Consider the following 70,460-nt stretch of genomic DNA (forward strand, 5'->3'; position numbering starts at 1 on the left):
GGTTTGTCAAAAAGAAAAAGAATGAAAAAAGAAAAAAGAAACACCCAAAACGAGCCATTAGTCACGCTGTACCTATGCCAACCTGCTAATCAGAAATACAAAATATAGAGTGCTAAAATGTTAAGGCGCTATAGAAATGCCGCCGAATACAGAACATGAAAGCAAATACGCCAGATTCCCTAACGTCCTGGTACCTAATCTGATGGAGCCACCAGTGCTTTGCCTGAGGTAAGTGGAGACGCTGGCAGGGCAGTCTGTCGCAGGCTTCTAAATGGACTTCTGTGAAAAACCTCAGTTGGCTATCTCCTGGGATCAGCGTGGCATTTAGTTGCCGGCTGGCCCCAATAAGTTCCAGCCACCCCTGCCGCAAACCCCCCACTGTTATGGAAAGCACCACGTGACCTCCAAGGTCCACCCTGGGTCTCTGTTTTCAAGGTCTTTCCTGAAAGTTGGCCATGTAGATAACCTGGTTTCCATGCTATTTACTGCCTAGGAAGGAGGAAGGGCTGAGCCCAGCCCCTCTGGGATGTGAACTTGTGGTTCCAGGGAGTCTAGGAAGTCACATTTGATGCTTTCAGCACTCAGCTGCCTCATACAATGAGTCAAACTCGAGTTTTCTCTGAGAATCCAAAAGTAAAACTGAATTACAATAGCTCTTTCTTATTTGTATTCACACACAGACACATACACCTTTCCTAAAATGAATTGAAAATACATTTCATCCTGTAACTTTTACATGTCCTATTTTTATGTGTTAAGAATAAATGTTTTAATATTCTTTTTATTAACCAAAACATTATTTCATCCCAGTGAACTCCCATTTGTTTGTGGCAAATCAGGTTAATTTTGCCCAGTATCACTTCTTCCATCAACATTGCTGTCTGTAGGGGAGGGAAGATTCTAAGGTCTGGCCACGCCTCCTGTCTTCCTCCCAAGCATTTTAACAATGATAAAATTCAAATGATATTTTTGGTAGAAATGACTGCCTTATTTAAATAAAAAAAGAAATTTAAAGATTCAGGGGAATAGTACTTCAGCAGCAGAAAGTTTGTTTGCTTTACTAACTGGACGATGAGACCTAAATGTGCTTCGAAATTTACATTTTGGTTGGCTTCTGAGGCGAGCATACCTATGAAACTTTGAGGTCCCTCCATGACAAGTTGTAACTGAAAAACAGATAATGCAAAACCCAAAACATTAACCAGCTTTTGAGTGTACATTTTGCTAGGCTGGTGGTGGCACATACCTTTGATCCCAGGACTCGGAGGCAGAAGCAGACAAATCTCTGAGTTTGAGACCAGCCTGATCTACAGAGCAAGTTCCAGGATGGCCAGGGATACACAGAGAAACTTTGTCCTGAAAAACTAAAATAACTAGCTAAGAAAGTAAATAAATAAGCAAATAGAGAAATGTAGTCTCAACGTTCCCCATCCCCCCCCATCCCCACCCACACCCCCGCCTCTCTCTCTTCTCCATTTTTCTTTTCTGAGACAGGACCTTACTATAAAACCCAGGGTAGCCTCAAATGTAAAATGCAAGATCCCTCTGCCTTCTGAGTGCATGCACTAATATAAAAACAAACATTTAGGGCTGGTGTGATGATTATGCTTAATGGTCAGTTTGGCTCAACCTAGAATCAAGAGAATATCAGTGAAGCATTGTGCACATTGGGTTGAGATGTGGTCATGTGTGGGGGGAGGGGTGGGGAGTGGGGGTGGGGCACGCTGTCTTAAAGGTTAGTTTATGTAGGAAATCCTAGCCCACTGTAAGCAGCACCATTCCTTAGGCAAGGGGTAGAGAAATCAAGCTGAGCACAAACAAGCTAAGGAGATTCACATATTTATCCCTCTCTACCCCTGACTGTGGATGTGATGTCACCACCTGCCAGGCAGCTTTCTTTCTTCCCTAAGTTCCTGCTTTTTTTTTTTCTTCAGTGTATTTTATCACAGAAACTCAAATGAAAGAAGGATGTGTAGGAAGATGCGGAAGTGCTTGCGATGCAAGAGTGAGGACCTGAGTTTCACCTTCAGAACCCTGGTGTGTGTGTGCGCGCGCGCGTGTGTGTGTGTGTGTGTGTGTGTGTGTGTGTGTGTGTGCTTGTAGTCTCAGCACTGGGGAGACAGAGACAAGTGTATACCTAGGACTCCTTGGCCAGCTCATTTGGCCAAATCAGTGACCCCCAGGCCAGTGAGATACCCTTGTCTAAAAAACAAGATGGGGTGCTAATGAGATGACTCAGGAGGTAAGGTGCTTTCCACCTAGCCTGATGGCCTGAGTTTGACAGATCCATGGGATAGAAGAATATTGACTTCCACAAGCTGTCCCCTGACTGCCAGATGTTCACCGTGGTACTCACACTATAGCATGCACGTGCCTAGAAGTACTAGACAACACACACACACACACACACATGAATGCATGCCAGCACATACCCACAAACACATTTAGCAGTGGATTTTGACTAGGACTTTGTAGCAGACAATATGTTGTTAAGACAAACATCTCTGGCCGCTGAGTTACCTGGCAAGTGTTAATAAATAGTGGGGTCTGAGGATGAGGTCCAGGACCTCAGTAGCATTTGTAAAACTGTAGGTCCAATCCCCGGCACTGAAAAACAAAACAAAATAACCCAAACAAGCAAAGAAAAATCATCACGTAGCTTGAGTGGGTTTTCCTCAGAGTCCTTTGCTAGCAAAACAATTGTGCTAGCCCCTGCTGCCTCTGACAGTCCTTTGAAGGCTCCTCTGTGAGATCTAGTGCCTGAGACCTACTCTGGCCTCAGCTAATGGGAGTATAGTACATCCTGAAAAAGTGCAGAGCGCCAGGTTGACTCAGAATTTCCACTGATGGTTTAAAATTACTTAGATGTTGGTGTACCATGACACACACAGTCACACTAAGAAAAATTCTTCCTCCTCATTCAAAAGAGTGAAAAAAATATAGAACCATTTCTAGTCTTTTAAATAAAGTTCCTCTTCTTGGGATTATTTATCATGGTTAGTGGTGGCCATCAGTCATGAAAAGTTAACAAAGACCTATTGGGTTTATCTACAGGCAGGGAAACAAACATATCTTGCTCTTCCGTTATCTTCATGTTAACAAAGCCCTATCAGGATGTTCTAAGCATCAGCGTTTACTGCCCAGTGGCCCTTTATCAGGATTATATATAGAGAGCCCATCAATTAGTGAGAAGGTTTGTAGATACCTGCCATATATTCATGAGAGAGGATTCCCTCTGCCCTTTCTCCTCACAGGCGTTTTCTACTTCTCCACGCACTGTCTCGCTTTACCTTCTGGGCTTTGGTTCATCTCTGTAGCATTAGTTAAACATCAGACAGTGTTAGGTCTCAGCCAAGCGGTGGCTTCGCAACAAAGCTGATGAACACGGCTGTTCTTCCTAACACATCCATGACCGTATAGGACCAAGGGTCTGGGCAGAAATCTTGGAAACACACCAAGAGCCTGGTGTGGTACTGAGTACCTGTATTCCTAGCACCTTAGAGACTGAGTAACAAGGACCACAACAAGTTCAAGGCCAGCTTGGGCTAGTTCCAGACTAGACTAAGCTAAGTACTATAGACCCTAGCTCCATAATTTAAAAAAAAAAAAAAAAAATCAAGACAAACTTTTAAAAATGCACTGCCAGCTTTGGTGTTTATGTTGCTTTTACATAAGTCTTTTGCAAAAATATTGTCACATGCTTACTTGATGAAATGTAAAATATTGGCATAAATACTTTCATTCTAAGTGTATATATGTGTGTGTTATATATATATTACACACACACACACACACACACACACTCACACTCACAGATAGGGGAGCTTAGCCACCAGGGTAGCATCTAGAATCTCTGTGCTTTTCGCTCATTCTTGTCATAATGTGCCTGAACAGAAAGCCACCGCTGAGGCCTGGAGAGACGGCTCAGAGGTTAAGAGCACAGACTGCTCTTCCAGAGTTCACTTCCCAGCAACCACATGATGGCTCACAACCATCTATAAAAGTGATCTGATGACCTCTTCTGGTCTGCGGGTGTATATGCTGGCAGAACACTGCATATATAATAAATAAATAAGTAAATCTGAAAGAAGGAAAGAAAGAAAAAGAAAGAAAGAAAGCCACCACCGGTCCCCTGGTCCCCAAAGGTTCACAAACTAAAGCCACCTCCCTTGACTAAAGAAGCACTTCACTGTGACAAGGACCCACCCCCTTTTACTTGTCCTCCTACCCCGGGGGTCACCGTTCACACAGTTGGTTGAATTATCCATGCCCTTCCCAACCTCACTCCCTGGCCTCCCGCCCCAACCCCCACCTCCACTTTAGACACCAGCCAGAGCTCTGGGTCACCCTCTGAGAGTTGCAGCAGGCTGGCCCCATTGGGAGAAGTGGGGAAGTGCCTCTGACCTGGCCTCTGGATTCCCACACCATCAGACCAACATTTCATATAGCTCTCTTCCTCCTTCTCTTCCTCCTCCTTCTCCTCTCCTCTTTTGAGACAGCCTATGTAGTCCAGGACATGTAGTCCAGGCTGGCCTTGAGCTTTGAGCTTCTGATAGCCCTGCCTCTACCTCCCCAGTGCTGGGAGTATGGTGATGCACCACCACGCCTGGTTTTAAGCTGCGCTGGGGGTTGAAGCTAGGACTTTGGCATGCCAGGCAAAAACACTCAGCCAACTAAACTACACCCCTCATATAGAGTCTTACTGTATCTAGCATGGTTTACTTTGTGAGCATCTTAAGGAAACAGAAAATTCCCTGCCAGCCTTGGAGCTTATCCGGGGTTTCTATTCAGAAAGCAGGGATGATGAATGGATGGATGTTAATATACTTACCTCCATTGATACACGTTAGCATATGCTGGTATTTGCAAGAAAGAAACCCAAGGAGCATTGGCAGGAGCAAGAATAGGTGACGTGGCCAGTAGGACCCATCACTTATAAAAACACAGTCACCCTTAGGGGATGTTCTGTGCATTTAGCTCGGTTTGTGGTGAGTGTAACCGCTACCATTCAAGAACGACACCACCAGACCCTTTAGGTGGCCTTGGTCTTTGGAGAGAATAAACATCAGTTCCTTTTCCCCCCAAGGTCACTCAGTGGAGGAGCATATAGCCTGTGGTACCTAAACCACAAGGATAAGCCGAGGCCTAAGGAGGGTGTTAAAAAACAAACAAACAAAACCTCTGGCTGGAGAGATGGCTCAGTGAGTAAGAGCACTGGCTGCTCGTGTGTAGAAGACCTGAGCTCAGTTCCCAGACCCCATAAGTTGGCTCCAAACATTCTGTAGCTCCAGTTCAGTGGTTCTCAACTTTCCTAACGCTGCTGAGACCCTTTTAAAACAGTTCCTGATGTTGTGGTGACCCAAGTATTTTCATCGATACTTCATAACTGTAATTTTGCCACTGTTATGAATAGGAATGCAAGTACCAGTGTTTTCTGGTGGTCTTAGGTGAACCCTGTGAACAGGAGGTTCAGTGCACCCCCAGAGGGCTACAAGCCACAAATTGAGAACCACTGCTCCGGTTCCACAGGCTCTTAAGTACCACTGCTATTCTATTACTTTCTAGGTTTTGTTTTGCCCTGCTTTGCCTTGCTTCTGTGTGAAGACAGGTCTCACTGTGGGAGCCCTGGGCAGCCTCAAACTCACTGTGTAAACTGTTCTGCCCTGGAGTTGGCAGCAGTCACCCTGCGTCTGCCTCTTGAGGCGCCTATGAGTGCATTCACCTTTGCTGACAAGCCTGCCTCCAAGGATATGCAGCAATGGGGTCTCCACAGGCTCAGGGACCAGGTGGCCTTTCTCCCAGACCCGGGTCTCTCTCCCATCTCAAGTTTCATCAGTACCAGGACTTGGGACATGGCTTGGAGCCTCTAACCCTTTCCATTGGGAGAGAAATTCATTTGGACCCTCCCTCACCTCGCTTTCTGTGGAGACTCAACTTCTTCTCTCTGGAGCTTGGAATTACAGAAAAGTAGATTTGCCAGACATTGACACTCAGTTTGCTGCCCCTGCTGGGTAGCACAGCTGTCCCCTCAGTTCTACCTCAACTCCCTATTTGCTCACTGACCTACACCTGCCTTGGGAAGCTCTGGACTGGCACCTCAAAGTGAGTTCCCATGAGTTTGCCTTTCACATTATTTTACTGGGAAGAAATATAGATAAAACCACTGACCTAGGGGAAATGCTACCTCAGATCTAGGCTGTGAGTTTCTGACATGCAGGGTTTGTTGTTTTTATTGTTGTTGTTTCCTCCAGAGCAAGGATGCTGCAGTATGAAGCCCCTCAGCCTGCAGAGGAACAAATGGCCTCTGGCTAATAGCACCCCAGGGTCAGGGATATTGACCACAGGTGCTGGAGGGGAAACAGACTCCACGATCAGCGACCTTCACAGCAGCAGGTCAGATTTTGGTGGCCTTGAAGGCTGAGGATAGAAACGCTTGCAACATTTCTTCCAATGTAGACAGACTCTTATCTATGGATGCCCCCACTCTTTATATCCCGTCAACCTACCACAGCCACTCAGAGAAGCCTGAACCAAACTCAAGCGTTCCCGAAGGAGGATAGCTCAAGAAACCTGCCCACTGACCAAGCCTGGGCAGGCGGCTTTCTCTGGAGCTCCTCTTGAGGTCAGGGGGTACCACTAAACCAGCGAAGAGAGCCTCTCATTCAAGAGAGGAGGGGCTTGCTTGTGTGGCCGGGTGGGCGTGGAGGGGGTGGAGCCAAGAAAGCGGGATGGCTAGTAGCTTCCCCATATGTGGGTCTTCAAAGCAGAAGTGCAGGTGGCCTGAGAGGCCAGTCTCCATCCATGGTGGATGAAGCTGTGGCAAGCCCACTGGAGACTGATGCTCAGTGCAAGGGGACAGTGGCCCAGACCTGTGTCTGTGTCGTTGTGCAAATAAGCATCTGTGTTCGTTTCTTCACTTCAGGGCAGTTGTTACTAACACAGGACAAGATATGACCCCCCTCCCCGTAAGTGCAAACTAGTTTCTGTGTTGGGGTAAAGAAGAGAGAATAAAAGTTTAATAAACGTGTGCCCGTGTCGTGGATGACTTTGTGGCGACCTCTGTTGCAAATGGCCTATGCATGCGGAATAATGGCCTCCTTGCAGAGAGGGAAATAGCTTAGTGCTATCATCGTTGCCTCGGTAACCATCAGAGTCCCCATCTAGCAAGAGAGAAATGAGTTATGAAAAGGCTTGAGTGAAGAAGGGATTAACACATGATCCCAGGGACAGTGTGTCAATCAAAATCAACTGAGAAATTACACTCTCTATTTGAGAATTTCTCTGGAACCCAAATGGTAGTGAGGTTAGCATATGCTTCTCTCTCTCTCTCTCTCTCTCTCTCTCTCTCTCTCTCTCTCTCCCTCTCTCTCTCTTTCTCTCCCCTCTCTCTCTCCCTCCTTCTCCTTCCCTCCCCCCATACCTTTTTTTTTCAATTTGAGGAGAGGATCATGATTATTCTTTATGATTATCATTGAGCATTATACTGAGGGGAGGAAAAAGCTTATAAAAAGAAGAACACAGATACCTACCCCTTCATGCCTGTCCATCCTGGGTCTCTGTTACTCCCTCCTGCCTCCTGCAAGGACAGGACCCCCAACCCCCCACTCTACAGTTCATCTCCTCTGGACTGAGAAGTGAGCCCAGGCCTGAGCTTTTGCATGCACCCTAACAAACAGCCTCAGAGAGCCTGATGAGAGTCTGGTGAAGGCCCAGTGCACTTCCTACCGGTCTAGGCAATGCTAGTCTCTCTAGCTGGTGCTTAGCTAGACTTGGTTTCCTGCTCTGTGTTGTGTGTCCTGAGGGAAACAAGTCAATTGTGTCGCACACTCTGCCCCTCATCTTGTGAGATACATACACCCACGCAGCTTCTCACACACATGACACGGGCGTAGGGGGTGGTCTCAACACAGACAAGAGACCCTATGCAGAGCTAAGGAATAAGCTGGAGAAAGGGCGCTCCACTGGGGGCCCTGTCCCAATGTGGCATCTGTTCACACTTCCGTTCTGCCACTTGAATTAGAAATTAGAACCCTCAATCTGTTGCACTCCCATCCCTCCACAATGAGGATGTTCTGTTCTTGCAAACACTTGAGAGGCCAAAGCCAAGTGTGAGGGGATGCATGATGCTGCAGTGAGTAATCCCTAGCTCAGGGCTACAGACCTGGCCTGGGGGGGGGGGGCGGGTTGGAGGGAGGCATTGGGTGAAGCCTTGTATCCTGGGGCTCTGGGGTGCTGATGGGCTCTTGCTTCTGAGAGTCTGTCTTGACAGAGAGTGTAGGCCAGGTTGGTGGTGGGACCAGGTTGTTCAAGTGACACATGCAGAGAGGAACTGTAGAGTGAGACACACACACAGACACCCGCCACCCCCTCCCCCCATTTCTCTTCTAGCCACATAGGCAGCCTGAGTGAGCTTGGCCATCATTTTGAACAGTTCTTTCGATTAGCATAAGGGGAAACTGAGTTCTGGAGCTGGTACAGGGTTTTTGTTGTTGTTTTTTGGTTTTTCTTCAAGACAAGGTTTCTCTGTGTAGCTTTGGCTGTCCTGGACTCCCTTTGTAGGCCAGGCTGGCCTTGAACTCACAGAGATCTGCCTGCCTCTGCCTCTTTAAAACCTGTGCTGGTACAGGTTTTAAAGGCAGGGTTATGGCGAGAGCCCAGTTTTCTGAACGTTGGGTCAGGAAATTGGTCCCATTTAAAAGAAAAACAACAACAACAGCAACAACACACACACACAAAGCAAAATACAACTTGTAAGGGAACTTTTGTCTGAGAGCTTTAACCCTAGTCTGTGAAGAGCAAGGAAACAGGAGAGGCTAGGACCAGGAGAAGGCTAGCTCCTCCCTCAGCCCTTTTCTTCCCGCCATCCAGCTCTGCAAGCGTTGGTGTGCCCATGCACCCACCCATCCGTGAGCTCGCCCCTCCCCCCACGGAGTCCCACACAAATTTCGAGACCTGAGCGTCCCTTGGTTAACTAAATCGCCTTGACCTCGGCGCCATTTGATATTTGCCTCTTTGACACTCATTTCGGAGCTCGCAGCGGTAACGCAGACACTGGACAAGTCCAGCCTGAAACCGAAGCCTTATGAAAAGAGGAGATGCGGAGAACCTGATAGCTGGAAACTCGTTTTCTCCAAAGGCTTTCGGGACATTTTAGCCCGGCTCCAGGTCCGCGCAGCGCCAGGGCGCCGCCAGTGCGGGTGTAAATGTTAAATGTTAGCTATTTGTTCCGAGGATTGCCATGAAAATCGACTCTTTCTTGTCTTCTTTTTCGCCCCCTCCTTTCCTTTCTCTCTCTCTCTCTCTCTCTCCCCTCCGGATTCCCACAGATACCACTACAGCGCCAGGGTGGCTCCCCGAGGTCCCGTCTTCCCACCTACAGCGCTGTCACTCCCAAACTTCCTATTTGGAGACAAATAACAAGAAAGGTGGGGCTAGTGTGTAATTTTTCTGGTTTTGTTCTACTTTGGAGGCAACACTATTCATGTATTCTCCCTAGTCCCCTGCCCCCCCCCACCCCACCGCCCCCTCGCAGCCGCCGCCCCTGCTCCCCTTAGCGCTCCCATTTCCTTGAAGTGAGGCTGGGGAGACTGAAGCGGCACAGCAGTAAGCCAAGAGTCCTAGCTTTCTACAAAAAGGATGGATGAGAAGATGAGGGAGTCACTTGTCGTGGGGCATCCCATTTCTGTTTAAGAGGAACAAGGACTTCCTACTCAGAGGAGCTTCTGTCTTCCCTCTTAAGACAACCCGGGCCTCGAGTTGAGGTTAGCCACACTCCCCACGAGGTGCCCAGGTCTCCGCCACCCATGCAATCGCCTCGACCCCAACTCTGCATTAAATAATAACAGTTTATCATAGACTTTCCCCTTTCCTAAAGTAGTGCCTCCTTCCCACCCCTGTTGCACCCCAACTCTCCTTTCACCGTATTGGCTCTGTCAGTACCTACAGCTTCTTGCAATGCAACCTTAGCACCTCTCTGCTAACTGTAAGCTTCATTCTCCGCACTCGCCACTCTCCCGCCCCCCCCAGCCCCTCCTCCCCTTTCTTTCTCCCTCCTTAGAAGATTTTGGAACCGGGAAGATAAGATATTCAACCCTCTATCGGGAATCCTGTGATATTAAAGATCAAACGTGGCATCAATAGAAGGACCCAATGCAGGGAGAAACAAAAGGGGGAGCTGGGAGATGCTCATCAGCTAATTACAGCTGCAAATATTATGCAAATTTATCTTGGCACAGAAAGGGAGAAAGCGAGTTTAAGTGTGGAGATAATGCTGGAAAATTGAATGTTCATCTGGGCATGGGAAACGGCCCAGTAGGCTCCAGCAGGCTACCCATCTAGGGAATCTGCGTTTCCAGGCTCCAATCAGATCATCTGCACTTCTCCGGTGGAGACTGGGAAATTCATATTACTTATAATTGATACTCGAAATTCTTGGAGGGATGTGTCCTAAGGAAAGGAGAGAAAAGTAGGAAAATGGGGAGGGGGTGGGATATGGAGAGGGAACCTTTCAGATAGTAAGCTTAGAACCTGGAGTCTGAAGTACACGCTAGCAAGGGACAGAGTGAACTATTAGATTAAGGGAAAATGACCCAGAAAATCAGGTGTCTTCTTTTGTGTAAACCTAAAACCTGACAGTTGTTTAGAACCAAAATCCAAGTTTTTTTTTTTAAAAAAAAGACTGTAATTATTCGACTGCCTCTTTTTCTTAAGGGTGTGTGGGGCAGGCTCAGGACTTGAGACTTGAACTTGAGAAAGACGGAAATCCAGGGTAACCCTGTTGGGGAGGGGGAGGCAGGACCACCCCGGGAATGGATGTAAGGATGCTTCCCCACCCCTCTCATAGGATCTCATACCTGCTCTCCCCACCTCACCTCCGTCTTTCCCATCATTGTTGGCTGTGCCCACAGGATAGATTCAGTCTCCTCAAGAATTATGTGGGGGAATTATAGCCCAGAAACAAATGACAAATTCTCACACTGTAGGAAGTAACTCTTAAGTGTAGGGTAACACACACACACACACACACACACACACACACACACACACACACACAATGTGTGTGTGTGTGTGTGTGTGTGTGTTGAGGGAGGGGGTTTAGGAATTTAGACAAGTGGTGGTATTTGGGTGCAAGGCATCCAATTACCAATAAATTACCATCTGACGTCAGGGGAAACAATTGGAGAGCGAATATGTATGAATCGCCTCTCATTCGTTTACATATTCCCAATGATTATTTGATCCAAGCAACCAGAAAGTAATCAGCAGGCAGAGAAAAGCTTAAAGGGAGAATTACCAACGACTCTTGCCCCTTCTGGGTCCTTAAGCCTGGATGTCCATATGTTTTGTGAGGCACTGGGAGGGGACTGCTGCTTTCGTCTCGTATTCTGACATCTGTCCTGTTTAGAGTCCAGTGATGCCTGTTGCATTTCGATGGCTTTTGTTCTTATGGCGTTAGGATGAGAGACAAAAGAAAACAAAAATGCCAATTATTGGAACTAATTAGCCATTAAATGAGATGTGTGCACCCCCCCCCCTCTAGAATGGAAAGAAGTTGATGAGAGTAGGTGTGAGGTGAAGGGAGTCTGAGAGGGCCCCCTCAAACCTGGGCCTATTCTGCATGTGTTAAGAGACAAAGCCAGACAAGCTGAAAGCTTGCGTGTGTGTGTGTGTGTGTGTGTGTGTGTGTGTGTGTGTGTGTGTGTTCCCTGAGAGCAAAAGCAATGGCTATTTGGAGGAAGAATTGGTCTTTATTTTCTGGTTTGCTTGAATTGGGGGCTGGAGTAGGTAGTGCAGGTGAGAACGGTGTGGGGGCAGAAGAGATGAGGCGGCGAGAGGAAACCTTGGGAAAGCGAACATTTTTTCTGTCTTTCTATATAAAGATGCAAGGAATATTTTATCTTAACCTAGCCCTGTGCTTTAGTCACTGTTTATGATTAATTATCTCCTTTTTCATAAAAATAAATCATGTTAAAAATTAGGATCTCGGCACTGGGAGAAGCGAACCACTGGTTTCAGGTCGATCTTGTTAATTTCAGCCTGAAATTGACACACTAATTAAAGAGCAGCGTGGTAAAGCACAAGCCGGCAAGATTATACTCAGGCTCCCCCCTCCCCGTTTTTTTTTTTATCAGATCTACCTTATATTTTCCCAATTAAAAACTGCAAAAAGCAGTTTCATTGCCCAGGGATAAAAAATAAGGGCCCCCTTTTCACAACGTTGGCCATCACTTTCCACCATCAGATTCATTGTGATGTATTAGATGCAATAAATTATCCCATGTAACAAAACATTGGGAGCTGAAAAGCAGATAATCTGGAAAGCAGAGATAAGGATTCATTATCCAAATCATTATGAATCCAGCGTTGCCTCTGACTTCTTTCTTAATCAGCTCCTCTGATCCTGGATATGTGAGCAGTACAGATAAGGAAAGAGCCGTTTATAATTCTCCACCTCGCCTAATATTTTAAAATAAAGTCAGAGGCAAGAAAACGCCATAAAACACTGGTGAGCAGGCAAGCGCCGAATGAAAAATCACTTCCATGCCATTATATCCACAGTAAGATTTAATTAAAATTCTCCCCATCCACGTGCTTTATTTTCAGATAGGATTTTTTCCCATCACGTAATAATTGATAGGAATTTGCAAACGGGGCTGGGGCTATTTATTTAGGATGCCTGGGTGGAGTGCGTCTGGGGTTTTTTGGTTTTTTGGTTTTTTTTTTTTGCTTTGCTTTGTTTTTTTTTTTTTTTTTTGGTTTTTGTTGTTGTTGTTTGTTTTGCCTTGTTTTGTTTTTTAAATTTCTAGTGGCTCCTCTTGGAAACTTTCATTTGAGGCATTCATAACTACTTATTAGCCAGGTGCCTACCGCATGGCACCCCCAATCAGATTGAATCAGGAAAACATACTCAGATCACAACCGTGGTAGTTGATTTTGATACAAATGTTTTGCTGGGGATGTGAAGAAACAGAGCGCTAGGGCTCCATGCAGTGTGGCCTTCCGGTTCTTTCCAGCCAAAGCTTCTTCTTCTTCTTCTACTCTTCCATAACAAGTTCCAATAAATGGGATTGGAGAAGTAGATTTTGTTCTTGATTTTATATTTTGTTTTATTTCAGACAGAATCTCATTTTGTAGCCCAAGTTTGCCTCCAAACCATGGTTCTCCTGCTCGGCTTCTCTAACACTGGGTGACAGGTGCCTACAGCCATACCTGTCTTGAAGGATTAGAACTTTTTAAACCCAGGGTGATAGTTAGGTACAGTGTCTTTTGGCAGAGTGCCCTTTAAATTCCTAACGTAATTCCAGAGTGTACACATGATGTTGAAGACTGAGGGACACACTGATAACTACTTCCTGGTTTTAGGGGAAAGGACTGGGAAGATGGGGGACCCACTGGAACAGGATTGCTATGAATTCTTCATCCTTACACACAACGCTGATCCACTAGCTGACCACACTGTCTTAGAAAGATTGGAGATTCTGCCAAAGATTATTGCCTTTATTTGGGGACTCCCTGTCTTTATCCTATCTCTATGGCCGTCCCCGAGAGACCTGCACTCAGGGTTTCATTTATCCCTTGGTCACATAACAGATCTATCTTCTTCTTCCACATGCCTGGTGACCTCCCTTTATATTTCACACCCTAATGCCTTAGATTCTGATCTCAGAAAAGCTATAGAACTAACCTCTGGGTTTGAAGCATCTGATGGTGGTGGCCGTTAAGAGGGCACGATGGCCTTCAGGACATGTCCCCAGGGCCCAGGGCCTCCCACCACCTCCCTAGCTAACTCAGTTCACAACCTTTACCAGGGAAGGACTTGTTTGTTTCTCACCACCACCACCCCTCCCAGAAGACAGGTTAGATAGTTCAGCAATAGTTATTCCATGCAGGGGAGACGGGTGAGAAAAACCCAAGGTAGTAAAGTAGGGAGCGTGCAAAGTTCAGGCAACAATAATCTTCAGGTCTTAGTGGCTGTGAGCTGGCCTGTGTCTTTGTGACACAGAGAAGACACAACAATCTTCAGTGAAATCCCTCCCTGAAATTAGCGAGTGGGACCATCCTGCACTCTCTGGAGGATTAACTCCTGACTGCCTTGGAACCACCTGGCTTCTTTGGTACATAGTGAAACACGGTCACCCCTGAGTGAGGCAAAGCGATTTCTTGTCTCAAGTGGGGGGAGGGGCAGGGAGAGAGAGAGAGAGAGAGAGAGAGAGAGAGAGAGAGAGAGAGAGAGAGAGAGAGAGAAACCAATGAGCAATGAACAAGAGCAATTGCGTTTTAAATTCAGAAAGCCACTTGTGCTTTCATTATTGCACTAGCCTTGTTGTTCTCCCAGGAATAAATCTTCAGTTCTTCTGTCCAGGAAATAACTCTGAGCCTTTCCCTCACTTTATTTACTACTTAGAAAAGGAAATCCCCCTCAGCCCCAACTTCTTGTTTTGTTTTTCAAGTTAGAGTTTCTCTGCATAGCCTTGGCTGTCCAGGAACTTGCTTTGTAGAGCAGGCTAACCACTCAGAGACCCACCTGCCTCTGCCTCTGGAGTGCTGGGAATGAGGCAATGCTATCACTACTTAGCACTGTCTCTTTTCTTTTCTTTACCTCTTTCTTTACCTCACTTCCTTCCCACCTTCAATATTCACCCAGCTCCCCGGTATAATTTGCACCCTTCTATCTATTGAGAGTTAGGTCATGCGCTTAGCCCCTGTGGGACCACTGCAGTCCTTAGGATTTTCTTTGGAAGCCTAACTTCCTTAGGTTAAAGCTTTAGGGAGCGATGGTGGGGTCAGGTGACTACATTTTCACAGCCCTTTACCATCAGAACTGTGTAGTCTATCCGTGTCAGCAGAAGAGAAGTGCGGGGAAGACCTAGGGGAGAGAAGGTCGCTTAGTGGTGGAGTAGGAGAGGGAACAAAGTCGACCTTGAGTTTCGAAGGCGTCGGGGACAGGACAAACATTCTACAGAAAAAAAGGACTTTCAAGTTGGAGGCGAACTTGTTGAAGGTAAGTAGAAGGAGGGGTGGGACAACAGGAAGTTTAAAGGAAGACAAGAAGCGTGGGGGAAAGCCGTAAAGGGTCCCACCTGCCTACTGGACCAGGAAGTGGGGGTCTAGATACCGCTGGCTGCAGGGGGTTGGGGTTGCAGTAGTCGCCTGGGTACGTGCGTGCCTCCCGGGTCTCTGCTCCAGCTCCCACCCCCTTGTGTGCGAGGAGGAAGGGTACACGTGTCTCCTATGGGTCCCGGGAGCTAGTAAGAACTTCCCAGGGCCCGGGGCTTTCCTAGAGAGTTCACCGGGTGCGTTAAGGCAACAGGTTGGGCACAAGCTGTTGAGAACATTGCCCAGGCTGAGTCCTCAAAGCTTACCGGAGAGCTTGACTCTGCCACTTGGTGGCGAAGAACTGGAGCGACAAGACTCGGGACCGAGGCAAAAATACTTTGGCGAAGATGGATCTTCGGGGTTCCCTAACAGACCAGAAGATCCCCTTCTCTCCTTTTGCCAGATTGGCAAATGGGGTGCTCAGATCGCCCCACTCTGAGCTTCACGCATCCTAGAAGACGCCTGGCCTGGCTGGGACGCAGACACAGGGCTGGCAGGCGGGTTGGTGTCTAAACAGAAAGAACTTTAGGTTCATGGAGGTAGACAGGTCACCAACCCTATCTCGGGAGAAAGAGCGCTTGTCGCATCACCCACTCTGCAAGGTGACATCCATCACCTGGTACCTCTCTCCACTCCATTGCCCCCCCCTCCCGCGCCCCACTCATCTCTACGCTAACACTTTTGGGCCTCTCTGGCTTCTTTTTTCTCCTCTGTCCTCCGCCCCACCTAAGTCCACCAGCAATTCCTTTGGCTCTGACCGTTCCCCTACTCCCCTGCTCCCAGGGACGGACCACCCCGGTGGGGACACTGAGCCACCCCTCTCTGCCCAACCGATTGGGGCAGCCCAATTTATTGACTTGGTGGTTCAGCCCTGGACAAAATTTTGTTTTATTTCTCTCCAAAGACGTATTTATTTTTAAAGTCAGTCTCCATATTCTTTTTGTATAAATAGTGTGAGGGGAAAGCTCGACCTGTCAAAACAAATGGACCTTGACCGTCTCCTACCTCAGTGTTGGGAGCTTCATTTTCCTCTAGCTGAAATTTACTCGCGGCAGATTCCCTTGGTACACGGTTCTGATGTCCTCACTATTTGGGTGTGATGAGAAGAGAGGGGGAGGGGGGAACTCCAAGAGGAGGGCTGCACTTTATTGGGTCATGGGGTAGACAAATAACATCATTTCCTTTAGAGATTTTCTTTGTGGATGTTTGTGGTTCCCAGTTTTTTGTTGTTGTTGTTGTTTTGTTTTGTTTTTTTTAAATTTTACTTCCCAAAGGTTAATTTTCCCTCAAAGCCTTTAAGAGTACTGGGACCTATAGGACCCTTTGGTCTATGTGCCGTTGATGACTATTCTTCTACACGTGGGCCAGACAGCGACAGTCAAGCCAAGTCAAAAAATATCCCAATTCTAACTTACTAAACATCCGTGACTAAAGGGTGGGGGCGGGGGAGAGTGGTAGTGGGGTAAAATAAGGGCAAAGACCCCTCTTTTGGGAATGGAGGTGCCAGTATAAATCCAAACCTCAGGAGAAGGAAAGCGCTTTGAAGACTTGCTAGTTTGTTACGTCTGCGTATGATGCTCGCTGCTGGCCGTGTCCGTAGAAATTCCCATTGAACCATTTACTCAAAAGTGAGAAGAAAATGCTTCGAACGTGCTTATACCTATGGTAATGACCCAGTCCGGAGGACAGTGACATTTATAGTGTTAATTCCAATCCTGCCAGAAGACAGTGGGCTCGCTTTGTAGGCGCCAGGAGCAGGTCATATTTCAGGCGATCTTTCTTGCCTGCTCCCCTCAGTTTCACACACCTCTGCTGCGTGGTTTGTGTGTTTGCAAAGGGGGGGGTGCTATTCATTCCCTCCCTCTTTCTTCTTCCCTCCCCTCTTCCCCACCCCTTTGCAACCCGGAAGAGCTCTGCTGCCTACAGCGAGCCAAGGAAGGCAGAGGGGAGGGGGCTTTTAGCAGGGATTCCAGGCAGCTAGGTTTTACGTCTGGCTGGCAGCCTAGAGCGGCTGCAGCACTCCGACTGCGGTGCGAGCTTCGGCAACAGTGGTGAAGTCCTTGCCTGTCATTTCTGCCTTCAGATCTCTAGCGAGCCGGGTTGGAAAAATAAAAAATAAAAAACAGCTGGCCCTCAGGAGAGAACTGCCCAGGTCAGTGCGTACATAGCTGTCCCCTTTTCCTCTGTCCTCTTTCTCCCTGCTCCACGTGGAGAGAATTAAGAGGAGGTCTGTTCTCACCCCCCCCCCCCATGGAGACAGCTGCCTCTGGAAGAAAGTGAACTAGACCCCAGTCCTTTCTTGTGCTTTCTGGCCACTGGAAATCTTTGGCTTTCTGCAGTGACCTTGGGTGATGGTGGTGTTGGAGTGTGTGGATGTCCTTGTCTGGAGGAGGGAGCTAGTAGATCTTGGGGTGCAAAGATAAGCTGAACGGAAAAATAAGAGCTTGTGGGGGTGCCTGGGAAGGGCTCTTGATAGACGCTGGTAGCTGTGCAGAGAACAGAAAATTGAAGAAAACAGTCCGTCTGCTTAGGAGCCTTCTCTTAAGGTGGCTTCGGTGTCTAAGTGTCAACTCCATGTTTATTTTTCTCTCTCGGCTTACAAGTGCTGTGTTTAGGCTCATTGTCTCTGCATATCATTAAAAAAAAACATGTGCACTGTGAGATAAAGTTAGAGCCAAGATGTGTACGCTTCTGGCATCTCCTCAGAGTAGCTGGTGGTCGTTAGGCATCCTTGCTTACAGAAGCACCCTGAGGTGGGCAAGAAAACCAGTTTCCCAGAGAGGACCAGGATAGTTTGGAGTAAGAAGGCAGAGGGGATAAAATTTAGACTTTTTCTCCTGGGACATCAGACCAACAGACCCCTAATATGCCACTTGGAAATAGGTGTGCCTGCACATGAATGGGTAATGTTAAAAATGCAAAGAAAGTCTGGTGAATCCGAGCAGAGCCATTGCTCTGAAAATGTTATTTCTTTCATAGAGCGGGATGACAAGGTGGCCAGTGGGATTCTGTCCAGAGTAGGGAAGAAGAAGTAACCTTGCCCGCTGCATCCCCCTTGGTTTATTTCCCGTATTTCTTGGCCCTCTTCTCCTCTTATAGAAAGGCACCAGGACCCTGGAATTGTGGTTTGAGAGACTCAGAACTCTGAAGGGACAAATAATGCAGGCAGCCTTTCTGCAGCCCAGCCACTCTTCCTTCACGGGTGTTGGTGGCAGTGGACTGTTCTTTCAGGGACAGGCTGATGGCCAAGGAATCCCAGTGAACCAGGTTAAGTGAGTCAAGGCATTTCTAAATAAGATGCTTGGCTGCCCAAATTGCTTTTTGTGGGGAAGAGGGCATCCCATAAATGGTTGCATCACCCCCCAACAAGAAAACTGTTCCCTATCAGTCTGAACTAGGTCTAGATGTAATTTCTGTTCTATAGAACAAGACTTGTGAAGGTACCAATGGGCTCTGGCTGCTGACTGATTCTCACATTAGGATTTAGCAGAAGGCCCAGCTTCAAGGTTCAAGCTAGTGGCTCAGTGAGGCCTAATCTTTCTGACTCAAGTAGGGAATTAAACCATGGCATACGTGGTGGTGGTGGTGGTGGCGGTCTACTTCCACCGGCTACATAAACTGTCACTGCCAGCCGCCCCAGATTCTCCAGTCCTTTTCTGTTACAATCCAAACACGGAGTAATCTGCATTTTCCTCTATTTATTTTGACTCTGCCTTCTTACAGGAAACACATCTGGTGGGGTTTGGGCAGAGGTGTAGTCAAGGAGTGGGCGCAAGCATTGGGGCAAAGAGAGCCCTTCTGTCCCGCTGCCAATCGCCCAAAGCCACACAGAAAGGCTCGGGGAAGTGGCAGGTGTGTGGGAGTCCCAAGGAGTCCACCTCCTTCGGGCAATCTGTGTCCCTGCAGTGGCGACTAAGATAGAGGAATAAGGATTCTGACACAGTGAGTGGGAGAGAAGGGGGAAACTTTCTGTTCCCTAGCCCTGGGCTATTTTTAACACTTTCTAGGCTGCCCTGGAGGGTTGTTTTCTTCTTGTTGTCTAAGCCATTTCACACTTGAGTGTGTGTTCCTTTCAGGTATGTCTTTGTGTGCCAGTTCAGTATTTTGGATCACCCCCTCCCCACTAATGGTTGGGATAACGGCCGGGTGGAGTGGGGTGTTATTAACTGTGTAGAGGGAGCACCCTTTGCTTCTTGCTGGGTCGACTGGAGCTAGGGTGCTGTTGGGAGAGTGAGTGTTCAGGCAACTTGGGTGAGGAAGGGTTGCCCATTGCTCTCTCTGAGGTCCGGGTTTGTTGGGAGGGGGGGGGGTCTGCAAACAGCTAATGGTGAGTAAGCACGTGGATATGGTGGTTTGTTTTATTTTAAATAACAGATTGCTGACGTTTACGAGGTGGCAGGCTGTGGAGGGTGTCCAGCAACTGGGGACCTGGACAGGTCACAGGCAAAGAGTGCATGATGCTGGGGGAAGCCTTGGTTTTGCACCTCTGAGCCAGGCATAGTCTTGGCTTTTTCTTTGGGGGTCACCAGCACGTTCAATGACATCAACTAATGATTAGTGTTTTTAAAAAGCCACCCTCTGCTCTTCCCAGGACCTGAATCGAATCTCCTTCCCTGTTTAAGTTTTTTCTACCTTTGCTGTTAACCCCTTACAGCCCCCCTTGCACCTCAGTCCTAGTCCTTGCCCCACTAACCGTCGACAGCCCAATTCCTAGAGTCTCAAAAGCCCCATATCTTCTCCAAGATAAAGCTCACTTTCTCTCTTGATACCACCAAAGCGCCCGGGGAGAATGGGCAGAAGCAGGCGCGGGGGGCGGTTGGAGAGCTCCTCAACCAGCGAGGAGAACCAGGAAACTAGGGTTGAAAGGAGCAGGTGACTAAGGCTGGCCCTCCCTAGCCGCACAGCTTTACATATTTACCAAGGCGAAGAAGCCTGTGTGTTCAAGTGGTGGAACCCCAACCACCCGCCTCTGGATTTTCTTGGATGCCCGCTAGAAACCTAGGTGCTTCTAAGGTTGGGCCTGGGGCTTTCCTGGGAGCAGGCCAGGTCTAGAAGCAGCGATTCTCCCACTAAAATCTAATGATGCTGAAGGGTAGGGGAGCGGCTTCCTGTCACCCGCATCTCTTCCTCTTTCCCACGGTCCCCATGCCCCAGGACCAGGACCAGGAGCACTGGAAGGTGCATCTTTCTCTTTCCTGGATGAGTACTTTCTCTTCCTACCCTAGGCTTCGGTTCCCGGGTCACCATCCTCACGTGCGCTTTGTTCTATTCGGAAAGCAGAAATCCCCGGTCTTCTCCTTGTCCGCCTGCCCCTTTCCGCTTCATTTCTCTCTCTCTCTCTCTCTCTCTCTCTCTCTCTCTCTCTCTCTCTCTCTCTCTCTGTATATATATATGTATATATATGTATATATACACATCTTGCTATAATCAGGGGTTTTCTCAACCGGGGGAGGGTAGTAGCTGAGGGAGGGCAATTCCTCGAAGATGAAGGCGCGAGCTGGGGCTGGGCTGGGGGCGGAGTACTAGGGGGGTAATCCCCAGCGCGTGCCTTCTCTCATAGACTCTCCATGTAGTTCGCCGTTCCTCCTGGTCAGGGTGGCTTTCCTCAGGTACTTTAAACTGTGGTAGATGATTAAGGAAAAAAAAAAAAAAAAGGAAAAGATTATTCAAACCACATAACCAAAACGGTGGCTCATTTCCCTTGGAAGGTAGACCCTAGAAGCAGGGTGGGAGACGAGAGATCTGCGTGTTCGGGTTAGTAGCCTTTTCATTCAAGTTCCCATGGGTTTTCCCTTAGGAGGCTTCCACTGTGAGCATCCTTTCGTGGCCAGTGACTTTGAGGGTCCTTCTTTCTGTACATCACGAAAGTTCCCTGTCCACCGTTTTAATTGGAAAAGTGTCTCTGTTGAGTAGTAAACCTCAGCCAGTCTGGTCCACTGCCTGCCTCCATTTTCCATCATAGTTTGATTAGTTTGATTTCTCTCTCTCTCTCTCTCTCTCTCTCTCTCTCTCTCTCTCTCTCTCTCTCTCTCTCTCTGCATTTCAGCTCATGTGGGGAATAGAGAAAATGGTGATAGCGTAATATGTGTTTAACCTGTGAGGTCCGGGTCGCCGAGGCAAAGCGGCCTCGGGAGCCGGAGCCGTTTTTTTTTGTCCGTCCAACCCAGGCTGGCCGGAGGCGCCTTGAGGCTGTGTCCCCGGCGTAACCTTCTTGCCTTGCAGCCGGCGAACTGTTTATTCAGCTTTACCTGTACTATTCTAGTATCCAGTAAAAATCTTCGCCCGGCCTGGGTAACCTAATCCGGAGGCTAAAACGGAGGAGGGGGTAGTGGGGTTGGCTCCAGAAGAGAAGGAGGTGTGTTGTGCGACACAAGCCTGGGTCTCGCCTTTGCTCCTCCCTCGATTGGGAAGGCAATTCGGATTTGGTTCCAGGAACCAAGCAAGGTAGGGAAGGAAAATTTAGAAAGGAGACTTAAGTCCTTGTTCCAGACTTCACGACCCCCCCCCCCCGCTCCCCCGCCCCGCAAACAGGCACTGTGGATTGACGCGGCGACCGCAGCTTCAACCCATGCTCCAAGAAGAAACGGAGGTCGGGAGGCAAGTGACCATTGAGGACTAGCAAGACCAAGGACAAGTCTCCTACCGAGGCCTGCTTGGGGCACATCTAGTCCTCCACCCTCACGTATCTTTTACAACTTCCATGCCTAAGTCAAAATGATCTAGGAACTGAACCAATACTTTCTCGATCAGAACCTCCCGGCTATTCCCGGCCGGTCTATTGCAGAGCCGGGGTAGGGACTGCAGCCAGCGCGGAATCGAATTAAACGCATTTTGGTGGTTATTGTCTCCCGCTAATTGCTTCAACAATGGCCACTGTTAAAACGGATACACCCAATTAAAGGCCCCGCGCGGTAACCCAGGTTTCTCGCCACCGCCCGGTTTCCTTAGTCCCGGGCAGTGCAGACTTCTGGGTTGCGAACCGGATTGGTAAGGGGGCGCCCGCGCCGGCCTGGATACCTCTGGCCTCCACTTCCTTCCCAGACGCCCAGCGACCACGGTCTTTTCACTTCGGTTTTATTGATTTGTCACATCCAAGAAAGATTGATCGAACTGGAATGGGAAGAGACTTTAACCTAGTCCTCTGGTCGTCGGCGTCCCGAGTTGTGCATTCAGTTTCTGGCCTTCGGTACTGCTCTGCGCGCTCCTCTACCTCCCAGCCCTTCAGGTTCCGGGCTTCACTTCAGTCGGTACCCGCCATCAGGTCCGCCCAGGCAGACGCCGTGGCTCCAGGAGGGGGGGTTAGGGGGAGGGACAAGGCAGTATGGCCCCGCTCCGCTTCCTTCTTCAGCCTGCAAATATTTGCTACCTTTAGGAGAATCCCACTATTCCGCTTGCGCTGGGAAAGTCCTTAAGTAAACACGCTCAAATGACAGCCTTGGGCATTCCAAGGCACGCTTTCTACCTCTGCCCAGGATTAGTAACTATAGGACCTCAACCCCCGAGGTTCGACTTTGCTAGTCACACTCTGGAGGGCGACGCTTACCGACCCCCCCCCCCCACCTCAAGGTAGCGTCTTTCCGGATCTCGGCCCCGCGGAGCTCGCCTGGCCTCACTCGGAGTCAAGCTCGGGTGGGTGACGCTAACTGAGTGGATTTCTACCTTCTGGGTCCGTGGCCTATGACGAGGCCTTTTTGCAACCTGGGCTTCCAAATTCTGAAGGGGACAGGCTGTGACTACTTCCAGAGGGATGGGGTCGCAACGTCCCAGTGAAGGCGAGTGGGAGGGACCTGAAGATGGGCAAGTGTGTTTGGATGTGTTTGTGTGTGTGTGTGTATTCCCACGCGCGCGCGTGTGTTGAGAGGTGTCACAGCTTATTCCAAGCAGAGAAAGTCAGATCCATTTCTTACCCTTTCCCCAAGAGGGCACACATACCCTGCTCAACCTGATGCTTACAGAAGCAGCCTCAAGGCCTATGGTTTTCAGGTAGGCCAAATTGGCTCCGGCTACCCAACACACAGTCCGAGGTCCTTGGAGGGCTCTAGCTGAGCCCTCGCTTGTTCCGCTCCAGGATGCTGGGTCCCCATGCATCCAGATCATTCGATCGTCAGCCCCTTACCCTGTCGAGGGAAGCCTCAAGAACTACCGTTCCGGAGCCAAAGGCTCCAGGCAGCAGCGCAGCATCCTTCTCCTCCATGGTGGTTTTCTCTTGCCTTTCCCTTCGCTCTGCCAGACGCTCCCGGGGAAGAGGGGAAATGCGCATCACCGAGAGAGGGCCGGTGTGCCTGAGGGTGGCACCCCAGGCTTTCTGGGGTGCATTGAGGCGTCCCCTAAAGAGGCTGGATCAGCTTTGTAGGCTCTGGCAACTGGAAGATTTGGACCACCTTTCTTTACTCCCCTCGGGCCTCAAGCCCCCTCCCCTCCCCCGCCACCCGCTAGGGGAGGAGGAAGCCGGGCCTGCATTTGCAAGCAAGGCGGGTCAGACCGGCGCCTGGCCTGGCCCAGACCCCTGGAGTCCAGCTCTCTGCCTCAGGCCACGCGCCGCAGCCTCTTCGGACTGGATCCCTTCCCCCTTCTTCCCGGTGGGTCCGGGAGCCGACCTCGGCCCTCCCTCCCCGGTATCCCCCTCCTTTTTTCCCTCCCCCTCCCCTGCTCTGTGTTTCTGACTCTGGGGCCGGGTCCGTGACGTCAAACCCAGTGTGGCGTCGGCGAGACTGGCCGGCGCGGGCCATCAAAAGAGCAACGTCCTCTTTCCCAATTACCCACTGTCAGTCCGGGAACAGGGGCGGACCGGCTGGGAATTACATGTTAAATACCCCCTACAGGCTGGTTCCATTACCCAGGGCATCCAGCCTTAGGCCCCCTATCCCTCTCTGCTAGCCCTAAACTACCTTAGATCAGGAGGGGCCTACTAGATGTTCTATTTTTCCAAGGGTGGGGAGTGTCCTTTGCATCCAGCATAGCTACTCTGGTGATTAAATTAAAACGAATAATCCCCTCCATTCCCACTACCAAATTTATTAGAGAGACGCCCCTACCAGGAAAGCCTTCTTTTTCAGAAACATTTTCTTTTTCAGTCTTTAAAACCAGATTCTAAGCCGCATAAATTAACACGTCTTGGCGTCAGCAGCTTTCTTTCTTGTCTTGAGAAGGATTTCTTGTGTTCTTTTTCTGGACTTCTAGATCTTGGTGCCCAAGACCAAAGAGTTATGTTTACTTGGGGTTATCCTCGAAGCTGTGAACTGGGGTCAGGCGGACTTGTATCCTACGCAACTCAGGAGTGACACAAGGACCTTCTGCCCCCCTCCCCTTTTGATTTACCTTTCTAAACTCTCGTCCTTAATCTTAATCCCGGGACTTTTAGCAAAAATGTGTGTGCGGTCTTCTCTGCTTGTTTATGGAGTGGTTTCCGGCGAATGTAAGACAGCAACTAAATAATTAAAAGGTTTTGAGAGCGCCGTGAGCTGGATGAGATGCTGGCAGCTTGATTGGCCCAGGAGAGATGAGTTGGTCAAAGAGCGAAAGTAAAAAAAAATCGATATTCTAAGACTGGGCTGCCTGCATAAAAGCGAGACCAGGGGAAGGGATGCAGGGTGAACTCAGGAGGGAGATTTATATATATATGAAAAAAAGATATCTTCATATTTTGTATTTAGAAATTCAGCCTTGAGCAGATGTAAAAAGATGAGGAGTCAAGAGACGCTCCAAATTCAAGCCCGTTCATTTCCAAATAAATTGTTTTCTTCAAGGGTTGTGCTTTAAAAAGAACGCACTCCCACCCCACACCGGCTTCAAGGTAGACAAGGATGCTTTTTCTCCACAGTAGGGCAGGAGTTATTTAGAACATTTTAGAAAGGGCTTGGGAATCCAAGTCTTGCATTGATGTGAAACATTACGGGGTAAAGGAGTGAAGAGGAATGACGCCTTCGATTCCAGTAACCCTCCAAGCGAAGCTCTCTGCCCTGGAGTGCAGAATGGAATCACCTTCTGGCACACTGCCCTGGGGGTACACCCGAAGTCTTTTCCCGCCCGACCTTGCTCCTCTGGGCTGTCTTCCGGACCCAGGCTGCAGAAACCTCAACGCCACTAGGGGATGCAGTGACTCAAAGGACCGAACAGGGCCGCAGAGGTTGGAGCTCGTGGGGCGGGACGACTGCGGCCCGGTCATAGTCTCGCCCGACGATTGGTCCTTACAAAGGTCCCGCCTTCTTCAAGCCCCGCCCCCTCCACAGGGCCTCTTGCAGCAGTTTACCCGGAGTTAGCCGGTTGCCCACCTAGCAGACACGGGCCTTGAGACCCACAGAGTCCCGGGAAATTGCCGGTGGGTCCCACCCCGGAGGTTAGGGTTAGGGATTGTGTAGGGGAGCGTTTCCTCGGCGGAAGGCAAGGATAAAGTAGGGCTCCGAAGGGAAAAGTTAGGCCACCCGAGCAAAGATCAAGTTAGTTCCACACTGTATTTCGGGGACCAGTGAGCCTGGGTCTGGCTCACCCGGCTTTCTATGCATCTCCTTGTCACTCAGGTCAAAAGCACACATTGATTATACCATTAGATCTGAAAAAGACAGCTGCAACAGCTGACGCTGTTCGTCCTGGGGAGGTTTGTGTAAGCGAGTGGAGAGAGACCATAACAATAATAACGCAGAGGTCCGAATCAAAATCCAGGTCCTTTGCGCGATTCAGCAGCCTCCTAGGAAACTCGTTTGGGAGGCAAATCTTCAGGAACTTTGCTATGAAACCTTTCTGATCAGTTTTACATGTACATAGCTCCCAAACTGATATAAACTGAAAAATATCCCTGAATCACGATTTCCAAGTTTGCTCATTTTAAAAAAAGCGTGGAAAAGAAGTCTGCTTATGGAAATTAGCTTTATGAATGGAGTGGCCGAGTTTCACTGGTACGGAATAATCTACTGAGCCCGAATGAATCGGCTCTGCCACATTTAAAGGGCCAGAGCGCGAATTCCCTCCTGCCTGTCCCCTCCACCCAAAGCCCCGGCCGGCCTCGCCCACCCTGCCCGCGGCCCCTCTGCCCTAGGCGGCCCTCGGCGGCGCCCCTTTCCGGTCAGTGGAGGAGCGGGAGGAGGGGCGGCAGTGTTCTGGCGTGGGGTGGGGGTGGGGGGGTAGGGTGGGGTGGGGGTGGGGGTGAAGTCCTGGAGCGGGTTTGGGTTGCAGTTTCCTTGTGCCGGGGATCGTGTCCCCTCCTGCCAGCGCCAGGCTCCTCCCCCTCGGCGCGGATGACACTAGAACCTCCTTAAGTTGCGTCGCGCCACAGCTGTCTGCGAACACTGAGCTGCCTGGCGCCGTCTTGATAGTTTCAGAAAGAATGCATTCCCTGTAAAAAAAAAAAAAATACCGAGAGAGGGAGAGGGAAAGAGAAAGAGAGAGGGAGAGAAAGACTGAATGAGCGAGACACAGAGTGCTACGCAAGCTGACCGGGCAGGTCACACGCCTCCTCCTCCTCCTCTACGCTCCTAGCTACTCAGGTTGGTATTGTGACTTTTTTTTTTTAAGTTTGATATCTCTCCCTCCACTTGGAGGGACTTTTTCCTCCCCCAAACTTAAAGCTCAGCTTTCTTCTTTTTGAGAATTTGTAGTGGCTGAAAATATCCTAGGGCCGGTGTCCTCCAGGGAGGACTTGTCCCCAAGTTTTAATTGCTTAGTCAGTGCCGGGCTCCTGCGAGCCTGGCTGCTGGAGGTGTGCGGGGGAGCTTGGCTTCCTCTCCCGCTGGGTCTTCGCGTGCATGTGCACGTCCCGGGTGAGTCGGCCCTGCGGGGAGCTGGAGGAGACCTAGCGCCCTACAGAATTTCAGGTGTTAAAGTACTTGCTGCTCATCCGGGTCTCCCTTTAATTCCCTTGCAGGTGATCGAAAGAGCCACCGTCTCTGAGCTTTAAGGAATCGGTGTGCAGTGTGGCCACACTTGGATTCCAACGTCCCCTCTCTGTTTCTCTCTCTCTCTCTCTCTTTTCCTTTTGCATTTGGCCCCTTTATTACGCCGTGTCTATCACTTTTGGGGGGAGGGGGTTCCCATCTTTTTTTCTTCTTTTTACTTTTTTCTTTCTTTTGCTAAACTATCCCGCAAAGATTTTTCTTTACTCCCTAAGCCCTCTTTTTTGCTCATCCCTTCAATCCCCTTCACTACAAACAAACCACTAAACGACCCCTCTCCCGGGCCTCCGACGGCAGAAGTCCGCGGACCTCCCAGGCCGACAGCCCTCCCTCTACACGCGAGGGTTCCGGGCCCGGCGAGAGGGCGCGAGCACAGCCGAGGACATGGAGGTGACTGCGGACCAACCGCGCTGGGTGAGCCATCACCACGCCACGGTCCTCAACGGGCAGCACCCGGACACGCACCACCCGGGCCTTGGCCACTCATACATGGACCCGGCTCAGTATCCCCTGACGGAAGAGGTGGACGTACTTTTTAACATCGATGGTCAAGGCAACCACGTCCCGTCCTACTACGGAAACTCGGTCAGGGCTACCGTGCAGAGGTACCCTCCGACTCATCACGGTGAGTCCACCTTGGTGCCAGAATCCTCTGGGTCCGCGCCTGTTATCCTGGGTCCGGGAGACCGCCAGAGCAAACGAAAGCCCCTAAGCATGTCACTAGTTCATTTAAAAAAAAAATTGGGGCCCGGAAATGGGCGAGGAAGCCGTGTCGCTCGTTGGGAGAGTGTTTTGTTTTGTTTTTTAAAGAGTACAGCAGGCACCTCTATTTGCGGGTGTCGTCTTGGCCTGACTCTTACCTGACAAGCGCCAAGATACAGCCTTCCTTGATCCACACGCGGTTGTAGATTTTGCAGCCCGGGTAGTCTCAAGCCGCGCCTGCAAGCTCCAAGCCTTTTTCAGGCCGGGCAGCAGTGCCGGCCAGGCGGGCCTGGAATTGGGTTCCTCCGAAGGGCTTCCAGCTTCTAGTTTTCTAGTGGAAGTGATCTTCTGCCAGAACCTTGCAATTTATTTCTCCTTTTACATTTTCAGAAAGGCCCAAACACATGCATTTATTTCTACATAAAAAAAAACTTTCCCTCCTAAAGCTAGTGAATTTGAGTTTTAGGTAAGTTTCCTACTTACTGGTGCCTTCAAGAAGAGAATCTGGTGCTGGGCACGGTATAGAGGGAGGAAGCCTTAAGCTGTAGACTCCCGGCTATACAGAATTTTTCCTTCGTCTTTGCTTTTAGCTTAATTGCCAGGCCCTATTTTCTCCTCTGGCCTACTGTAGTTTCTATAGGCTCCTCAAAGATTTAGGATATATCAAAGTTTCTTTTTAAGTAGGAGCGTTTCCAGTTGCACTACCCTCCCCCCAACCATTCACCTTGAGAAGTTTAGGGGAGTTCTGAGGTGCTTAAAAAAGAAAAAAGAAAGAAACCGAGCCTCGTGTGGTTGGGACAGGGAACTCTTAACACTTCCCAGCTGTAAGTGTGTGCTTAAAGGAGCAAAAAATTGAAGGGAAGAAGGTGTGAGGTTTTCTCAGCAGCCGGAGGTCTGCTCCGGTCCCCTTGCCTTGGCGCCTGTGACACAGCCCCTCAGGCAGCAGCAGCATCCTCCGCCTTACAGCCGCCCGGTTTTCAACAGTCGTTTCTGCGGATGGGGTGCTCTTTGCTTGGGTTGTGTGCAGATTAGCAGTTAAGTGCAAAGGAGGTAGATCAGGCCTAATGTTATTTACTATACTACTTCCTGCATTAAAAAAATAAAAAGAGCCTTAACCCTTGGCGTTCAAGAGAATTCTCCATCTCTCTCTTGACTCCCCTCCCCTTCCTCTCTCGCTTAAGATTTTAGTTTCAGTATTGTTCTTAATGGTTGACTACAATGCCAAATGGTGAGGCAGATACTGGACTGACAAGATCGATAAGAGTGTGGATTTGCGCTTGAAGTTTAGAGGCTCCCCTCTTAGAAAGTATGGACTTAGATAACTTATGAATGCTTTAAAATTGTGTATTTTAAATGAAAGCTAAACATACTCTGCATATGAGTCACCCTTGCTTTGAAATAAACACGTAAACTGGGATTTTGTGTCTCAGGTGAAAATCCACATACCGCCCCGGTGAACAGGAAAGTCTAAGGGGCCTAAGGGCTTGTTTTATTTTATTTTCCTACAAGAAATGGAAGGGTGAGGAAAGAACAGGGGCGGGGGGGGGGTGGCGGGGGAGGGAGGGAAGAATCTCAGAATTGAGGTATGGATAACTTCAAGGGTTTGGGCAATGAAATTTTCCATTTCAGGCCTTTTGGAAGCAGGTTTGCCAGTTCTAAGCAAGCACTGAGCACTGCTGAAATTAACTCTCAAATGCATCCTGCCTTCCTTGGGTTAGGTGTTGGGAGCTGGGCCTCTTCCTAGGCTTGAGGAGTGGTGTGGTCCCACTTCATCCTTCAGGCCTTCGCATTCACACTGGCTCTTATCAGCCTGGTGGGCATTAAGTCTGCAGTAGGAGAATCAGGGCCATTGAAAGAAACCGATAAATCAAGGCAGGAGGGGAGGGGGATTTGGTTTTGACTGTGTATTTGGACAGGACAAATGAGCCAAGGGACCTTTTTCCAGGTCCTTGCCACTCCTCTGGAGTATTAGGAGCAGGCTGTTCTTTTTCTTTCTTTTCTTTCTTTTTTTTTTAGTTGATGGGTGTGGACAGGGTCTGTTTCCACCTTGAGCTGTGTGGGCCTGGTACTCCTGGGACCATGAGATTAGAGTAGGTTGAAGATCTCTTGCCCTTGGGCCTGAAGGTTTGCAACACGGGAGGTTAGGGGCGCCAGGAGGGGACTCTCCAGGTGTGTCTGAGGGCAGCTCTCACTGAGGCCCTCTCTCCTTTCTCCTCTTTCCTCCTCCATTGCTGGCGTCGCAGGGAGCCAGGTATGCCGCCCGCCCCTGCTGCATGGATCCCTGCCTTGGCTGGATGGCGGCAAAGCCCTGAGCAGCCACCACACCGCCTCGCCCTGGAACCTCAGCCCCTTCTCCAAGACGTCAATCCACCACGGCTCTCCAGGGCCCCTGTCGGTCTACCCTCCGGCTTCATCTTCTTCACTGGCCGCGGGCCACTCCAGTCCGCATCTCTTCACCTTCCCGCCAACCCCTCCTAAGGACGTCTCCCCAGACCCGTCGCTGTCCACCCCGGGATCGGCAGGCTCAGCTAGGCAAGATGAGAAAGAGTGCCTCAAATACCAGGTGCTACCGGATAGCATGAAGCTGGAGGCATCTCACTCCAGAGGCAGCATGACCACCCTGGGAGGGGCCTCGTCCTCAACCCACCACCCTATCACCACCTATCCGCCCTACGTGCCCGAGTACAGCGCCGGACTCTTCCCCCCCAGCAGCCTGCTGGGAGGATCCCCTACCGGGTTCGGATGTAAGTCGAGGCCCAAGGCAAGATCCAGCACAGGTAAGTGCCACCTCCACCCTGGCAATCTTTCTTACGCTCCCTTCTGTTTCCACTACATCCAGGTCAGGGCAAAGAAGTGGGCTTTCTTCCCTCTAAACTAAGGGTCTGTGGGAGGGCTCCGGGTACTGCCCAACCCTTCAGAGGTCTTTCTTCCTTTCTTCCAGCCTGGAAAGAATGCGGTGTGTGTGTTTTAACTCCTACTGACTTAGGCTGCAGAGGGGAAGTGTGATCTAATTGCACAACCCCCACCCCACCCCATCCCAGTGAACTGGGAAAAGGGGAAAGACTAACAAAAACAAATGAATACCCTCTCCTCCTGCCTGCTGAGGGACTTCTGGATTCTGCCAATAACCTTTAGTTTCCAAGACCAAATGGAAGGCCCCGGGAATAAATCTGTAGTGTTTAAAGCTAAAACGAAACCTCCTCCAACCTAAACAAACACAGGTCCCTCCTATGACCCCTTTGGCCTCTGTCAGTCGGACTGCTCCTCTTCCCGCCCCTCACAGAGGGTCACTGGGGCTATAGCCAAGGACTGTCCTTTATAGAGACATGTATAAATAAAGTGTGCAGTCTGTGTCATTTGGGATGGAGGCAGGCACTTTGTAAAAGCAGCAGGCTTTGCATGGAAAGGGGCCTCTTAGCTGGACTTCTTGAGAGCATGAGGTGGATTTCTGGGAGGGTGTGGAGCTGAAGGAATGCCGGTGTCCCTTGCCTAGTCAGCTGCCTAATGTCTTTGGGGGGCCAGAGGCCCCACTTAGGACAATTCCTGGAGATGCTGGGAAGCCAGGTGCGCTGGCCAGGAAGGCTGAAAATGATTCTTCTGCAGGTGTACACTTCTGCTTTTTTTTGCCCCTTTCCCTCAAAAGCACCCGATGTCTCCTAGCACATTGAGAGATTTAGTCTATCGGGGTCATTGCTGGAGAAGCATACACAGGCACAATTTTTCTTTGCTTTAGAAATAAGACAAATTCATCCTCAATCTGTGGCTATTGGAAACATTTTAACCAAAAGAGATTGTATCAGACTGAAGTGTATTTTTAGAAGGGATTTTGTGAAGATGGTTCTGTCTTCTAAGGTGTGTTCATTTCAGAGTAGGCCACCCCAGCTACACAGATCACATTAAAAAAAAAAAGTAATGGTTACAAAATAATCTGTTGTCTATGAAGGGCTAGGTCAGCAGTGTTCAGGGCAGGCTTAGGTTTGGAAGATTTCAGAGGGGGGTGATGGGAGCCCAGTGACCAGATCGGTTTTCAGGGGTTTCTTTCTTTCTTTTTTTCTTTCTTCCTTCCTTTCTTTTCCTTTCTTTCTTCCCAGGGTGACATTCAGTCTGACTGCCTGAGCAGGACTGTCTCTATTTAGTTGATATGTTTTAGCTAATCCAATTATTTTCAGCCGGCTGCACGCGACAGTTGCATTGTTTATCCTGAGCCAGGAACTTTAATAGAGTCCGGATGCGGTTAGGCTGACAGAAAAACTCAGACCTGCATGTTCAGTACATGAAAGCAGGCAGGAGGGAGAAGGAGGTAGCCTTGTTGGTAAAGTCAAAAAGAAAGCTAGAGGAAAGGAGAGCCGAGGGAGGAATGTGGTCTGCTAAAGGTGCCAACGCAAGAATTGGGCTTGTGAGGAGTGAAGATGCTGGGCTAGAGAAAGCTTCAAGGTGCCGGTTGCCTGCTGACATTCTGCCAGAGAGTTAAGATCAAGGAACCAAGTCTGTGTATTTTGAGGTTGCAATGGGGTTTAAAAACAAAACAAAACATCTCTATACTGGTGGGGCTCTGAGGTCAAGGAAGAGCCTGATGTGGTCGCTGTGAGGGGGAGCGGGACTTGACTTTCCAGAAGAGTCTTCTTGTTTTGCCCTTGGTCCACACTTCTTTTCCACTTCCTTGAGTTTGCATACTTTTTGTCCTTGGTTTGCTCTGTTTCTTTCTCTCATCTCTTTCCTTAAGTTTGTAAAGTGGGATGGGGGGTGGCCTCTTCTAAACCAGAACCAGGAATACCTATGCATATACTTCATTTATTTGTTTGCTTATTATTATTTTGGTGAAGAAGGAGGAGAATCATTATAATTTGGATTTTTGCTTCCTCTTTTTTACTCCTTTCTCACAGTCATAAAAACCAAAAGCGGCATACCTGGTCCGCAAAGGGCCTGGGGCTTTTGGAGTAGAGAGGGACGTCTCTAGAAACCCTTGGTGTGTAGAGGGTGGACTCGTCAGAATTCTGCTAGGAAGGGTTCTCTTAGGTTTAGCTCCCTTCCCTCCCTTTCTCTCTTCACCTGAATTCCTCCTTTCTTTCTGTTTCCTCTTTGCAGATGCATTTACAGGAGGAAATAGGACAGAGGTGGAAGGCAGGACTGTTGTTTCAGAGAAAGCTGTGGTCAGGGCCTACCTTACTTTCTTGATGTCATTGCTTTTTGTCTGGGATCTATCTTTGTGAACAAAAGACAAAGCTGATACCGTTGCTCTTATACCGCCCCCCCCCCACCCCAGGGCAATTCTTTTCTTTCTTTCCAGTTTCCCTGATCACTTTTGGATGTGGGTATCTCTTTTTATCCTCCTGAGAAAAAATTCTCTCCTTTGCTCCTACACACCCCAGTTTCAGGGTTTCAGTCCGAAGCCCAAGGGGCATTTGAAAATGGCTGTTGAATGTCAAGAGGCCTCACAGCTCTGTGGTTCTTGTCACCTAAGAGAGGTGTCTGCCTGGCAGCTCACAGCAGACAGGGGAGAGGGAAGAGGAAGACAGAAAGCAGGAGAGTAGCGCCCTCCATTAGGAAAATTGCCTGTGTGCTGAAGTCACAGTAGAGGCAAGGAGAAACGAAAAGAAGAAAGCCCACGCAGGGCAGTCGAAAACTTGTGGAGTGAATCAAGACAGAAAATTGCTCTCGGGGCTCTCTGCCTGAGAGCAACCACCGTTGTTCTCCGCTTTCAAGGGCCCTCTGAAAAGGAAGCTGCCTTCCTCCCTCCTGCCTGACAAAGGAAGGGAAATCGGCCTGGCCACAGGCTGGGAGATCCCCTCAGCAGCGCCCGCCCCACCCTCCCGCCAGCCAGCCGCCTAGTGCCTAGGCATTCGCGCTGCTCAGGGCCTGGTGCAGGGAGCATGTAGCCAGGAAGCTTTACTGTGCCTTTCTGCCCTGTGCTTACGCAGGGAAGGGGACCTAAGTGGCTCCTGTGCACACAGGATGAAGAGCAGGCTTTGGGTGGGCCATGGCCCATGCTGCTATTTCCCAGCATGCTTGCTGTGGATGCAGCAGACATTTGGGAAGCCAAAGCTGCAAACCCTGGTACCTCCTCAGCAACTCATCCCTTCAGCTTCCCTACATCCACAGCCTATACCCATCAGAGTTTGACCCAACATGCAAGTTTGTCTGAGCATGAGGCACCCCAGAACCTTTGAGGGGAACTAGCAAAAGTTAACCTAGTCCCTAGGAAAGTGCCCTTGGCTGTATGTGTAAGGTTTTATATCCCAGGGGCTCTAGGACACCAAGGGAGAGTTCTCTGCACACCCAGGCTGAGGAGCCTTTTTGTAATCTGGAAGGGGGGGGGGGGGGAGAAGACATACATTCTCTGCTTAAATCATTTTTGAAAAAGCAAGTTTACACGTGGTCCCTGAGTATGGGAAAGGTGAAGGTGGTAATATTTTTCATGGTTGTCTGGCCACTTGCTAGAAAGGGTCAGAGCCGAACTGTGGCAATAACTTTTTAGAATGGTCCCTGGAGAAAGTGACAGGCCCACAGTTAGGTCCCCCTTCAGGTTTGATGTGGGGCTTTCAAAAAATCCTCAGGTCTTCTGTCTACCAGGGTAGATTTTGTTCCTCTTCTGGAAAGCCAGCCTTCCCAGTGGATCTTCTGGAGTCTCTTTCTTGTCTTTGTTTGTCATTGATTAACCTCTCCAGACAAAGGGCTCCATCATCTTTTAAGTGTTGGGGATGAAGGCCAGCCCCTTGTACATGCTGGGAGCAAATGCTCTGTATAGCTTTAGCCTCCTCAGAGAAACCTTTAGGGCTGTTTCCCATCACCTCCTCTACTCCTGTCTGTTTCCCTCTCAGTACCTTGCCCCACCCCTGTGTGGACCACCTGGAGTTGAGCTGCTTGTTCCAGTAGTCCACTGGGCTCTCAGCTGCTTCCTCCTTGGCTTGAGGAACCATGCATTCTAGAAGTACTTCTCCACACTCCCCAAAGTGGAAGAGATTCTTCTAGAAAGGATCTTTCCTCCATTCAGAAGTTGCAAGGAAGTCTCTTCAGGCACTTTCCTTCCTAGGACCCATTTGTACTGAGGAACTTTCTGGAGTGGATCCCTGGTTCTGGGAATGGACACACCTGGCGGGGCTGGTTTTCTGTTTGCTTATTTGTGGTCTTGGGAAAAGAGAAGTTGTAGTTGATTTCAGCTGATGAGGGGGCCAATGTCTTCCCCTCCTTGGCTGACTTGCTTTCTCCCCATCTGTGTGAGCTGCATTCATCCTGTGCCTCCTGTCCTTTTCTCTCCTGGCTTTCCCCTCTTGCAGATCTCCTGCTTGAAGGCTTGTGCCCTGGTTTGCTCCTATCAGCCCTTGGCTGGCTAGGCTGGGGCCAGAGTGTAACCTCAAACCCTCCAATAACCTGGGAAATGCTGGCCTCTTTTGAAGGGGAGGCCGTGACTGTGAGGGGATGAATCAGTCCTGCTGGGCCTTAATTGATGACTTTGCACCTAGGGGCATTTACAGTTTTATTGGAAGTAAAAAAAAAAAAAAAGTTCTAGCTACTCAAGTCATTCAGGCAATTTACCAATCTATATATCCATCTATTATCTGTTTATCTACCTAGCCATTGATTAATCTTTCCTCTCTCCCTTTCCCAATCTTCATTATTGAGTCAATATATATAGAAGGGCCTGACGACTAACTGGGTTACCCTTGCTGGCCACTGACTGTGCTGGACTCAGCATGTCCTTAGGGAAATGTTCTCAGGTTCATTCATCCTCTTTATTCCTTCGGGCTCTATCTTTCTCACCAAGTGGAACATATCAAAATCAAGGTTCAGCTACACTTTACACACCCACACTCTGTTTGTAACAGGGAATAGTTATGTACGTCACACACAAAGGGTCGTAACTTTGGAGCACTTTGGAGGTGAGGTGGAACTGTTTCCCCTACCCAAAGTGCTTGGAAATGTTTTTGGTTTTATTTTCCCTTTTAATTTCATTGTGTGTGTGTGTGTGTGTGTGTGTGTGTGTGTGTGTGTATGTGTGTGTGCGCGCGCGCGCGCATGTGCGCGCGCGCACACACACACACGCACACATGAGCATATGTGGAAGATGGAACACAACTTCTGGAGGTTGGTTCTTTCCTACCACCATGCGGGTTTCAAGGACGGAATCCAGGTTTGGCGACAAGTGCCTTTCTCTCCTCACAGAGGGATTTCACAGAGACCCACTGTCATAACGCTAAATGTTACTTCCTTTTTGTATGCTTTCCTTCCATAAGTGACTTATCTGTGATCTTGTTTCCAGAAGGCAGGGAGTGTGTGAACTGCGGGGCAACCTCTACCCCACTGTGGCGGCGAGATGGTACCGGGCACTATCTTTGCAATGCCTGCGGACTCTACCATAAAATGAACGGACAGAACCGGCCCCTTATCAAGCCCAAGAGGAGGCTGGTAAGTTTTTGAAAGGACTGAACCCATGTAACCGTTTTGTGTTTTTCGTGCTGTCTCTGGGAATGATGGATTTCTGCAGGAAATTGGCAGGACAGTTTTCTCTCCTTTGTTTTTCTTCCTTTTCCTTGTTTTCACTTTTTCTCTCTCTCAACCCCTTCATTCCTTTCTTCTCCCCTTTTATTTTTTCAAATTGGGTCCTGAAAAAACTTATTATTATTATTGTTGTTGTTGTTGTTGTTGTTGTCTTTTAAGTACAACTGTGTCAATAGTTGCTGTGTTACAGAGAAATAGTGTGGGAATAAAATATCCTAGTAACCATTTAGAACATACTTTGGAAGTAGTAGAAGGCTCGGAGGAAGAAGTTACAGATCTAGGACTGTAGTTGAACCTCTGGTATTAACACTCTAAGATTGATTGGGCTTAACGGTGTGGTAGTGCACGTTTGTAAGCCCAGAATTTAGGAGGTTGAGCCACAAGATCAGGTGGAGTTCAAGGCCCCCTCAGTCTGAAGTATTGAGTTTGAAGCCAGCCTGGGCCATGGCATTGATAATGAATTAACTGAATTTCAGAATCAGCTCTTCGTGTTTCTCTGCTTCTTGGTCGGATGCATTGAGGATTTTACGTGGGTGATCCCTGTCTTGACTGTTGGTCTCAGCTAGCCTTGAGCTTTATTTTCTTTGAAGCACTGTCCAAAGGGTGATAGTTTCTGGCTCCCACCACGCATGCTTATTTATTTTTTTTCTTGAGCTTTTTGATTATTAGGAATAATTATCCAACCTGGAACCACTGAGCATTTATAAAGAAAGCAAACAGGAGGCGTTTGTTTGTAAACTTGTCTCTGGAACCTTGGCCAGGATCGAACAGTGTTGAGTGTATATAACAGAGACAATAAGAGGAGCTGGCAGGGGGCATCCACCCACAGGCAAGATCAAAATGCTGAACTCACTGAGCACAGGGGAGGAATTTCCCCATGCAGATTCTTAGGGGGAAAATAGAGCAAAAACTGAACAGATGAGACCCCGCCACTCCTGTAAAGCATTATTTGTCTTCCCTGTCAGGCAGCGGCACAGTTTAACACCTCTCACATCCTCTCTAGAAAAAGGAAAGCTCTCCAGGGCTGGAAGTGCCCAAGTGACTTTAATTTTTTTTTTTTTTCAATCTTAGATCTCTAGGCCTCCTTCTATCTGATCTTTGCCCTTTTCTCTAACTGTCTCAATCCCCCCACCCCATGCAGTTTAGTTTTTTTTTTTTTCTCCCTTTCTCTTATGTGCAAAGCCAACTTCCTAGGAAAAAGCTGCCGGATATCTGAGTGCTAGAGATAACTCATAAACAACAGCTCAGCTTCCCCAACTTAAACATCAAGATGCTTAGACGGATCAGAACAAGAAGCATTAAAAAAAAAATGGCTGGAGGTGTTAGTTCAGAATGAGTGTGATCACACCGCAAAAGAATGCCCTGAATCACTCAGAAGCCAGCCTAAGTAAAACACCAGAAACAAAAAGAGCAAAAACCCAAAAAAACAAAACAACAACAACAACAAAAAAAACCCCAAAAAAACAAACAAACAAAAACCCCCCAAAACCCAACAACAACAAAAACTTCTTGTTGAAATAAGAAGTACAGTTACAGTTTTTAATTTTAAAATAAAGACAAAAAGGTTTTAAAAGTTCTGAAAAGTGTCAGTTTTCTGATGGATGAAGGAGAATTTATCTGTCTGTAGACAGACCACAGCGGAGGGCTCAACTTCCGTTTTATATGGGTTTGCCTCCACTCACCTTTCCTAGGAAGTCTGTGGAACACTTGAGTAATAATTGCTTTTAGTTTTAGTGTTCGTAGGCTGTCACAATGGAAGCTGCCTATCATAATCATCTCCCCTCCTGGGGGAGGTATTGCTATTTTCAATTCCTTTACAATTTATATGCTACACAGAGACACATAGGTTCCTCTCTTTTAACGTTTATTTGTGTGTATGAGTGTGTAGTGCATGCTATCGTGTGTGTATGTGTGGTGCATGCTACGGTGTGTGTGTGTGTGTGTGTGTATGTGTAGAGGATAACTTGCAGGAAGAATTGGTGCTCTCCTATCATGTGAGTTAGTGCTGGGGATTGAACTCATATTATCCCGCTTGCCGGCTGAGCCATCACACCAGATTTTTCTCCCTCCCCGTTTAGATGTATTCTACTTCCAAACATCTGGAATCCTTTGTTTTCTTTTCCTTTCTCTTTTTACCGTTGTACTGGGGTATAGAAGTCTAGGCTCATGTGTGTTAAGAACACCTAAGCCACATTTTCTGCTTTCTTACATGGCCTGCCCCTTCACTTCAGCTCTGTCTTTCTAGTTTGTTTTGTTTTGTTTTGCATATTTTCAGACCTACTGATAACCAGCCAGCCCATAATGTAGCTAGCTTCTCCAATGAGATACATAGCAAACACTGACATAGAAGAGATGACCAGTGGCCAGATCTATAGCTTTCCCCCCTACTAGTATTCCAGAATTCTCATATGTCTTAGAACTAGAAAGGGTTGAGTGGCTTGCCTAGTTTAAGTACTTATTGATGTCCTGTCACTGAGCCCAGCAGTGTGGTTCTGTGCAATCCTGAAAGTTTGCACAAACTCTGTCTTACCAGAGACGTATCTGATACACATGCGTATGTATATATGGTATTTACAATGTACTGCAAAGGATTATATATATATATATATATATATATATATATATATATATATATATATATATAATTCTTTCTTCAGAGCACTCATTGGATCAGTTGGCTTTATATATTTTCATTATACATTCAAGATTATTGACCTGGGAAAACTGGTGAATGCTGAGTGGACACTGTTGGGCTTTCTCTATTTCTTCTGAAATATCATCGGAAGGCGATAATAATCATGTGTAACATAATTGTCACAAACCATTAGGCGTTGGTTTTCAGTAGAACTTTCTTCCAGAGGGCACAGGAGGGAAATCATATTAAATGATCACATTTCACAAGGGCAGGTGGCCAAAGGCTCCAGAACCAACATCCGCACTCTTGGGTCTTACTGACTTATTTCCAAAATAGCAGGAAAGCAGCAGCCTCTTCACAGTGATGGGGGGGGGGGCGGGGGGCTGCTTTTAATTCCACTTCCTTACAAGCCCAAAAAGAATCAGTTAAAAAAAAAAGTTTGTGTTTGGCTGTTCAAAGCCCATGGGAGCAGATCTGCGGGACAACCTAGGGGCTTTGAAAGGAAGGGAATATGTCTGCTGAATTCAAAATCACCATGGGTTTCCAATCAGGCCTTTGAGCTTTTGCTGCGACTTCGTGCTCAACGCACTATTGGTAGAGAATAAGGGGAGGGTGCTGTAGTCCTTAGTTTCATGTTATTAAAATCACACCAGAATCTATTTTTCTTCTTGCCTTCTATTTTTTCTCCTCCCTCCCTCCCTCCCTCCCTTCCTTCCTTCCTTCCTTCCTTCCTTCCTTCCTTCCTACTTGCCTTTCTTTTGGGGTGCACTGTGAAGCCAGTCCAGGTCTTACACTGAGCCCAGTCTTCATCTTCCATCCCAGAACTTCCCTACAATAAATATTTTTTGGGGGGGTGGTTTAAGACAGAGTCTCTCTGTGTAGCCCTGGCTGTTCTGGACTCACTTTGTGGACCAGGCTGGCCTCGAACTCACAATGGTCTGCCTGCCTCTGCCTCCTGAGTGCTCAGAACTTTCTTGATGCAACTGGATGCTTTGTCTTTTGTTCTTTTCTTTACAATTAATTTGGAGCTCAGAATCCAGAGTACTTTTTTTTTTTTCTTTCTGTGTAGCCTTTGCTGTCCTGGACTTGCTTTGTGGACCAGGCTTGCCTCGAACTCACAGAGAGTCACTTGCCTCTGCCTCCCAAGTCCAGACTCATTTTTGAGTTAGCATTTTCTTTTTAGGACGAGAAAGAGGGGTGTATTTTTGGAAGCAACAGATCCATTTTCTTTTTATTTTATGTGTATGCGTGTGTGTGTGTGTGTGTGTGTGTGTGTGTGTGTGTGTGTGTACATGTGTATGGTGTATGTGTGTGTGTTTGAGATATAGTCTTTAGAATATCTGTATTTATACATCTACATATAATTCACTATTTTAGCTTAGCATACAAAGGACTGCATTTCATCAGGCTGTCGGGACATGTGTATTAGCTTAGCCCTATTCTCATTCACTCCCCTCTTCCACTATGTAGCCCCAGCTGGCAGTAATCCTCCTGCCTCAGCCTCAGAGTTCAGGAATCCCAGGCAAGTACCACCACCCTGCCAGCTAATTCAACATAATGAGTGGTTTCTTCCTTTTCTCTTGCTCTTAGTGTCCCTGGAAGCCAGTAGCGAGGTAGAGAGCAAGAGTTTTGATTGTATTTCTTGTAAAAGAACTCTTACGGGCCTGCGAGTGACGAGTGGGACCGAGTAGGAGCTTGGGACCAAAATTAGCCTGGCTAATGGGAAGTTGTCACTCTTAAAGATGAACTTGGTGGTACACTTCATGGGGATGGAGGGAGCGGGTAACGTTCCCGAGGAGATGGCCTTGGTGTCCTGCCTCTCTCCAGTTCTGTTCGGGGAGACAGCAAGTTTGGCATTTGCCTGCTGAGGTCCAACTGACTCCTAGACACCGGATTGGCTGCATCTTTCTTCTCAAGGATGATCTGGCATCTTTATGACTTTCATGTGGGCCACTTGCTAGTTTTGATTTCAATGTCTTCCCCCCACCCCATCCAAGCCTGTCTCAGTAGCTTTGCCAATGAATCTACTATTTGTTTCAATTTTATCCTCTCTTTCTGTCTCCAGTCGGCAGCCAGGAGAGCCGGGACATCCTGTGCGAACTGTCAGACCACCACCACCACCCTCTGGAGGAGGAACGCTAACGGGGACCCTGTCTGTAATGCCTGTGGACTCTACTACAAGCTTCACAATGTAAGTGGAGCTGGGCCCAGCTGGGGTGAGGGTGGGGAGGGATCCTAACCGGAACTTTGAAGCAGCATCCGGATTTCTGATGGGTCTGGGTCATGCTCTTGGGAGCTAAGCAGTTTGTTCAGATAACCAGCACGGTAAGATTGGGTTTATTATTTGTTTCTTGGTTCTCTGAGACAACTGTTTTACATACCCCGGGCTAGCTTTGAACTCTACATGTAGATGGGGCTAGCCTTGAACTCCTTCTGGGCCTCCTGTTGTAGCTTCCGGCGTGCTAGGACTACAGATGAGTGTCGCTACATGTGGCAGAATGTAGTTCTGAAAATATCTTTGCTGAGATGGAAAGGGTCAGAGATAGAGGGGGAACCAGGTTCCCCGTGGCTATAGCATAACCACAGCCCTGGCACTTAGAAAGCTAAGGCAGGATGACTACCCTGAGTTGTAGGCCAGCAGGGCCTGCACAGCTAGAACAGGGTCAACCAAGGCTACAGAGCAAGGTCCTGCCTCAAAAACAACAAGAACAACAAAAATGGAGAAGAATACAGCTACCTACCGATTTAACACGTTCTAGATAGCTTTTATGTGAGCTTAAAACCTGATAACTATCGTTGACTTGTATAGGTTTTAAGGGGGAAAACAGAAAAAAAAAATCATCAGTTCTAAAGCCAGGTCAGGTGGCACATGGCCTTTAATCCCAGTGCTTGGAAGACAGATGAAGGTAGACTATTGGCAGTTCCGGGCCAGCCTGGCCTACATAGGGAATTGTCACCCATCCAGGGCTACATAAAGAGACACTATACCAGAAAACAAAAAAAAGCAAGAAATCACCAATTCTGCTTTGATATTCCTTTTTGTGGGGTGGGGGTTGGGGTGGTGGGAGGTGGGGGTGGGGTGGGGTGAGGGTAGGGGGGAGCACCTCCCTTGCAGGAGGAAGGGAAATGTTGTGCTGCTGTCCATTTCTGAGGCAAATAGGACAGACAGATTTGGTTACTGATGGCTGTCCCTATGCTGTGAACTTCAAGTGATCCCCTGTGTGACAAACATGAGCTGAAATTTCATTGACTGTCTCTGTCCCAACGGGTTTTCACATGTAAGCAGCGGAGGGAAAGAGTGAGGCTGAAATGGTGTGTGTGTGTGGGGAAATGATTACTTCCTCCTTCCACACAGCGTGAGCAAATGACAACCACCAATCACCAGAGTCTAGCCTGATCTATCCTCACCTTTTTTTTTTTTAAATGGGGTCTCATATTGTCTAGGCTGGCTTTGAACTCACTATGTAGCAGATGATGGCCTCAAATGTATGGTTATTCCCAAGGGATGTCGGGGAGAGTGTCACCTCTCTTATGTTCCTCAACTTTACCTGATTCTCCTGAAGTCTTCTTGCCTTTGGCAGAGTCTGGGAGGAATGGGGAAGAAGCAGAAACTTTTGCTTGTGGCTATTCTGGCAGTAACTAACTTTACCCCAGGAATACCTGGGAATTAAAGAGGAAGCCCCGCCCCCCTTGCGCTTACGCTTGCGTGTGTGTGCTCTCTCTCTCTCTCTTTCTCTCTCATAATGTTTCTGAGATTCCATGGGAGTCTAAACTCACATCTGTTGACATGGTCCCATTCTGTATTGCCCAGTATAAGGAAACTAGAGACTTCCTAAGGATCTGCTGTTCTCCCCACCCAACCCCACCTTGGGACCATGGTACACTTGCTTTCAAATACGGGGAAGAGCAGAGCAGTTAGAAAGATTTGTGATTTAAATCTGGTAGGATTGGGATATTGGCATGTATTACCTCTCCATGCAGCCCTATAGCCTACATGGTTGTTGCCTGAGCTACAATTTCCAACTCTGTAAGAATTGTCTGTTCTACTGGATGACATGTGAGCCTCAGAAAGCCCTGCGATGTGGACAGGGCAGCGACTCTCTATTTTAGTTGTGCTAGGAAAGCATATACATAGCGTGTGCGAGGCAGCATAGCTAGCGAAGTCAAGGCTGATTGCAGGGTGCCAGAGACCTTCCCCAGACATGGAGAGCATCAGGGGTGACAGGAGACTTGGAAAAACAGTCTACCCTTACAGTGCAGCACAGTCTCCACGGACTGTAGCGTGTGTGTATTTCTTTACCACCTTCACGGCTGAACCTAGCTACCGAGAACTTCGTTGAATAGTAGTGATGAGTTGTGATGAAGCTGGTTTCTCATACAAATTCATGTGTGCACAGTTTTGAATGATAATGATTTCTTCCCCTCGTGGTACCAGACATAGAACACAGAGCTTTATGTGTGTGAGACAAATGCTATAGCACCGAGTCGCACTCGCTCTTAACCTATTGACTTTTTCTGTTCCTCATCCCTCTCTCATTACTTCCTGGACCTGGCAGTTCCTCTGCTTTGGCCTCCAAATGCTACTGTTATAAGCCTAAGGTGAGGGAAGAGGAGGATTTTCTCTTTCTCACGTGTGCATTTCCCCTTCTTCTTCTGCCTTTTGGCTTAGTGCAGATTCATCAAAGGAGGCAACTTAGGCGTATTTAACAATAAGATAATAATCTGCGACCATTTTCTTGGCGTGTGATTTCTTCTGCCCATGCCGTGCCTGCACACGTATGGCACGGGCTCCTCTCTCCTCTTATCTGAGTGTTTAGAGGGTTGCCTATCTCTGCATCAGCGTATCTAGGTGTGTTGTGACTAGCTATCTGTGGCCGTGTAGTTATTGGTGTAACCAGATATTATATTTAGATATCTGGCTGTGTGCACCTAGGGACCGGTGCACACAGTGGTGTATCTAGACATTATCTTAGGGAAGGTCTGATGTGGGAGTGGATACCTGTCATCTCTGTGGGCGGCGTCTTTATCTCCCTGACAACCTGAACAAGGAGCCCCGAGACATTTTTCTGGCACTAACTTTGGCTCTTTTGCTCCTACTCGCTCTGTCTTCCTGTCACAGGGGTAAATAAGGTCTGAGGCCCCAATGTGGGGCTCTGTACCCCTCTTGGGTGACCTCTGCAAGCACCAGGAAGCCATGTACTTACCTGCAGCCAGAAACATGGTCCTTCTTGGCTTTTTGGATCTTTTCTTCCTTAACTGTCAGTTCTGGCCTCAGAAACAGAGAAGTGAATACTGGAGCCAAAGCAGCCTCTTTATTCACGTTTGAGAAGCCCGGGGTCTGGGGCTGTTTACCCTCAGGGTGGAAGGCAGGACTGGGCCCTGGTTGCCTCTCCTCAAGATTCTCATGGTCACATATGCGGTCGATTCTTTGTAGCAGATATGTGCTGGTGACATTGACTTCCCTGGCTCTTTCTGAAGAGAAGCTCAATTAGCTTTGTAAAGCCCCATCCTTGATTCTGGGTCCCCAAAGTATATGCATTTAAAAAGGATGCTTAGGCCAGGCGGTGGTGGCACATACCTTTAATCCCAGCATTTTGGAGGCAGAGGCTGGTGGATTGCTGTGAGTTCGAGTCTAGCCTGGTCTACAAAGAGACTCTAGGACAGCCAAGGCTACAGGGAGAAAGGCTGTCTCAAAAAAAAAAAAAAAAAAAAAAGACCTCATATGATGGCATGTACCTATAATCTTAGCTACTCTGTTGTCTGAGGCAGGAGGATTACAACTGCTTGCCTGGGTCACTTAGGAAGATGCTTAACCATGAACCAAAAGGATGTTTAGGTGTCAAAGGCTAGTTCTCTGTCCCACCCTCGCTCGCTCCCCCACCTCCCCCACCCCCTCCACCCCCCAAATCAGTGAGGGTCTTGCCCACGATTCCTAGCGATCTTCAAAGCAGGCTTTGCATCTTTATCTGATGTGTTCTTGGTTTTTAGTTTTGGCCATGAGTATCCTCACATGCCACTAAAGGACTTTGGGTCTCTGGGCTGTTACTAGCTGCTTGTGCAGTTCCAAGTGTTGAGGCAGGCTGGGAGAAAGCGGCAGGTTTCAAGCCCCACCGTGGTTGCTGTTGGGTAATGTGGGCACAGGGTTCCTGTTTGAAAGAGCACACTGCTTTCGCACAGGGTTCTGGGCTGTGCATGTAGCTCCTAGCAGGGTGAGGCCCTGGCTGCCATCCCTAGAACCTTCCTCCCTGCAAAAGTCTCAGAACACACACATTCCGAAGGAAGGTTTTCCAGCACATCACGCTGTGGGGAAAAAAAAAAAAAGCCAGGCGGAAGAGTGGCAACCAGACCTCGCAGGGAGGGACAGGAGACCTAGTTTCCCAGAAAGATAGATTTCAACACAGGAGGCTTGACTCTCTCCGCCTCTGTGTAGATTCATCAAACAAGTAAACAAAATGGCCTGTGTCGTTCTCGTCCCCCCTGTCCCCCCCCCCCCCTCCGCCCCCGAAAGTGCCTCAAAGTCTAACTTCATGAAAAAAATCTTAGGGAAGTTTTGAGGAGGCCATGCTATTGTGTTTTAGTTGTCAGACATATACTAGGTGGGCCCCGAACATGCCAACTTCCCTGACTCAGATGGCGCTGGGCTTAGCTGACTTGGGCTTGGGACCTGTGGACTTTGGAAGCAGTGGCAGCTGAGTCAGAAGGCCTGTACCCTAGACCCTAGACCCTGGAAAAGAGGAAGGAGCAGCTGGGAATAAGGATGGGACAACCAACACAGAAACACAACCCTGGCCTGGGGCAAGTGCTACTGTGCAAAAAGCCTGTACATTTCAAAGGCAGCAAAAAAAAAGTAAAAAAAAAAAATTGATCTTTGTTTAGATTAACAGACCCCTGACTATGAAGAAGGAAGGCATCCAGACCCGAAACCGGAAGATGTCTAGCAAATCCAAAAAGTGCAAAAAGGTGCATGACGCGCTGGAGGACTTCCCCAAGAGCAGCTCCTTCAACCCGGCCGCCCTGTCCAGACACATGTCGTCGCTGAGTCACATCTCCCCGTTCAGCCACTCCAGCCACATGCTGACCACACCGACGCCCATGCACCCACCCTCTGGCCTCTCCTTTGGACCTCACCACCCTTCCAGCATGGTCACCGCCATGGGGTAGAGAGGGGAGAGCCCTGCTCCACAAGCCCATGGAGTCTGCGAGTCTGCAAAGAGTCCCCCTCCCCCCACGGCCCCTCTACTTGCGTTTTTTGCAGGAGCAGTATCATGAAGCCCGAAAGCGACAGATCTATGTTTTTTTGAAGGCAGAGAGCAAAATGTTTGCTTCTTTTCCAAAAGGAGCTCCGGGTAGTGTCTGTGTTCCAACCACTGAATCCGGGTCCCATTTGTGAATAAGCCATTCAGACTCATATTCCCTATTTAACAGGGTCTCTAGTGCTGTGAAAAAAAAATATTGCTGAACATTGCATATAACTTATATTGTAAGAAATATTGTACATTTGAGGAAGACTTTATTGTACCTGGATAGCTGTAAGAAAGGCATGAAGGACGCCAAGAATTTTAAGGAATATAGGGAAAATAAAGTATGGAGATACAGAAGAAACTAAGTCTGATGTCCAAATGGGCACACTGTCAGTTTTGTTTCCCTTTAGTTGTTTGATGCTTTAAAAAAAAAATAAAAAAATAAAAAAACCAAAAATTTTAAAAAGGAGAAAAAAAAAAGAAAAAAAAAAGAAAAAAAATTAAAAAAAAGAAAGAAAAGGAAAAAAATCCAAGAAAAAAAAAAAAAGGTTGTAGGCAAATCATTTATTCCAGGCTGTGAGCTTTTACAAAGAAAATTTCAGATCTGGGCAATCAGTGTGAAATCTCACCGATTGCCAATGAAGATTTGAGAATGTCATGTCTGGCCTACACCCTCTGTGAATCAGTCCCTGTAATTGTTGTTTGTATGTACAATTCAGAAGCACCAAAATAAGAAAAAGATGTAGATTTATTTCATCATATTATACAGACTGAATTGTTGTATAAATTTATTTACTACTAGTGTTAAGAACTGCTTTTTTTTTTTTTTTTTTTTTTTTTTTTTTTGGTTTTAATGTTTTCCTTCTCTCTGGATTTTTGGTTGAATAAACTAGCTTGCTTTCAGTTGACTTAAGGTGGACGTCCTCTGGAGGGTTTATTTTTCCTTTTATTTTTGATGGTATTTATTAAATAGCTTCTATGGGCCAGCGGTACCTGTCTTTTTCGTCACTTGCAGCCTAAGCTATGAAGGTAGCAGCATACCAGCTACCAACGTGCATGTCAGCAACCTGGCCACTGACAGGCCTTGTCCTGAGAGCAACCTGGCTGACTGTTAGCCCTGTGTGTCTGTATTAGTGATCACTGCCTTTTAAACAGTCTGTTGGAATAATACTATAAAAATAATAAAGTTAAAATATTTTAAAACAACAAAGCAACACTGTATCAAAGTGATGGCCAAGCTCTTATAGAATTTGGTAGCACTAGCTAATTTCAGAGTTGTTTTCTTTTTAAGCATTCTCAAACAAATATGTTAGTTATTAAGCGGGAGACCATGTGAATCCTCGAATGGGAGAATTGTGAGTTCTACTGTTGTTTAGAGAAATCTATGCCTGGGCAGGCACAGCTTCTGGGGTCCTCCTGTGAGCTGCCTGCTTTCCTTGGGTACCTCCCGGAAGACAATCTTAAAGGAAGAGTGGGGCTGAGGTGTCCAGGTGTGGACCCCTCTGACACTGCAAGCCAGCCAGGAGCTCCTCAGTTCATTCCGGGATGACTTTGCTGCTGTTGGAGGGGTGGCCAGGATGTCTGCGCAACATGAGATGACCCTTTGGAAACCTGCTGTGTCCCCTTTGCCCTGCTGACAGAATGTGTAACTCTGGCACACACCTAAGAGTCTGTTAACCGCCTCTGCTTTCTTAGCGCATATTTTAAATCTAAATCTCAAGCTGAATGTTGAAATAAAAGAGTAAGAGAACTGGCATGCAAGCGTAGATCTTGTTGGCTCTCGATTGATGACCAACTGTCTGATAATGGGCTCCAATCCCCTCTGAAGCACGCAGGGAAGAGGGTCATACTGAACCTGGGAGATTTTATTGTCAGGTTGGTCCAGGTCTCAGGAGTCCCCACTTGTCTTCGTAAGACCATTTGTGTTAATGCCCTTTCACCTTAAGAACAAGGAATTCAAATTCTTGACATTCCTGGAGTGAGAAGGAGTAAGGGGGTGGGGGGTAAAAGTCCCAATACCAGCCTGCATGAGCTTTGCTTTGCTGTAGGTAAGGCAGCTGCCTCCTGGTTCTTTGTCATTTCTTCATAGCGTTCCGTACTTTGATTTAGTTGTCAAAGCTGCTTCTAGAAGATGGTGCAAAAGTCTTATAAAATATCTCTATAGCCGGATGATAATGGCTCAGATTTCCTTTGGAATGTGTCTCTATTAAAAGAGAAAGACATAGCCGAAGAACATGAGAGTTTAATCTGGAAAAACAAGACAAGAACCAAGATACTTGCCGAAGTGTTTTTGAGTAAATTGTATCCTCGATCAGTTTTCAATCTGTTTGATCTCATTTTTCAAGTAACTATCAGCGCAGCCATTGACGAATTATTGGAATATAATATGGAGCTTGGGAGAAGGGAAGAAGATACAAAGATTGGATTAGCACCCCCCCCCCTTTTTTTTTCTTCTTTTAACAGGGCCTCACACTGTAGATTGGGTTGGCCAGGTACTCAGGGCAATCCTCCTGACTCAACCTCCCTGCTGTTGGAGTGGCAGGTGTGAGCCAGCACACCTGACTTGAGTTAGCTCTTTAAAAACATTTCAAAGGCTAAGATCACAGGGAAGAAAACGGAACAAAACCAACTCTCCTCCTTAGGAAGGCCACGGAGTAAATATCACCTGGTGTAGGACGCACTTTAAGATGGTGGTGCCAGCTCTTGCCTCCAGGCACAGCACTGGGGAGCCATGTTTACTGGGGAGGCATATACGCTGTTGCCTTTAGTTAGAGGTCTGCCTGGGCTACCAGGTGAGTTCTCAGGCAGCCTGGGCTACAAAGTGAGACTCTATCTTAAAACAAAACAAAACAACAAAAAAACAAAAAAAGAGAACCAAACCAAAAGAACTGAAAGTAAAACAAACAAACAAAGCAAAAAACTTGTCACTTATTCAACAACCACCTATTGAGTATTTAGGTTGAATATCGTTTAAAACCATCTTTTGAATGAAATGGCTCAGCACATAAAGATGCTTATTGCTAAGGCTGATGACCTGGGTTTGACCTCCTAGACCACCTCCCTTCCCCCCCCCCCCCACAGTAGAAGGTAGGAACTGACTCTCTCTCCCTCTCTCTCTCTCTCTCTCTCTCTCTCTCTCTCTCTCTCTCTCCTGTCAGGGTTTTTCTGTGTTGCCCTGGCTGTCCTGGACCTTGTTCAAAACCAGGCTTTGAACTTACGGAGATTCACCTGCTTCTGTTTCCCTAGTGCTGGGGTTAAAGGTATGTGCCACCACCACCTGCTTAAAAAACATCTTAAAAAAAAAAAGGTGTTAAGAGAAAATAAGCCAGGTGTGGTGGCTTGCACTCGTAATCCTAGCACTTAGGAAGGCTGAGGCAGGTGGACTGTATTTTAGTTAGAGGCCAGCCTGAGTTACAGTGTAAGACTGCCTCAAAATCTGAAGAAAAGAGAGAGAGAGAGAGAGAGAGAGAGAGAACAAAAGAACGAAAATCATACCAGGAAATAGAGAAATGAAGACATTAGCAACGTCATTCTTACTTTGTGGCCTTAACCTTGTTATTCCCCTTCAAAATGAGTTTCACAGATTGTGGTAAGTTCATGGCGGGCCTCTGGGTTAGTCCTTAAGCAGACAGTTGTGAGAGAACTGGGGATGCTCAGATGCTTCTGAGATTTGTTCTCTAGGGTTTACAGATGGTTGCTTAGGAGATGGAGAGATAGCTCAGGAAGTTGTTTGCTGTGTAAACGTGAGGATTTAGTTTAAGCCCCAATACCACAAAAGCCTGAAGTTGTTGGCATTGTGGTTGTCATCCCACTGCTAGGGAGGTGGGGACAGGTAGGTCCCCGAGGCTGACTTTAGACATATACATACACATGCGTGTATACACAAATACACAAATACACCATACACATTTCTTCCTTTTTTTTTTTTTTTTTTTTTTTTTTGAGAAAGGGTGTCTCTGTGTAGCCTTGGCGGTCCTGGACTTGCTTTGTAGACCAAGCTGGCCTCGAACTTGCAGAGATCCACCTGCCTCTGCCTCCCGAGTGCTGGGATTAAAGGCGTGTGCCACCACCACCCAGCTCACACATACACACACACACACACACACACACACACACACACACACTTTAAAGCTTATTCTTCATCATGACTGCTTTTCACTTTCTCCCCTCCCTCCCTCCCCTCTTCCCTTCCCCCTCCTCTTGTTGAGACAGGAGCCCAGGCTGCTGTGGAATTCCTTGTGTAGAGGAGGATGACTGTGAACTTCAGATTTCTACTTCTCAAGTGCTGCCATTACAGGCGAATGCTACTCCACTTGGTTTCTGTGATGCTGGGTCTCAAGCTCTGGGCTTTATGCAAGCTAAGGCTGCAGTCTACTGTCTGTGCTACATCATCGACCCACTACTATTTTGAGAATTCTTTATTAGGAAAGCCCAGGATTTTGAAAAGCGGCACTTGAAAATCCTGCGGTGACAGGATCCAGAAGATTCCAGGAGATTCTGGTGGCCCCTCGGTCAGTGGTGCTGCCCACTATCTTATTGAACATACATTAACCTGCATTGCCTGACTGGCAGTTCCTCACAGGGGTCAGCATCTGTCTTTGGACTCTGCTCTTTCCGAACTGTGTCCAGGCCCCTCTGGAGCTGAATACACGGGGACTCACTTGCCCTGCTGATTTTGGCCGCCTGGCTCAACATGCTCTCATCCATCCTGTAAAGAGATCCTGCCTGAATGGTTTACGGGCTCTGCTCGGACTACAGCCAGCAGCACCCAACCTTTCTCTTTCCTTGTCTCTTTCTCTCTCTTTTTCCCATTGAGGAAAGGGATAAACAGAGGAAGTAAACCAATGCTCACAAAAGCGGTTCCTTTCCGGGTGCCTTGCTCACATCCCTTCCTGACTGGCCCTTGGCTCCTTTGCAGGGGACCCTGGTACATTAGCTACATTGTCTGTGGTGCATTTTTACAATCCCCTGTCATGTCTGTGTGCACGGTTTGTCAGGCTGAGCATTGGCGAGGGGATTTGGAGAGTGGGCCCCCCTCACCCCGCCCATCCTGTTGACCCACAGGCCTGGAGTGGAACAGAAGCCACGCCCCAGGAAACACCCATCTCCCTGGCCTTGTGGGAGGGGCCCAGGCCACAGTAAGAGCCTAAAGGTTGTGTCAACACCTGAAAGGACATTGTGTTATCAAGGAAGCAGCTTTGGGATGTGGGTTTTACAGCTCAAGGTGCTGACTAAGGATTCGAAGCCATCGGGCCCTAAAAGGGGACCTGATTCTGTGGCTTGGTCTGAGGGTGTTGGAGCCACAGAGACAGTGCCACAAAAAAAAGCAGCTTATCTGGGTTATTTGGGGGAGGGGGTGAAGGTGGGAAGGAAGCTGGTGGGGCACAAGAAACTGACAGGAAAATGAAAGTTGTTCTCCTGTCTCTGTCTCTCTCTCTCTCTCTCTCTCTCTCTCTCTCTCTCTCAAGTCCTCAAACACTACTTATTGTTGGGGATTGCACTCAACCCCACCCCCCATGCTAAGCAAGCACCCCACCCCTGAGCTACATCCCTTGAGCGGCCTAAAACATTTTAAAAGGAGAAGAAATAGCAGTCACTCTTGCTGTTGAACTGACCAAGGGCAGGCAGTTTTGGGGGAGGACAATTGACCTCAAATGCCTCTGTGAATAAATTGTTCCTGGAGGGGGGGGTGAAGGGGGGGAGGGGAGGCTTGAGTACAAGGTTGCTTCATTTTAATTTTCAGACCTTGCTCTGTAGCTCAGGCTGGCCAGGAATTCACGGGGATCCTCCTAGAAGTTGCTTTTTGAGGGTCACTAAAGCTCCATTTGAACTGGAAAGGGCCATCAAAGACAAGCCTGTAATCTGACCCGTGTAAATCTTTCAGTTGACAGCATTGTTCACCACAGCGAATCTCTTCAGGGCTCCCTTGCTGCAGCTGAGGAAGTGTTTGTTGGTCTGTTAGTTAGTTTTGTTTTTTAATGTGTGCGCACCATGTACATTCTTGGTGGCAGTAACGATAAGAAGAGGGTGTTGGATCCCTTGGAATAACAGACGGTTGTGAGCTGCCAGATGGGTGCTGGGAACTGAACTTGGGTCCTCTGAAAGAGCAACAGGCGCTCTTAGCCACTAAGTTACCTCTGCAGTCCCCTGAGTAAGCTTTTAAAGCCACGGAACTTCCTTTGGAACAATGTTTCCCATAGGCTAGTGATAGAATTCACTTTCAAATACCTCAGGACCTCTGTTAACTTCCCAAAACTTGTCCTCTGACCTGCACTCATGCACTATGGCATGTGTGCATCAACACACACACATACACACACACACACACACACACACACACACACACACGTAAATAAATACGAGCAATTTATTTATTTTAAAATTATTTTTATTTTTTACTTTTTGTTTTTTCGAGACAGGGGTTTCTCTTTGTAGCCTTGGCTGACCTGGACTTACTTTGTAGACCAGGCTGGCCTTGAACTCACATGGACCCAGCTGCCTCTGCCTCCCGAGTGCTGGGATTAAAGGCATGTGCCACCAAGCCCAGCAGTAAGAGTAATTTAAGAGCTCAGGAACACTGATCATTTCTTCAGTTCATTTCTTAAGACCTTGGATTACTCAGATCAGGCAATGGAAGGGACAAACGGGGTTAGCAGGCGTGAGGCTGGGAGGATGCACTACACTGGCACCACCATGAACCACTGGCAAATTGTAGCTGACCTTCCACTGGGCGTATTCAGCAATTACAACTGGTGCTCGGTTCCTCAAGTGGGTTTTCTCACTTGGTTTCTTTCACAAAAATTCTGTAAAGCTCTTGTTTCTATTATGGGTAAAGAGTATTTCAGAAAAAAAGCAAATAATTTGTCCAGTGGCTTACATCTGCTAAGTGTAAGAGTACATGGTTGGACCCTGCTGGGCCACGAGTCTGTCCCCAACAATAGCGCTAAAGGCACTAAGTGAATGACAGGCCTCAGTAAACCTGCTCAGAGCTCGGGGCCTGGCTTATAACACTTGTTCCTTGTGTTTCGTTTAGCACACAAATGCCAGTGTTTTACCCCTTTGAACATTAATAGGTACCTTTCCCAGAGGAGACACTGAGATTATCCACTAAATACAATGGCTTCCAGTCTGGGGAGATGGCTCTGTAGGCAAAATGCTTGCCTTGAAGCAGGAGGTCCTGAGTTTGATCCCCAGAACCAATGTTTAAAAAAAAAAAAAAGCCAATTGTGGTGGCATGTTCTGGGGCTCTAGCTCTGGAAAGGCACAGCTAGGTGGACCCCTGGGGCTGGCTGGCCAGTTAAGAACAGCTTCGTTGGCAAGATCCGGGGCAATAATTGACCCTACTTCAAAACCATGTGAACAGTGCCTGAGGAATTACATCTGAGATTGTCCTCTGGCCGCCACATGTTCATGGGTAGGTTTTTTTGTTGGTTTGTTTTGTTTTGTTTTGTTTTCTTTTTTGCACAACAAGTGTATACAAGTACATGCACACAAAAGGCACACAGGTAAGAGAGGCTAGGAGGACCAGCCAACTGGTAAAGTGCTCGCTGCATGTGGAGAAGGATCTGAGTCCACACGCCAACAACAAGATATAAAGCCGACAGGGCAGTGTTTGTGTGTCTATAACCTCAATGCTGGGGAAGCCGAGACATGATTCCTGGAAGAGGTCAGGGCCATCTTGGGGCAAGTTTCTGAGACCCTGTCTTAAAATAAAAATTATAGTGGCAGCTAGTGGCTGGGGTAGCTTGGTGGTACAGCTTCCTTAGCAGGCATAGGGCCCTGGGTTCCATCCTCAGGAGGAAGAAAAAAGAGTGTATGGGTGTAATAGAGACATTTGCACGGCAAGGTTTTACTCAACTGGAAGAGTGTGTGCAACTGCTTGTGAAGGACAGAGGTGGGTGTTATGTGTGTCTTCTCTTGTCATTTCTTCCTTCCTCATTATTTTTTGAGATGGGGGTCTCTCGCTGAACCTTGAGATTTGCAATTAGGCTAAACTAACTGGCCAGCAAAGCCCAGGAATCCTCCTCTCCCTGCCTCCTCAGCCGTGAGATTTTGGGCTTGTAGCCAGGCCCAGCATTTTGGGGGTAGTGGGGGGGGTGGTGCTGGGTTTGAACTCAGGTTGTCAGGCTTGCATAGCGAGCACTTTACTGACTGGGCCATAAAATAAAAGGGATTTTTCAGGATGGAATTTCAGATACTAGAGCAGGTGAGAAGGAGGAAGAGGAGGAAGAGGAGGAGGAAGAGGAGGAGGAGGAGCTAAGAGCCAGGGTTCTGGGCTGCAGATATAAGAACACTTACCTACCATCTACAAGGCCCTGGCTTCCACCCCCAGCACTGGGGGTGGGGTGGGGGGGGGAAAGAGTGGTAGAAGGAAGGAAGGAGGTAGGGAGAAAAGAAAAAAAGCATCTTCTTCAGCTTTCAGTAAAGAATACTAAGTATAAACATCTAAGCAAACTCAAGTGGTGCCAGCCTTCCCTTAAGTGCTTACCAACCTTGTTGGCTAACAGTATGTTCCTGGGAACAATCAGACAGAATGGGCCTCTGGCTATGGGTGAGTGAGTCTGTATGCTCCACTGTGATGTTATAGAGAGGGCAGGGGGCTCCTTGGATCAGGGCCTCCAGAATTGCCCCTTAGACTTGAGAGTGACTGAAGATAAGGGGTTGGGAGCTTCCTTCACGTTGCTGCTGCCCTTACCCAGCATGCTGTACCCTCTGTTTTAGCAGAAGCCAGTGATGCAGTTTGTAGATTACAAGGCCCTCCGCATCCTTAGCTTTGCCTCCTGGATTCCTGAGCTGGACCACTTTCCTGCTTCCAAGCATATCTGGAGAAGGTACGGATTTTCTTCTTTTCTTCCTTTGGTTTTTCTCTGTGTAGCCCTGAGTGTTCTGGAACTTGATCTGTGGACCAGGCTGGCCTTGAACTCAGAGATCTACCGGCCTGCCTGCCTGCCTCCTGAGTGTTGGAATTAGAGGCATGTACCACCACTGCCCAGTGGTAATGATGGGTTTAAAGGTCATAGCAACCACTTGGCCTGCTTTGCTAATCACCCGCAACTCTGATGAGGGTAGAGGTTTTAAACTACAGCTGTGGCTAAGGTGAAGTTTAGGGATAAGGTGTCTCTGCTTTCCGTTACCCCAGATAGAGGAGCCCTGGCAGAAGGTCAGCCCTCATAGCCAGCTGGCTGCGCAAAGGTGAAAGTGGAGGAGGGCAAAAAAGAGGTGCGCGTCAATCCACTTTTTCCATCAGCGTGGCTCTCTAAGGTGTATTGTTGGCCCGTGTGCTCCCTCAGCTGCGGCCTGGGAAACTGATGCTCTGAGGATGTGACTGAGTTACAAAGTCTTGTCCCCAGGGGCCTGGCCTAGATCGTGGGAGTGTTGGCATATCTCAGCTCTAAAACGATAAAATGAAAGAAGAAAGAAAAGCCCGCAGTGGCGCGATTCTTGAACTGAAGGGAAATCCCAGGCTGGCTGACCACTGAGAGAGCTGTCAGGATCTAGAAGATTCCTCTACGGGAATTTGTATCCTTGTCTTCTTGTCTCTGAAGGGAACAGCTGAGTGCTGTCCCGGTCTTGTCTAGTGCCGCCTCTATAAAGGATGGGCCTTTCATTAGCTCCACTTGGTTTTTTGGCTTTTTTGTTTTTTGTGCTTTTGGAAAGAATCTCGTGTAGGCCATGCTATCCTCTGATTTACAATGTGCTTGGTGCTCTTGAACTTCTGGTCCTCCTACCTCAAGCCTCCTAAGAGCTAGGGTTACAGGCATGAACCTCCATGTCTAGTGGATGTGATGCTAGGGGTTTCTTGCATGCTGACAAGCTCTCCTCAGCCCCAGCCTACTGAGGTATGGAAAAAAAAAAGGGGGGGGGATTAACTGGGGCTAGAGAACTGACTCAGTTGGGCCTGAGTTGGGATTTCTAGAAACTATGTGAAAAAGCCAAGCATAGCCAGGCATGGTGGCGTACACCTTTGATCCCAGCATTCAGAAGGCAGAGACAGGTAGATCTCTGTGAGTTTGAGGCCAGCCTGATCAATTGAGTAAGTTCCAGAACATCCAGGGCTACACAGAGAAACCCTGTCTCAAACAAAACAACACAACACAACATAACGTGACAAAACAAAACAAAACAAGCCAGGCATAGGCCAGGTGTAGTGGCACATGGATCTAATCCCAGTACCACAGAGGTTGAGACAGGAGGATCACCGGGCCTTGCTAGCCAGCCAGTTTAGTCAAACAAGCTCCAGGTTCAGTGAGAGACTCTTGTCTAAAAAACTAAGCCGGAGAGTGATTTAGGAAGATACTTAAATGTTGGCCTCTGGCCTCGATTTGCACATGTGTGCACATATGCACATATACTCCCCCATGCACATACCCCGCCCCACTGCCAAAATAGAGAATTTTAATCTGATCCCAGATTTTGAGTGGATGACATGAACTTTTCACTGGAGACAGACAGCTGTATCTTGGCGAGAATTGATGCCGGAGTTGGACTGAAGCTTGCAAATCAATACAATGTGTTGGCTTGCTGGAAACTTGTCCCATTTTGTTAAGGATTACGTTTCTACATGGTTTGCAGACTAGATGTTAATCAGTGGCTCTTGGCCAGAGAGGGCAAATCCTACGAGCAACTAAATGCATTTAAGATGTCAGGGGATGACCAAAGAGGAATATGTATACAGAGACCTGAAAAAAAATATGAAACCAGTTAGGAACTTAAAGGTCATTTTGTTGAGGGCAAAATTCTTGTGCAGGGTGCTGACAGTTTGCCCTCTGGGTGTTTTCAGAACTTAAGGGATCAAACTGTCCACACAAAATATGGAATGTCTGTACAGAAGCCCACGGACCCTTCTAGCCCAACCTTTTTGCCCTTTAATTACTGTGGCTCCAGCTTGATGCTGGATACCACCCTGCTTGTTGCATAGGCGTGGCATTATGCGGTCAAATGATTGGCTGGTACCTCTAGACAGTACTTTAGAGGAGTCTTAGGGGATGAGAGGAAATAGAAGGCAGGCAGTCATGGCTCATCTGCAACTCCGCAGATGAAGGGGGAAGCAGTCTTTCTCTACATTGCAGATGAGTTCCCAAGGAGAACTGAGCTTCTTTGCCACTGGGCAGAGAGCCTCACCAAAGCTTCTCAAGGCGCCATCAGACCCAGCTGCCACGAGGCTGGGACTCAGTGCTTGCCTAGGGTGCAGCAAGCCCTGGGTTTGCCTGGCACTGCAGAAACCAGGCATGCTTGGTGTGCACCTCTAACCAACACTGCAGGAGAACCGAAGGGTCAAGGTCATCCTTGGTTACATAGGATGTTTGAGGCTAGCCTGTGCTACACAATACTCTGTTCAAGGGACAGAGAGAGAGTGGGTCAGGGGGCGCATGATGTAGCTGTATTTCTGATTTCTGTCTGGGGTGGTGATCTTAAGAGTGTGAGTTTCAGGCTGGAGAGTCAATTTAGTGTCTTAAAGCAATTGCTGTGCAAACACAAGAGCCTGAGTTTGAATCCCTAGAACTACAGCTGGATGCCATAGCATGCATCTGCAATCCAAGAACTCCTACAGCAAGCTATACATAGGCGTTCACTAGGTAGCTCAGGCTGGCCTCGAACTAAAGACCCTCTGTGCTCTATCACTGAGCCATATCCCCACATAAGAGATCATCAGGACACTTGTTGGACGCTTTCAGGCTAGCGAGCCTGACATTCACACTGGTGAGCAACAAAGAGTCCCTGGCTCAAAGGGTTGATCTTTGAAGTCTATGTGAGTGCTGTGGCATTTGTAAACTTGTATTCACATACAAGAATGTGTGCATATGTGCACGCGCGCGCGCGCGCGCGCGCACCCACACACACAGTCAGACACACAGTCAGACACACAGTCAGACACAACATCAAATACCCAGAGGAGGATTGTGGAGCAGTGGGAGGTTTGCTGTGGGCTCACTTCTGTCTCCTTCAGCCCCCACCTGCTCTGTTTGGGGCAGTTGTCAGTAATGCTGGCCTTGTGGCACCATTTAGCTGCAGAACTCTGCTGCCAGTTGAACCTGCGCTCTGGGCTGATGTCATCTGTTCCTTCTCTCCTTGTATCCCACTCTGTGCTGAGTCTGAGCTGATGCACTCTTGAGTTAAAGTATTGATGATGTTTAAAGGTTTCATGCTATTGTTCTGTGTTGGTATTTGCACAACAGAGAAACCTTTAATATTTTCACACTTAAACTAAGCAAGTGAATCTTGTGTGAATTCTAGGTACCAAGGGAGATACAATGGTCTTGGTTTGCTTGGTTCTTGTGGTCCTAGGGATAGCACCCAGGACTTTGCCCATTTCAGGCAAGCACTGTACCAGTGATTTATATTCCCAGACAAGATATAATATTTTTTGAACAGCAATCTTTAGGGTCTTTTAGCACATAGCACAATGCACTTAAACAAACAAACAAACAAACAACAAGCAAAACAGTCAGGCATGGTGGCATATGCCTTTAATGCCAGCACTCTGGAGGCAGAGGTAGGCAGACTGCTGTGAGTTCGAGGCCAGCCTGGTCTACAAAGTGAGTCCAGAATAACCAAGGCTACACAGAGAAGGCCTGTCTCAAAAAACCAAACCAAAACCAAAACCAAAACCAAAACCAAACCAAACCAAACAAAAAACCTCGAAGAACAAAAGCAAAAACATTGTGTGTGTGTGTGTGTGTGTGTGTGTGTGTACACACCAGGCCACATGTGTGTCAGCCAAAGGACAACTTGCTGTCCTTCCACATTGGCTTTGGACATGTGAACTCATATCATCAAGGTTGGTTGTAAACACTTTACCTGCTGATCCATCTTACACACCACTACTTTGAGATAGAGTCTTGCTATGTGACCATTAATTCACAATCCTCCTGCCTCAGCATTCCTAAATGCTGAGATTACAGGTGTGTGTTGGCACAGAGAAGTTCATTGAATAATAGTTTTGCCAGTTACATGTGGGGTGACCGTGCATGTGGAAACATGGACAGTATTTTACTGTATCAGTAAATTAATATTAATAAGCTGTTTGTGGACCCGTCTCTGTGTAGCTATGTGGCCACTGTGAGTATTGAGTCTTTAGTGGATGCTTTACATAGATACAGTTTCTCACTCCACCCTCCTTCCTATCCTGTGATGCACTGATTATAAGCCCAGATTTACACAGGAGCACAGAGAAGCTTCAAGAAGGTAAGTACACTCTGGTTTCATCTCCAGGGCTGTGTGGCTACCTTCTACACTGAGCTACAAGAGGCTGCCCTTCAGAAACAGAAGTCACATTAGACACGGCTGTGCACACCTATAATCCCATCACAAGGGAGGCTGAGGCAGGAGGACCATGAGTTCAAGACTAGCCTGGAAAACATAGTGAGATTCTGTTTTTAAAAGCCAAAGACAAGAAGCAACAGGGAAGGGTAAAAGGGAAGGACTTGGAGCCTTACATTCATGGCTTTTGAGTTGTTTTCCTTAGACGCCTTTCCAATAGCTCTTTCTGCTGAGTGACTGCTGTTCTGTTTCTCCCTCTTAAGGCAACATCACTGTTAACCCTGCCTCCCAAAAGGTTAAGTTACTTGCCCAACATCTCATAGCAGGCAAAGGTCAAGGCTGGGCTGACAACTAAGCGCAGTGCTCAGGGCTGCCTGTCCCTCAGGGAGTGTTCGTGGCGGAGGCGGGTTATGTTTAGACTTGGTTACTTGGTGGTCACCAGCAATCTTCAGGAGCCCAGTATAATCTCGCATGTGGAAACTCTGGCTTTAAAAATCCCTTTCTGAGTGGCAGAATGGTGGTGCACGGCTGTCATCCCAGCACTTGGGAGGTAGAGGCCTTGAGGTTGAGGCCAGCATGTTTTATGTAGTGAGTTTGAATTCCAGGCCAAATGGGGATACACAGCAAGATCCTCTGTGTGTGTGTGTGTGTGTGTGTGTGTGTTTGAGAGCAGGGTTTCGTATTACAATTCTGCCAGTTCATCTGTTTGAGAGGCTGAAGCAGAAAAGTCACAGTTCAAGGCTACCTGGGACATGGGGTATATTCAGGGCCAGCCTGGGTAACTCATCAAGATTCTGTCACAAAATAAAAGTAGCAAAAGTGGAGAATAGGGTAGATATAGTTCAGTAGTCAGCACTTGTCTAGCACGAATAAGGTCCTGGAATTCAACCCCACGCTCTGAAAAAGAAGGGAGTCAAGAAATAAAGACGGACCCTTCCAGCACTGGGGCAGGGGGTGCCTGCCTCCTGGACAACCTCAAGGGAATGGCCCTTTTCCTTTCCACTGCTTGCCTGCCTCACACCTGAGTGATAACGGAGCTCCAAACGTGCCACGTGGAGACTTGCCGTCCTTAATTACATCTAGGCTGGTAAAACTCAACCAAAGTAAATCACCCGACACTCCGTCCAATAAAAGAGCCATACCCTCTGTTCATAAAGGAGAAATTAACCAGGCTTGAGCAGTAGAGGTTAGGAGAGGAGCCATAAAATATAATTACAATAATAATAATAATATTAATAGGGGTACACTCTACGTGGCCTCGTGCCTTTCATCCCAGATCTGAGAGAGACTGGCTACTACTAATTAATATGATTTGGCCCTGTTGAAACTGTGTGCATGGGCCTGAATAAGAAACCAGGGGTTCTTTTGTTTGTGGTTGGGGACTGAATGCTGTTTTCTCTGTTCAGTGGAGGTGGGGTGGGGAGGACTGGTTGAGGAGGAGTGACGGTGGAGGGGTTGCTACAATTCACTTCTCCGCTGGGCGGTTGGAAAGAGTTAATATGTAGACAGACATTAAGAAGGCTGTTTTTACCTTACAGTTTTTCATATTCCTGTATTTCATGGCTGGGTGTGTTTGGTTTTTAAGTCAAACTTGCTGGGCTTGGCTTAGAGGCTTTGGGGGGGGGCAGTGTTTGAACTGGGATCTGGAGGACACAGATCATAGCCGCTGTTGAGTTGGGCAGGATGACGAGGGTGATGGGGAGGGCCTGGCATGTGTGTGTGGCCAGTTTCTTCTCGCCTTTCATAGAGCTGGTGATGACCTTGGACTCTTCATCAGCCTTCGTCCACTACCCAGGTGCTGGGATTACAGTGCACACACCAACTCCTAGCTTTTAATTGCCAAGAAAAAGAAGAAGAGGAAGAAGAAGAAGAAGAAGAAGAAGAAGAAGAAGAAGAAGAAGAAGAAGAACAACAACAACAACAACAACAACAACAGCAACAACAACAACAACAACAAAAGAGAAAAAGAAAAGAAAAGTGATGTGACAAGTGTCATTAAAAAAATCACAGGTTTTAGGGGAGATGGTGACAGGCCGTTGGGGAGCACTTTGCAGAGCTACCTATCAGATAGAAAATGACAGAGGCCCAGATACATCTCCTTGACCTGAAAAGTGGGCGGCCAGGGTCAGGTTGTCTCTGGAGCACTCTCTCATCTGTTGCTTTAGCTCTGGCTGCAGCATAGTAGAAAGGACTGTGTGCTCTGAACCAGGTGGCCGGCATGGGAATGCTAGCTCTATCAGCTACTAGAGAATAATTCAACCTGGCTGGGCTTCATTGTTTATCCATATATATGTAATTGTGATGACTAAGTAGAATGCTTTAGATGGTGCCCTCAGAGTGATATTTATAACAATATCTTCGGTTCTATCAGTTCAAAGGTTAGATGATGTTGGTAGAGTACTCGCCTTGCAAGCAGGAGGGCCTAGGTTCAATTCCCAGAAACTATCTCCCTACATGCCCCTCATGTGATTAAACAAGAATGAAATAACCCATCAACTCCAACTTGTGCTGTTGCTGTACTTCTGGGTGTGGAACAATGCACTGGAATGTGTTAGACCTACCTAGAGCCACAGCAAAGAAATCTGACACTCTCCCCAAGGAGCCACCAACTTTCGAGAACCCCTTTCTACTCCAGGCTAGAATGCTGCTGGGCTCAATTTTGTACAAGTCTTGAGCAACTACAGCTACTGTGCATTCATAAATTCAGGGGTCCACAACTGGCGTGGTGGCGCACACCTGTAATCCCAGCACTTGGGAGGCAGAGGCAGGCGGATCTCTGTGAGTTCCAGGCCAGCCTGGTCTACAAAGGGAATCAAGGACAGCCAAGGCTACACAGAGAAAGCCCATCTCGGAAAAACTAAAAAAGGGTCCTCTTGTGTTCACATGAGACTGTTTCATGTTAGTCCTCCCAAAATGCTGGTCCCTTTTCTCTGACGAAGCATGAGTCCTAGGTAGAGCATGTGGTGTAGATGTCCCATTTGATGTTGAACATTCCGCAGTTACTTATTCTCATACTGAAGTTATTTCTTTTTCTTTTTTAGTTTTGTATTTTCTTATTATTGTATTTTTTTAAACCTTTACTTTTCATATTATTAATTATTCACTTTACATCTGGTCATAGCCCCCTCCCTCCTCTCCCCCCTGGTTCCATCCTCCCTCCGTGTTTCCCCTCCCCCCTTGTTTTCCCCTCGACTACTCCCCAGTGAAGGGAAACCCACCTCACCCATCCACCCCAGGATATCAAGTAGAATCTGGACTGAAGGCATCTTCTTCCCCTGTGGCTCAGCGAGGCAGCCCAACTAGGGGAGAGCAACAAAAAAGCAGGCAGCAGAGTCCATGATAGAGCCAGGCCCCACTTCCACCACTAGGGTACCCAGTGATGACCAAGCTGCCCATTGTCTACATCTGCGCAGGGGGCCCTGGTCCAGTCTATGTATAGTTGCTGGCTGGAGCCCCAGTCTCCAAATGAAATTATTTTCTAAGTCCCTGAAGCTCTTATGTTTCAGTGTGTGTGTGTGGTTTCTTTGTTTTGTTTTGTTTTGTTTTAATATGCTATCTTGTTATGTGGCCCTGGCTGGTCTGGAACTTACTATGTAAACAAGGCTGGTCTTGAACTTGAGATCCTCCTGCTTCTGCCTCCCCAGTGCTGGGCTTCTAGGCATGCCTAAGCCTTGGTAAACACAAGCCAGGTCTTCATTTGTACCTTTCTCCATTTGTGCTATAAAAAGGCCAGAAGGAAAACAGTTTAACGAGAGGTGGCTATCTGCCAATGGCTTGGATTTGATCCGTCAACTTTTCATTTCTTCTTCTTGAAATCACCAGGTCTCTGATAGATGTGATGAAAAATATGCAGAGTGCTAGCGAGTCTCCGTCTTTGCCCTGGCCTTTGCTTGTCACATGATAGCAGGCGAGGGGCTCCGTCTCCTCTGGGCTCAGTTTCTTCATTTCAAGGCCATAAGATACCATCAGATTTATGGCATCCAGGTCCTTTGGTGAAGGGTGGAGTGATTAGAAAGTGTTGTCAGCTCCATTGCGGCTTATTTTGTTTTCTCCAACAGTTCCACCTAGCTCAGGATGAGGTCAAAGAGTTGGACAACATTGAAAAATGTTATAACACAGCCTGATATCTGACCTGTGGTCCAAAGGCACTCTTGGTGTTCTGGGTGAACATTGTCAGTTTGGATGCGAGCCTGGGAATCAGCCCCAGGTATATTCAGGGGCTCCCTAGAAACGGAAAAGACAAAGCATAGTAAAATCGGGGTGTTACCTTCAGTAATGATCCAAATCAAGACTGATGGAGGATGGTCAGAAAAATGGGTGTCTACACCTGTGAGTGTGGGTGTCTACATCTTTCTCAACTGATGTGTCTGTTTCCACACTCATTCATTCTGACATGCCAAGTCCTCATGCAAATGAGGCAAGGTTCATTTATTATCCTGGATTCTCAGGAGTATTTTCTCTTCCATCAGAGCAGATACTAAAATCATGGTGTTTTCCTGTAATCTTAGCATTTGAAAAGCTGAGGTAGAAAGCTCACCAAATTGAGGCTAGCCTGGGCTATACAGCAAGATCCTATCTCAGAAAAAAACAAAACAAAACAAAACAAAACAACAGCAACAAACAAAACAAAACAAAAAACAAAAACTTGATGTAACAGTTCACAGAGTGTAAACACTCCTGGGTTGGATCCCCAGTACCACACAAATTGAGCATGGTGCTGCAAGCCTGTAATTATAGTCCTGAGGAGCAGAGGCAGGAGGAACAGGAATTCAATGGCCATCTTTGGTTACATGGAGAGTTTAAGGCCAGCCTGGGATATAGCCTTATCCCCAAACAAACAAATGTAATACAAAGTAGGGTGGGTGTGTTAGCTCACACTTAACAATCTAAGCATTCAGGAGGCTGAGGCAGAAAGAGTCTTGAAAGTTTGAGAGCAGCCTGGCCTACGTAGTAAGGCTTAGCTTGGGCTTCAGAGTTTCACAAAAAATCCAAAACAAAACACATGGTAATAAAAAACAAAAGGATTAATAATAATAAATAAATTAATAAAAAGCAAATTCTCAAAGTGCAATATTTGAGAAGGAATGAGAGCACCTTTTTAGGTTGCCTTCTGATTAGCTTGTGCTGTACTCACTGGAGAAAAAGGGCAGTGAAACCCACCCTGAATCTCCGAAGTCTCTGTGGGACCAGCTATGCTCTCTGTACGTAGGGTTCTGGTTTGCAGAACTGCTGGCCTCATATTTTCTATGGAGCATGACCTCTTGGAGCTGGATAAAAGGGAAGATTCAGAATCACACACACACACACACACACACACACACACACACACACACACACACACCCCTTTTGACAATGTATTCCATTTGAGCTAAGTGAACATGTGGTTACGTATTACAGCTGGGTATATAAAATCATTCATTGCATCCTAGAAGGGGAAAACATTTGGCTGAAAGTGTAAATGCCCACCGCGTGCCCTGCAATCACTGTGCTGTACCTTCAGTGGCGGCAGGAACAATACATAAATCTTCCAACACTGTGCAAGAAGTGATTCAGATGCGTTAAGACAAACAGGTCTGACTGCTTCCCCTGCCCTTGTATCGTACTGACTTGTGGCTACAGCTGATTAATAACAGCAGCAAATTCCATACAAGTGCCTCTTCACAAAGAGACTCTATAGACTCAGATAGTCTTAAAGTTGGGCACCAAGGCTAATTGCTGCTTGAACCTCTTAGCTGCGGAAGCATAAAGAACAGTGCACAGCGGTCAAAGGAGAAGGCAGACTCACTGATTCCCATGATCTTAGATGGTAGGAAACATCCCTTCTCTTCTGCCACTTGGAGATTCCTATGAAGATTAGACAGGAAGGCAGAGGAGGAGAGTGAAGCCAGGTGATGTGTCGCATGTATGCTTACCCCGCTCCAAAACAAACAAACAACTAATAAATAGAAAGAAAAATGTTGCTGCTATATATACTTCTTTAAGATAAAGATGTCTTCTAAGACCAAGATGTTTAAGCTAAGGTCTTCGCATGTATAGTTAAGGGTCAAAACACTCTCTAATTGTAGAATCAACAAGCTAATTGAGAGACATAATGGAAGACATAATGCCAGGCTACATGAAGTGTGCCCAGAAGTGAGAGGCCTAACTCTTGCCCTTGACAGTCTTAGAATTTCTTTTTCCACTAGAAAAAATGAATGCTGTGAAAATAACCATTCTGGGCAGCCAGTGATGGCTTATTGCATGAAGGCACCTGTTGCCAAGCCTGACAACCCGAGTTCAAATCTCAGGCCCCACTTGGTAGAAGGAGAGGACTGACTTCTGAAAATTGTCCTCTGACCTCCACGTGAATGCCACGTCTTCTGACAGCCAATACGCAAGCGCAGACACACACACACACACACACACACACACACACACACACCAAGCAAATAACAACACTATTTGAGTATAATGATGGAGATGAAACTATAAGACGGCCTGGGAGGCCTGAGAACGTGGATGGTCGGGAAGCCTCTTCTTTGACTCGTATTTTAGCAAGAATTTATTTTTCACAGCTGGGAACCAAACCCAGGGCCTTTTGCAGGTTAGAAAAGTACTCTACCAGAGAGCTCCGTCTTTAGCCCACTCAGTAGGATTTCGTTGGAGAGAGCGGTATGAAAAACAAGGGCTTTGTGTGCAAGATAAAGGACCGGATGCCAGCATGGAAGTGGTGGCAGAGGAAGCCCTGACATGATGTAGACCACGTTCTGCACAGAGAACGTGGGGCCAGACTGTCAACAGCATTTCTGTGACTGGGGTTTTTCTTCAGGAACTAAGCTGAAACGGGATCACAAGTCAGGATGGAGTAGTGGCACATGCCTTTATATCAGCTCTTGAGGAAGGTATGGAGGCAGGGTTAGCTTTTTGGTGAGAAGGGAGAAGAGGAAAGAAGAGTCAGAAGGTGGAAGACGGGCAGAGAGGTTGAGGGAGGCTGTGGTAGGAAGGCAAAAAGTCAGGCCATCCATACGGAGGGGTGGGGGTGGGGCAATGAGATTCCAAGGAGTCTCTTGGGAGTTCTTTTTGAATCATATGGGACACAGGCTGACCGACTGAAGGCTTGCCAAGCAGCAAGGCTGGCTGTCATGGACTTGGGGCTCAGGATCTGGGGACTGGAACACAGAAATGAGATTGTGTGCTGGTCTGAAATGCTGAGCCAGCCATTTTAGGACTGCGATTCCAAATGTTCAAAGACAATAAATTCTGTAAACTTAAAGACTAGAATTAAAAGAAGAAAAGAGGGATTGGTGGTGCATGCCTTGAACCCTGGCTGCTTTGAAGTTGAGGCCAGAAGGTCGAAGGTGCAATGCCAGCCTGCCTGGGACACTTACTGCAAGCTGTCTCAAAATAAAGAGTAAAAAGAGGGCTGGGATGTGGCTCAGAGTCTAACACACATGAGGCCCTAGGTTCAACCCCAGATACCTCAGAATTTAAAGAAAAAAAAAAAAGCTGGATGGTGGAGGTGGGGTGGGGGTGGGGCACACACGTTTAATCCCAGTACTCTGGAGGCAGAGGCAGGTAGATCTTTGAGTTGGAGGACAGCATCGTCTACAGAGTTAGTTTGAGTACATCGAGGGCTACACATAGACACCCTGTCTTGAAGAAGAAGAGGAAGAAGGAGAAGGAGGAGGAGGAGGAAGAAGAGGAGGAGGAGGAATAGAAGAAGAAGGAGGAGGAGGAGGAGGAGGAGGAGGAGGAGAAGAAGAAGAAGAAGAAGAAGAAGAAGAAGAAGAAGAAGAAGAAAGGAATATTATTGTAACTGTTTCCGACTACTTCTCTCCAGGCAGAAACCTGTACCTCCAAAGCATCCAACAGAATTTAGGCTACTTGTCCCAGCGCTTTGCTTGTCCCCAAGAGCCCATTATGTCATTCTTCTAGGTTCTCATAGGGTGATTTTTTCTTTCTTTCTTTCTCTTTCTTGGAAAGAAGAGAGAGTTAAGTTGCCAGAGAAGCTGGAATAGCTAGCTCATTGTCTGAGCTTCTACTGTCCTTGCAGGACACCCGGCTTCCTCACAGTTCCTTTACAAAGCAGCATTTAATCACCATTGTCAAGCTGCAAGAGGCAGCTGATAGCAGTGATGGCCTCAAGGCAGTTTAAAGTCTCGGGCCATAAGCCTCAGAGCAGCACTCTGCTTGCAATGCTATCAAGACACAGAGAGGGCCTTTAATAGCAGTGTGAGCCATGAGTGATGAAGCCGATTCTACACCAACCTGGCCGAGTCAATCCTGCTCATAATAGGTGAGTACATTTATTTGCAGGTTTGAAGTCATGGTCAGCAGCAGGTGGTGTGTGTAACAACAAGGACTCCAGTAGAAGGTTCGGTGGACAGTGGGGGTGGGGGTGGGCACTAAAACAGAAAGAGGATGGGCAACATACTTGGCGCCTCGCTTGGCAACACATGCATGTAATCCCAGGACGGGAGAACATGAGGCAACAAGATCAGGAGTTTGAGGGCAGCCTCAGCTGCATAGGAATTTGAGACAGGCTTAGGCTATTTGAGATCCTGTCTTAAAATAACAACAGCAAGAGTTCGAGTCTAGCCTGGGACATACAGCATGTCACTGTCTCAGTTAAACAGAAACAACAACAAACAAAACAAAACAAAAACAAAAAACCCAAGACAGCACTGGGACTGGACTCAAAAGATCTAAGTTGAAGTCTACAAGGTGACCTCTAGAGCGCAGATTCATCAACTATAAACTGGACACACGATATTTACCATGTCGCATTACTGGAAAGATTCAAAGATAACTTGTAAAAGGGTGACTGTCATGGATACCTCCCAACATAATCATTGTTTTTAGGATTTGTTTCTCCCACAGTACGATCCTGAAGGCGGAAACCCACATGTCCTACCTTCATGGATGGTAACATAAAGCTGTTGGATTATCCTGGTAATACAGCTCTGCTGGCAGAACATTTCTCTAGTGTGCACGAGGCCCTGAAATCACCAACAAGACTGAGGGGGTTGGTGGCACAGGCCTATAATCCCCACACTTGGGAAGTAGAGGCAGTGGGATCGGAAGTTTAAGATCCTCCTTGTCCACAAAGAGGGTTCAGGGCTAGCCTGGGCTACAGAAGATCCTGTCTTAGACAGAAGAAGGGAGGGAGGGAGGGAGGGAGGGGAGAGAGAGGGGGGAGAGAGAGGGGGGGATTATTAATGAATGAATTGCTAGTGGTAAATGACTGCATCCCTGTGAATGTGCCAGGTTCTGCATGCATTTTATCTCATCAACTCTTCTCAACAACTTTATGAGGGAAGTATTTTCATGACAGACAGCCTGTAAAGAGGTTGAATTGTTTGCTTGGCGGAGTGACCTCTTACCCACTCTTCAGGGCTGTTCCATAAGAGAAACACAGAGACGGCAAAATGCTTCATCCAAGAGTGGAGTCTCATGAGCGCCTGTCTACCCTAAGCAGTGATGGGAAAGGGGTTTGGTCGGAAGTCCCCACCTCTAATGGTCTGCTTGTTCCTTCTACAAAAGCTGTGTGGAAATAAGGCCACCCAGTCTGCTACCTAGCTTCTGTGCCTGCTTTGAGGAAAGCCCAAGCTATTTTACATAGGAACGCCAGAGGGGTTCACTCAGTACTGGCTGATTCTACCCGGCTACTGGTGATGAACAGTGAGTGGGGCTGGGTGGGTCCGAGGACCTGAAATGCGGGTCATGGAGTTTCCTGCCCCATGCCTGCTACTCTCTTGATTAATGGAACAGTGGAAAATTCCTCTCGGTTTATTCTTTTTTTTTCCTGAATGAGAACTCGATTTAGGAGCTGTGAGTGCCCCAGGGTGATGCTTTCCCATTTGTCAGTTCGGAGCACAGGAGCACTCCACCCTCACCTGGACAGGGCGGCTCTCATTGCAGCAAGTCAAGGAGGAGCCTGGGCCTGGCCACAGCTCCTCAGGGGAAGACCCAGTTGCTCTGCAGGAAGGGGCCCTGGGAATGTGGAGTTGTTATTTTCCAGATCCCCGAGATTCCTGTCGTCATCTTGCTACACGGAATGCATGTAGCAGGAACTAGAGCTGAGCACACTGGTTTCTCTGAACCGGAAGTGAAGTGTTGCCGGAAGTGAAATGTTCCCCCACCCGCACCCCCAATAGGCTCGCTTCTATACCACTTTGGAGCTCCAGGAACACTTCCCGGTGCCCTTCGTAGTAGAGGCGATGCAGGTTCCTATTTGTGAATGTGTTCCTTGCAGAGTCTCCATAAAGAACACGGATTGTTTTAGTAATTAGAGATCTGGGAGAAAATTCTAGTTTAACCTTTACCTTCCTTTCTAAAGCTCATGGGATTCCTCACAGCAGTTTTGAGAAAGAGTGAAAAACTGGGTGTCCCTTACCCATGAATGTAGCCTACCTTGTCTTCCTATGGAAGCTAATCCTGGGACTTTAAAGCTGTCACCTTAAAAACAAAAACAAACAAACAAACAAGCAAACAACCCCAAACAACAAACTTAACCAGACAGCTTCCCAACCAACCTGCTCATCGATTAAAGAGTTTAATCTCTTGATCAATTTATAATTCCTTTGCCACCTTTTATGAGCCTATTTTGGATCCTTCCTCATGTGGTTTCCTCTTAGGATGTTGCCTTATGTTGGAATATATGAGAAGAGGATAGTTTTGTTTTGATTTCATCTGCTCTTTTTTCTTGTAGTGTTGGAGATCAACCCCAAGGCATTGTGCGGGCAAGGCCAGTGCTGATGCTATTTGCTCTTCTCTGGAACAGACTTCTGGTTTTTTTGTTGTTGTTGTTGTTTGTTTTGGTTTTTTTTGTTGTTGTTGTTTTCTTCAAGACAGGGCTGCCCTGTGTAGCCTTGGCTGTCCCAGATTCACTTGTAGACCAGGCTGGCCTTGAACCCCAGCGATCCACCAGCCTCTGCCTCCTGAGTGCTGGGATTTAAAGGCGTGCGCCTCCACACCCGGCCCTCTCTGGGACAGACTGATGGACCTTGACAGTCGTTGATTTTCCTTTTCTCCCATAAAAATCTCGGCAGAGTTCATGCTTGGGGCTGTGTCCTGGTAATGAGGAACAGAGATGAAGGCAGGAGGGTTGAGGAAGGAAGCAGGTCATCTGACCATCGCCGGGATTTCCCCGACTCCAGAGCTGCC

General features: G+C 47.7%; 1 protein-coding gene and 1 long non-coding RNA gene across 6 annotated transcripts; one reads left to right on the top strand and one right to left on the bottom strand.

The window, feature by feature from the left end:
* The first annotated feature begins 17,042 nt into the window (after positions 1–17,042).
* GATA3 (GATA binding protein 3) lies at positions 17,043–46,963 on the top strand. 5 transcript variants are annotated; one of them, XM_084781246.1, is made up of 6 exons: positions 17,043–17,248; positions 26,954–27,606; positions 29,927–30,460; positions 35,941–36,086; positions 40,880–41,005; positions 45,691–46,963. In XM_084781246.1, the coding sequence occupies exons 2-6, from the start codon at positions 27,366–27,368 to the stop codon at positions 45,973–45,975; spliced, it is 1,332 nt and encodes a 443-aa protein (XP_084637372.1). In that variant the 5' UTR covers positions 17,043–17,248; positions 26,954–27,365; the 3' UTR covers positions 45,976–46,963. The 5 variants fall into 5 exon arrangements, with proteins under 5 accessions (XP_084637372.1, XP_084637375.1, XP_084637374.1 ...); XM_084781249.1 differs by lacking the exon at positions 17,043–17,248 and adding an exon at positions 26,295–26,576 and having other exon boundaries at positions 45,699–45,888; XM_084781248.1 differs by lacking the exon at positions 17,043–17,248 and adding an exon at positions 26,304–26,576 and having other exon boundaries at positions 35,944–36,086.
* On the bottom strand, positions 22,157–23,705 carry LOC311597130. The gene is made up of 2 exons (XR_014779105.1): positions 23,213–23,705; positions 22,157–22,445 (listed from the first exon to the last, which is right to left on the bottom strand). It is a non-coding gene; the product is annotated as an uncharacterized lncRNA (long non-coding RNA).
* Positions 46,964–70,460: the final 23,497 nt, after the last annotated feature.

The sequence above is a fragment of the Acomys minous genome (assembly GCF_964271855.1).
Source record: "Acomys minous genome assembly, chromosome: 5".
Classification (NCBI taxonomy): Eukaryota; Metazoa; Chordata; class Mammalia; order Rodentia; family Muridae; genus Acomys; species Acomys minous.

Coding starts and splice junctions, on each gene's coding strand:
- GATA3 (XM_084781246.1), top strand. CDS start 27,366: ATGGAGGTGACTGCGGACCAACCGCGCTGGGTGAGCCATCACCACGCC. Junction 30,461..35,940: donor CAAGGCAAGATCCAGCACAG/GTAAGTGCCACC, acceptor TCTTGTTTCCAG/AAGGCAGGGAGTGTGTGAAC. Junction 36,087..40,879: donor TCAAGCCCAAGAGGAGGCTG/GTAAGTTTTTGA, acceptor TTCTGTCTCCAG/TCGGCAGCCAGGAGAGCCGG.